Raw genomic sequence first — 53592 nt, 5'->3', positions numbered from 1 at the left:
CCTTGCTCTAGGCAGGAACACCTTCCACTAGACCAGGTTTGCTCCAAGCCCCATCCAAGCTGACCTTGAACACTGACAGGACTGGGGCACCCAGAGCTGCTTTGGGCAACTGGTTCCAGTGTCTCACCACCCTCAGAGTGAAGAACTTTTTCCTAATATATAATCTAAATCCACCTTTTTCAGCTTACAGCCATCCCCGCTTTTCCTATCCCTATCTGCCATTGTGAAAAGTTTTTTTCCAGATTTCTTTTTGGCCCTGTTAGGCACTGGAAGCTGCTCGAATGTCTCACCAGGGCCTTTTTTTCTCCAGGCTGAACATCCCTATCTCTCTCAGCCTGCCTCCAGTCCTCTGATCATCTTTGTGGCCCTCCTCTAGATATTATTTACAATTAATTTTATACCTACATGCTGGCTGACGCGAAAGTTGACATCTCTTCAGACTGGTTGCATTCTAAAACGTAGTAAATGCTGCCATCTAATGGTGTCTGATCATTGAACAAAGAATATTACAGTAGAAATTGAGCAATTACCTTATTGTTCCTGCTATTGGTTGCCTGAGAACGCTAAATCTTTTCTGATTCCCTGAAAAAAGGAAAGCACTTACATTTTTCTTATACTTTATAGTAGCTATTTTTTTTAAATTATACTGCTGTGGTTTTACCCCTCTAATAGTGTCTTGTAACAAACTGAAACTGAACATACCCCTTACAAAAGAGACAAAAAATATGTTAAACATCTGAACACTTTTATTGAAGAATCTAATAGTCCTGTTTCACTGGTTCTGAGGCCACCATGACATGTCACCTGACCAACATAAAGTGCAAAAAACCAGTAAAGGTAATATTAATACACATTGTTCATACATAGGTTTGTGGTTTTTTTCCAAAAGCAATGAAATAAATGCTTCCTCTAACTTTAATAAATGTTGTCTTGTAAGATATACCATGAACTCTTTTTCAGATTGCTAATACTTTCTATCACATTTGGATGAACTATATTGATGAAATGTATGTACAACAATCCTTAAGATTTTCCGAAACAATACCTCCTGCATAACATCCTTTGATTTTGGTAACTTGTTATCACAACTTTCATTCACCAAATGATAGATAGAACAAATCATATACAATTTTAAGCACAGACACCTGAGGATTATATGTTACATTCACTCAGGTGCATATATAAAGACACCTCAAAAATTCTTAAGAATAAACAAATCCATCCAATGGTACTAGGAGGAAGATGGTTCCAAGCAACATAGAAATTAGTGATTGATTATACTAAAGTGTCTTGAATAAGCTCTTTTACATAAAATGCAGTAATTATTTTACTACAATAACTGATTTTTCAAACCAGGCTTTATCTCTAAAGAGATACACATTGTTCTACAGACTTGTGTAGAACAATGTCTACATTGTTTTTACAGTTACAACAGATCTACGGGTTACTTCTGTACACACAGAAATATGAAGTAACACAAAAAACAACTGCTGTAAAAATTAACTCACCTCCTCCAGTAGCTGAGGAAAAAAAAAAATCCAGTTTGATTTTCCTCTAATATTTGACTTAGTTGTTCAAACCTTAATTGTTTCAAGGAGCATTTGCAAAATAGCACAAGCACAATACTTAAAGGTTGCCAGCATTTTTCAGAATGTAAAGTATTATGCTTCATCTGAATATTTTCTCCATCTGAAAATAACTGATACTGATTTAGTCAAAAATGCTGCAGCCTGGGGCAACCTTGTGTGTCCACATTATTGCTATCTGTTTCAGCAATACCATCATAAAATAAAGGGAGAGATATGGAAGACGCTGTCCATGATTTGTCTAGCTTCCTATCATTATCTTTATTAAGCATTGATGCAATAAGACTTTCTTTCTTACATGTACTTTCTTCAAAGACAGCACTGTTGTAGCGTTTACGATGGTATAAGAAAGGTTTCTTTTTAGAAGAGCGCTTCACCAAATACCTCCTGAAGGCCTTTTGAATAATACGAGCTGATACTTCCTCTTGTTTCCTTTTAAGGGTAGTAGTAATTGGCTTGCAAGAAGTTTTAGCTGGATCATCAGCCATAAATTTTTCTTCAATGTGCATTTCAAGATCACGCAAATCTCCAGATTCTCCCCAAACCCTTTTAGAGAAAGCAAGCAAGATATCCAAGCAGTGGATCTTATCTCCACTAACTAGAGGGAGGTCCATGGATATGAGCTGAATTTTATTAGGCTTTGGAATGCGTAAGGGTTCTGCCAGAGCATCTGCAAAGTCTGAAAGAGCAGAATATTCAATAAACTGTGTTGCCTGAGGATCAAATTTTCCCCAGGTCTCATAAAACATATCAAAGTCATCCTCACAAAGAAGACCTGTGCTTTCTTCAGTGGCAACATTGAAGTTTTCTAAAATGACAGCTATGTACATATTTACAACAATAAGAAATGATATAATGACATAGCTTACAAAATAAAAAATACCAACCCCCCTACTTCGGCAACTTTTTTTCTGTTCACTTGTTAAATTTAAGTTGGGAGCACATGAATTAGATTCTTTTAACAGAGGGGCCAGAAGACCATCCCAGCCAGCTGATGTTGTAATTTGGAAGAGACAGAGAATGCTACTATCAAAAGTTTGAAAGTTGAAAAGGTTATTAATTCCACCTTCCCAGCCAATGCAGGCAAAGTTTGTCATGCCCACAACAGCATAAATGAACATAACCAGAAAAAGCAAAAGACCAATGTTGAACAGTGCAGGAAGAGACATCAGTAAGGCAAAAAGCAGAGCTCGAATTCCTCTAGCTTGTCGGATTAATCTCAGGATTCGGCCAATTCTTGCCAAACGAAAAATTCTCAGAAGCGTAGGGGAGAACAAAGTCTGAAAGCCTTCAGCAAGTCCAGTACCTTTGAAATTAAAAAGAAAACAGAATGTTGTCAAGCCATATCAGTGAAATTCCCTATTTATGTCTATTTTGCTATGTGCAATGCTTTAGGTGTTGAAAATAACTTTGAGCATATTACAAAACTTTCACCAAAAATATTATCATCAATATTGCAATTGCTTACAAAAGAGCTTAGGAAAAGGAAGACAAATTGTAATAACTTTAAATCTTGAAGAAGTATCAAGATTTCATATAGTTTGGCAACTGCATTCTCCCAGTTTTCTCTAATTCAGGGGATAAAATTACACATTGCTTAAGTACTAAAAAGTCCTTTAAAATCCATTCAGCTCCTGTGCTGGAAGCTATGGGGCTTGTCTCCTAGCTGCTGCCTGATTGCTGCTTCTTCTACAGGCATAAGCCACATGTTAAATGTGAGACTTTTATTAATGCTTGGTACTTAAATGAGATCAGAGAAGAGCAAGAAGAAAATAAATGAAAACTGTCTTTCAGTATTCAACCTTCATCACACCTCATTCTATGATCCTACTATCAGAATAATTATACAGTAGTAATGTAAGTGATTACAAACAGAGGACTTAAGAAGTCAGCATTTTCATAGAATCATGTTTGGTTTGGAAGGCACCTTAAAGGTTGTCTAGTTCCAACCCACCTGCCATTGGCAGGGACACCTTCAACTAGATCAAGTTGCTCAGAGCACCATCCAAGCAATTTTTCTGGGTTGCATGGTATAGAAAAGGGGAACTGTGCTTAGAGATGAGGCAGAGAACTCAGATCAGGTTCTTTCCCATCCTTTTTTCTATGACATAACCTGAGCTTGGTAGGAAGCACAGACAAATAAACCATACAAGAAATTAAAGCTGTATATGAACCTTTGTAGGGGAAATGATATGCATTTAGTCTTAGTTGAAAAGCAAAATAAAAACAAGCCAGTTTTTATGACTTTCACAGTCACCAACAGTGGCCTGGATTTAGAATGGTGCAGAACAATTAAATTTTCCTGAGCTTTCTAAATCAGTCCTCAGGATCTGCTTTCTTAAAAGAAGGTCCTGGAAAATAAAATAAGTCTTTTCCATTTTTCATACAAATGTATTTTTAACCTGAATTTGCTTTTACTGTGAAAACAATGGTTAAGGTGATTACATGTAAATTGAAGGCATAAAAACATCAAGAGAAAAATTTAAGTACAGTAACTTAGAAAATATGTTACTCATTAGATTCCTATTCTGTTAATTACTCAATAAATCTCAAAAAAAAAAGCAAAAAGTTGAAAACTATCCGTTTACCTTCTAGCACTCTGCAAAAATATAAGGAAAACCAACAATAAATCCTTTTAGAAAGGATCACTCAGCATATGGTTTGAAAAAGTACAATGGATCTGGAACTTGTTTATCAGATACATAAGTGGTTACTTCATACTGAAATTTGGCTTAGTATTGCTAAGACATATTACCTGATCTAATAACGATTAATACTTACTAACTAGTGAAAGGATCACAACAGCTAAATCAAATATGTTCCAGCCACAGGTGAAAAAGTAATGTCTTAAGGCTAGTATTTTTATGACACATTCCCCAGTAAACACTGCCACAAAAAACAGGTTGATCTTATTAAGAACATCCTTGACGTTGTCCTGGTTATTTTCTGCCATCATAATGACCATATTTAGACAGATGAAAACTGCAACGGTAATATCAAATGCTTTGTGCGATACTATATCAAACAGCAATCCTTGGAACATATTCTGCAGAGAGAATGAGAAGAGCTGCTTAATGCTACTTGTAAGACCCAGACTACATTCAAATATAAATCAGTAACTTATGCTTAGAAAGAGAATTTAAGAGAATATAAATTTAACTATAAGCTCCTACAAGCATTTTTAGGTCATTTCTTTAGACCTTCGAAGAAAACACTCAGTATTTGGAGAAATATTTGCAGGCATCATGCAACCACATTCCCTTAGAAAATAATTATTCAGGATGAAAGCATTCAGAGTACATAGTGATTGCTCTTTTAATAGAATTAGTTATTGAAGCAGAGATTTTAGGATAAGCAATTTGAACTAAAATGTCGTAATCAAGAAAACCTCTGAGCAGCTACTATGTGAACCCAGGCGTGGACTTAAATTTAAGAACCTATATGAAATGGAGCGTAAGATTATTGGAAGTAAGTAACAACCATTTGGCATGTACTACTCCCTATTTATTCTCACTTGCAATAATCCAATCTAGTTGCAGAAGTAGTGTCATGCAACTCAGATCTCAAGATCATATGGACATATGAGCATGGATTTATGATTATCAAATATTTAATATGAACCTTTATAAATAATTTGTACATTTGAATAGGCGATAAACAGGCTGTGAAATTCTTTAATTAATGCCCACAAAGAAAGGCTGCATTAGATAGATTTAAGAAATAGAGAGTAAAATGTAAACGCTATATTGAATGAGGAAGATGGTGGGTTCTAACATGAATTTTATTCCAGATGCCTGGCTATTGAGTTTGAATATGGTCACCATCTTTGTATCTTTGTCATATTCTACTTAAGATGGTCTCACCAATGGTTTTGGGATGAGTTTTTGAGGTTTCTTTGATCCAAGTTTTTTTAGGGCATTATAATACTTTTTCTGTTCCTCAGTCAAAAATATATCTTTTCCACCTAAGTAAAGGAAAAAATACCGTTGTTCAGCTGAAGTTTAAGCAGTAAACTAAATAAACACTAACAAGTTCATGTGAAAAAAAAAGTAAGTTACACCACAGCACATTATGTCCAGTATATAAATTGCGGGGAGTTACACAGAAGGGACCAATGGCTGCTTGAGTCAGGCTGGGTTATCAGTCAGCAGGTGGTAAGCAACCGTATTGTGCATCACTGCTGGTTATTACTGTTTTTTTTTCCTTTCCCCTTTTGGTTTAATATTCCCTCTGCTTGTTAGTCCCCTCATCGTTGCTATTATTAGTAGTAATATGTTTTACTTTATTTTAGTTATTAAACTGTTCTTAACTCATGGCATTTACATTCTTTTGATTCTCCTCCCCATCCGTCCAGGGAGGAGGGAAGAGGGGGTCGTGAGCGAGCGTCTGCATGGGACTTAGTTGTTTCAAACCATGACAATGTCAAACTAACATTCACAAAATGATATTGGGATTACTAGAGACCCTGAATTAGCTCATGCAGTACTTATCTTTTTCCTTTGTTGGTTGAAATTGCTGATAACCACTCCGATGAAAAGGTTCAGCATGAAGAAAGATCCAAAAATAATGAAAATCACAAAATACATATACATGGCTGGGAACGCTTCAAACTTTGGCTGTTCATCTATCTGTTAAAAAAAAAAAAATCAAAACAGAAAAATAATATTGGTAAAAATCAGATAATCGCAACTTTATCATTTTCAATTTATAATAAAAAATTCTATTTCTACACATTGAAACCTTTATTTAGATCTGTAAGTAGAACTGTCTTGTTCTGTCTTGTTACTGTTTGTAAAGATAATTACAAAGATACAAAACCCAATCCAGCTCTAGTAAATTTAATACTACTTAAGTAGTAAATGAACAGTTGCAATCAGAAGTGATACTGTGAATTTCCTACACAGAACAACAGCTCAGACTAAACATAACAGTGAACCTCCAACCCCTTAAACACTGTCTCAGAAAAGACGCAATTTTGAAAATCCAGCTCACTACGATCGGCCCTAAAAGGAACAAACTTTTTAACTAGCAGCTAATTCAATAGATTGAAGCATACAGTGCCTGAATGAATAAGGAAAATGCAAATAAATTTAAACATACAAAAGTTAAAAGACACTGTACCAACAAGAGAGTGAGAAACAGCACATAGAAATGGGGAAGAAATAATAAAGGTGTCAAATATAAGGAAAAAAAGCTCCAGAAATAACTGCTAAAGATGCATGCCCATTCCCTCCAAGATCTTCTGAACTCTGTTTCCAAAACAGATTAGTCCAAAACTTGCAGCCTCTTCCCTCTGCCTTCTCGATATAGTAAGTTTTAGTGTGGTATCATTCCATTTTGACCAGTTTTCTCTTGTCTAAAAATTCCTGATATTTAGTACTCCAAGGATTATCATTTCACTGTGTAGCTTGATGCATTCATCTGCTTGTATTTCTGATATTGTAAATAAAGCTGAAAAATGAATGGTATGGATAGAAAAGGAAAGAAGGAAAGGGAAAATAATTAACATTTCATTTTAGTGACATACCTGACGAGAATCCACTGCTGCATACATAATATCCATCCAACCTTTAAAAGTTGCCTGGAAAAAAAAACATAAATTAAAATTTTTGTAAATTTCCTGCTTGTTAAAAAAGCAGGACAAGATTCAGCCTAACTAGTAAATATATCCTAAAAGTATAAAAACAATTTCTAAGAAAACAACAGACAATTCCTTCCTGCAATTTTTAGCAGCTCTGCAGAATCATGGAACACTTTGGAGAATATACAGCAATGAACTTCATTTAGAAAAGATACAGGCATAACAACCACTTTTAAAAAATGTCTTTCTCTGCTTTGTTGTGTTGTTAGGGAGATCAATAAATTAGCATCCCAATACTTTATGACTTATACAAGAAAATAAAATATAGAAATATAAATTGCATTGAACATTTTCATTCTTATCCACTCTGAACTAACTTTTATTAAAGAAAATGAGAATAACTTTAAATCCAGTAATATGCAGATTATTTCAGGCTTAGTATATTAATCAAAATAGAAACAAAATTGAAAAGCCATCAACACAGTGCTTGATTTTAACACAAGATTTCTTAAGTGTTTTGAGCAGCTTATAGATAAGAAAAATATTATGGAAGCTAAAATCCCCCAATTTCAGTGAGATAAACAGAAGTGCAGTGGTATCGCATGGTTGGGCTGCTCAACTCATTTCCTTGAAGAAAGCAAAACTGTGCATGTTTTTATAGAACTTACCACTTGGAGGAGAGCCAAGTATCCCATCCCAACATTATCAAAGTTCACATCAGTATTTGTCCATATGCCATTAAAGTGAGTACAATCATTTCTGTTCCAAACTGAACTGATGCTTTCTTTTGAGAGTGTGCATTTCCAAAATTTTTTTCCAAATAATTTTACTCCTGCAATGTTAAATAGGAGCCAGAAGACAATACAGACGAGCAAAACATTCAAGATTGAGGGGATGGCTCCCAAGAGTGCATTCACAACAACCTTAAATAAATAAAAGGAATGAAAAGAATGGATTATTTACATTCAATAGAACACTTTCCCAGAAAAATATTTTTCTTCTCCTGTATCTACTGCAGATTCTTACCCATATAAAAACTAGCAGATGACAAACATAAAGCTGGCTTTCAGCTCAACTTCAATCTTGTCTTAACATGTAATTCTGCAGTTTCTATCTTGCCTTTTTGAGGAAGGAAGTAAACCAGATGGCAGCCAGAATTATCTTTGGGCAAAACAAATACCTAAGATTCCGAGTCTGTAGTACCTAAGGGATCTAAAAGTCAGGTATAGGGGAACGGGTTCACAGAATCACAGAATTACTAAGGTGGGAAGGGACCTCTGGCAACCATCTAAGTCCAACCCCCCTGCCAAGGCAGGGCCACCTAAAGCAGGTTACACAGGAACACGTTCAAGTGGGTTTTGAATGTCTCCAGAGAAGGAGACTCCACAACCCTCCTAGGCAGCCAGTTTCAGTGCTCTGCCACCCTCAACACTGAGTTCTTCCTTACGTTAGAGTGAAACTTCTTGTGTTTTAGTTTATGGTCATTGCTCCTTGTCCTGTTGCTGAGCACCACTGAAGAGAGTCTGGCATCATCCTCCTGGCACCCACCTTTGAGATATTTATATGCACTAATGAGATCCCTTCTCAGTCTTATCCAGACTAAACATGCCCAGCCCCCACAATCTCTCCTCATAAGAGAGTGGCTCCAGACGCCTAAACATACTTACAGCCCTCTGCTGGACCCTCTCTGGTTGTTCCTTGACTTTCTTGCACTGAGGAGCCCATAACTGGACAGAATACTCTAGATGTGACCTCACCAGGGTCAAGTAGAGGGGTAGGATCACCTCCCTCAACCTTCTGGTCACACCTCAGGATACTATTGGCCCTCCTGGCTGAAAGGGCACACTGCTGGCTCATAGTCAACTTCCCATCCACCCATACTCCCAGGTCCTTCTCTGAACTGCTCTCTAATAGGTCAGCCCCCAACCCCTACTGGTACTTGGGGATCTTCCTCCCCATGTGCAATACCCTACACTTGCCCTTGTTGAACCTCATTAGGTTTCTTTCTTCCCACTTCTCCAGCCTATCAAGGCCCTGCTGAATGGCAATACATCCCTCAGGTGCATCACCCATTCCCCCCAGCTTCGTATCATCAGCAAACTTGTTGAGGGTACACTCTAGCCTATTATTTACCGTAATATCATAAATATCCCTTTCTTTTATCTTGGAGGGGGTTTGCAAGAGAACAACTTGCTCTACGTAAAGAAAGTGAACCTCACCCAATAACCACTGGCAACTGACTGCACACATTACATAAAGTAGAAAATCTGGCTTCCAAAAGGCAGTTTTGGTCAGCAGTCTTCCTTCATTTAGACTTGCTTGAGGATAAGGAAAATGCAAACCCAGGGTGACCAGTAAGCCTCTTCCAGAAATGGTACCAGTGAAAATGGTATTCCAGCTTTTGGAGCTTGTGCCGGTGACACCAAGGGACCTGACACAAGCAGTGATAAGAACTTGTAGTCGCAAATCCAGCTCATTAATGCTGAAAGGCAGGACCATGATTGTTGCCAGTGGGAATTTGAGGACTACTATCTATTTATTTTTTTCACCATTCTTCACCCGTCTGTGAAGATCCCAATGATCTCTGCATATTGAACTTTTCAGTTCAGTCAATCCAAACCAGATATAACAGATATCTAAGACAACAGATGGCTCTTCTCTCCCTCAGCTGTCTCATCATAGAAGACTATCAGGTTCGATGGCTGCTTGTAACTGATTCCTTCTTGCCCTTAATGGCCTTTCTCCCCACTGACTTTAAGATTCAGTTCACTTACAGCAGATTTTAAAATCAAGATACAACAATCTCCTATTAAGAAAATCCCACACTGTTTAAGTTTGAAAGGATTGTTGTCTTTCAAATCCACCCTGGAGAACCTGAAATGTGGCACATGAGCCTGTCCAGGTAACTGCCAAGACGAAACTGGAAATATAGAAAGATGTTCCAGTGTTCACATTAGTATACATAATGATTCCTTGTGGTAGCACATTATTATTCAATTTCCTTATTTCATTTGTACTTACAAATTTCTGTGAAAGCGTTAAGTATTATTTCAAATTAACAGCCATACATATAAGAAGGCAATCTGAACCATCTTAATGTCATCAAGTCCCAAAAAGAGATTCACGGTTTAATTTTCACAAAAAAAAATCAAATGCAGCTATTAGAGAATATGCACACACACCTCCAATATCCTTACCTTTATCCCTTCAAATCTTGACAAAGCTCGGAGAGGCCTCAATGCTTTAAGAGTCCTGAGAGATTTCAGGGCATTCTCAGAGGAACAAAGTGATGAGGCAGGAGTAGTACTTAATCCCCAGGAAACAAATGACAGCTGTGTTCATTGAATTGAAACTGAGATTATTGAATGGTATACAAAAATTTATTTTATTTGCGTCAGCAGACAATCATAACCTGAATGTTCCAGTAAGTCTTCTTTGACCAGCAAGTCAAATGAAGAAAATACACATTCAAAGCTATCATAGTATAATTTCACTTTGGTATTTCCTAATATTTTAAAAATAATGGGATAAATTCATTCCAATTTGAAACACACTTTTCTTTTTTTTCCCTAAAAACAGTTCTTGTAATTTTTTTCAGAATATTGGTACAGCAACCAAATTGGTAACTATGGTAGTTTCATACACTACCAGACCAGAAAGGACTGTTCAAATAAAATATTCCCATTTTCTGCATAGTTATTCTTGGAAGCGTATACAGTAATTAGTTATCATAAGTTAAGATGGTGATGTGGAAATAAAAAATATTTTTTAAAAGATAGTGATTCTTTATTTTATTTTTTGTAAAAGAAAAAAATGAACTGTAAAGATTATGTTTCATTATTGTTTCAATAATTCAGGCTTTTTCACTGTTCATGATTTGCCTCTTCCTATTTGAATTTTTTTATCTCATAGTCTAGCCTTTGTATATTTGCGTGCCTTTCTTCCATTCTGAACGGCATTGTTATTAATGTTGCAGAACTGTAATTGCTAAAGTCCTGCTATATATTCTTCAGAAATAATCATATTAGATTTTTCTGCTGATTTTCCTAGTACTTTGCAACTTTCAATGCTAACTACTCAGAGGCTATCAAGCAGCTACTTTGATGTTACCAGAAGTCAGCTGCTCAGATGTATTGGGAAGATACTGAAATATTTTTCAGTTTTATATGGCAAGATTATATTATTTAACTTTGAGTTCATAATAAATATGTATATATCGAACACTCCATTACCTCCATTTCAGTATTGATGATTTCAGCATTTCTCTTTACAGCTATATAAAGGATTGCTAGCATTTCTTAGAACTGCAAAGCAAAACATACTTTTCTATGTCTTTAACTCTCTGGCTAATTACTTTTCCATTAATGCTTTTCAGCTCTTTATACCATCCAAATTTTTTCTCTTTAAAGAAGAAAATCTACTTTTTTCTGGTTTTAAATACCAGAGCCGACAACAGCTTCACCTTTTTTTACTGTCTTAATTAATTTATTTTACTTTTATTTCTGATTGCTAATTGTACTTTCTCTCTCTACTTATGTTTTCATAACCAACATTTTTTTTGAGGACCACAACTTATGGTCATCAATGACAGTGACACCAGATAAAATTTTCTTAATCGACTTCTGATTATTACTTAAAACTGCCACTTAAATCTGTTCTAACATTTCCTTTGAGTATAATTTTTTCAACTTTTGGAAACTGTCTTTTAGACTTGTGTTAATTCATAATTAGTTTTTACATGCAGCTCTTTATACAGAAAACATCAAAATCAATACATAAGACAAGCTGAATATAATACTTACACATACAAGGATGAAGTCTAGCCAACACCAGGCATTTGTGAAATAACTGTGCAAACCATAAGCCACCCATTTCAGCAGCATCTCCATAAAGAAGATGTAGGTAAATATTTTATCAGCAAATTCTAGGAGCATTTTCACTTTTTGTCTCTCCTGTAGGTGAATATCTTCAAATGCCTGGAATTTCAGAATTCAGTTTTAAAACAGTTCGGTAGTTTTATGGAAAATCTTTTAAATTCCACAAGAATGCACAGTTTGGCTTATTATAACCATTTCATATTAAATTATGGGCAACCACCACAAAGTTTTATGCTTAGAAATAAAAACCTAAATTGTAAAGTACAATCTCATTTTCAGATTGGTTGCAAAATCACATACTTTCAGATGTTTATGCTCGACACTTCTTCAAAAAATTATCTCATGAGGGTCAATTGTGGCTACCAAAAATCTTGGCTTCCTGAATTACTGGATAATTTTGAAGGTGTTAGTCTAAAATTCTTCACAATAAAGCTTGAATTAAACACATTAAGCACTGTCTTTCAGACCTAGGTCTTCCAAATGTGTCATCTTTAGTTAGCCTGCAAAGCTGTAATAAAGATATGAAAAAATATGACAAGCACTTCACCTGGAATTGTTAATTGCCAGAGTTCCACAATTTTTCACCTAAACCTTGACATTACTTTGATGTCAGTAAGGGTTTTGGAAAATGTTTTATTGAGTGCTTTAGTTTACATCATTGTTTGCTTGTGTTTAATGTATTTGCTGCCTTGCTAATTTATTTTAAAGTTTTGATACTGCCATTCTATTCTCAGTTCCTTTTAGCACCTTGCACTACTTCCTCACCAAGGCTCTGGTGATGTCTTCATTCTTCCTTTCATCCATTTCTCCCCCACCTTATAGCTCCATCTCCATTCAATTTCTCTTTCGCTGCCAGCATTTCTCATAACCTATCCATCCATTTTCACTACCACTATTTCCCTCATGTCTGTCATTACTTTTACTTAAAACTTTGTTACTTATGTAGATAAATCAGAAGCCACACTGTACCACACCCTTTCTGACCCTCTACTATCCCTAGATATAAATTACTTAATCTCCTTTTGTCTCTTTCACATTCTGTCTCAAGAGCTGAAAGTGTCTCTAGAGCACATCAGGGCATTTAACAACTTCCCTTTCTTTTATCCTTATTCAAATCTATGTCTCTTTCTCTGAAATAGCCTCTGCAGCTGCTAACTTTTTGTCTTCTTTCTTGCCATGAGACAAGTAAAAAAGTTGAAATGAGAAATTTGTTTGTCTGTCCTCTCAGAAAGAATATACTATCTCATATCCTTAGGACGTTGGACCACAGCATCTTTATTTTATAGACACAGTATCTTTATTTTATAGAAGAGCAAATGAAGTACAGAAAGATCAATTAATTTGCCCAAAGTCACATGGCTGTAGTCTTTGACAAAGATCAGGAACCAAACAGAGGGTGTCAAAACTTTAATCCACATCCAGTTTCAATCTACATCAGCTCCTCACTTAACAGCTCCTTACCCAACCCTGAAATCCCTCATTCTGCTGTTATTTTTTAATAAAATCATGAACAGTCAGCACCATTTAAGGAAACAGTGGGCTGTGTTACATGACCTGGATGGTCCATAGACCTTTGGTTCAGGAGAGCATGGCAGCAAAGAAAACTCAGTGGTTTTGCAAGCATTAGCCCAGCTATAGCGGGCCTTAACGGTTATGAGTTATCGCCAGTCACATTAATCTGGTGGAACTTACGCAGTCCTGCTCCACAGTGTAATGAAACAGTAAAACTGCTTCTGGACCGAAGTGGTCTTTAAAGCAGTGGTCATTCAATTGTGCTACAGTCAGAAGAAATGTGTACAGAGCAGAGCTGTCACTGTGTCCACAGAACTACTAATTTGACTGTAGGTAATTGAGAACTTCTGGCATTCATGTACATAAGCCTATTTACCATTTCCTACATTTTTTCTGAGCAAGTTTGATAAGTAATGTCATCTTTTTCACTGTTTAACCTTGACTACCTTGATTTCTACCTACTAGTCAAATCACTCATCATTTAGCAGTGATACTCTTTCAAAATTCTAACTCTTCTTTTGCTCTGAGCACTGAGCATTCACCACATACTTTTCTATGCATTCTTTCTATGATCACCACCTCATCTGATTTGCTTTCAAGCAGGGACATGCCTGATGGTATGGTGCTGCTTCATTCTAGCTGGTTCAGGAAATTCTGTATCAACAAACAATTTTAAAAATAGAAAATGGACAAGACCTTTTTCACAATAGGACAACAGTATCTTAGGAATGTGAAAGTTCTTAACACTACAATACGTCTTCGATGAAAAGGATTTGTTATTTTTTTTTATATAAGCCTTCCTAATAAATTTCATACCCTCATTTAGCCTCCTAGTTAATCACACAAGTGTGTGAGGAATCATATTCCATGAACAGTGTGCATGAGGCCCTCAGTGACATAGTTTAGTGACGGTCTTGGCAGTCCTGGGGTGATGGCTGGACTTAAAGGTCTTTTCCAACTTAGCTGACTCTATGATTCTATGAAGAACTATGAGAAGACTATGATCCCATATATTTAAATATCTTGTCCAAGCTGGGGAGAACCTTATAACTTCTAAAGGACATGTTTATAATACTTGTGTCTCCCTGGGGAAAGGAATGTGAGAGTAAAAGAAATAAATATAATAATATAATTTTCCTTTACTGACAACCATCAATTCAAATTTTGAGAAATTAAATTAAATTTACCAGTGCTGCGCTGCTCAATATTATCATAAAAATTATAAAATGTTCAAACCAGCTATGTTTAACAATTCTGTAACAGGTTTTTCTAAAGTTCCACCAAGTTCTGCCTGGAAACCTAGTGGTATCCAATGCACAACATGGAAAACACTCAACGCAACCTGAAAAGAGAAAGAAGAACACGTTGGTCCCATGGAAAATGTAGAGACATAGAACATAAAAAGTGTAAGGTATCTTAATATGAGTTTCCACAGTCTATACAACCAATGTGATGTTTTACCTAAGGGGTGATGCTGTCTCTGAAGCAATCAAAAGCTAAATAAAAGACAAAATTTGTAGGTAAAAATATCTTTAAATAGAGCAACTTATACATGGAAAAAGCAGAAAAGCCACTGTGTCCACAAGCCCTTCTGTGGGCACAAAAAGCCATTAGTTCCATCTAAAAAATTTCTTGAGTTATTTTGTTTGCTTGGTTGTTGGGTTTTTTTGTTGGTCTTTTTTTTTCCCCTGCATTTATTCTTTTGAAAATCGATAATGTAAAAATTGGTTAGTAAATTAGTATTTCTACTGATTATTTCACTCAATTGCACTGCAGAGACATTACAATTAGATTCTCTAGTCACCATTTTGCACTGGAAATGGACTTTTTCATTAATCTGTAAAGGCAGTAGGGTTGAACCATGAGGGTCAATGGAGTCTAAGGAACCATTCAGGCAATCAAAAGTAGGTGTCCACACTGGGATAAACTGTAAATTCCTCTGAATGCCATTAGCTGTATTGACTGGATATTCATCCACTGTGCTGGGAGCTCAGATAAATTCACTTAAAGTGACATTCAAGACACCAGATACAGACATACATATCCCGACATCCAGCTGCCCTTTCAGAAATGCTTTGAGTGCTTTTGCTCATATTCAGATACCTACAGTCTGATGCCTCAATATAAGACTGAATCACACTCCAAAGATGGCATTTTGCTACCTAAACACAGGTGTTTTAAACCAATTTAGGCCTCTTCGGATACCATACAGCTCCCGTGATACTTCTGCCAGCTTCATGCAGTTGTACTGCCTGCTCTCGGGCATCTCATATGGTTCTAAATGCTTGTGTTCAGGCATCCCAGCCCTGCTACAGTTCTGTGCTGGCTTCAGGTCTGTTTATCTGAATTTTTATGTTTATAAACAAGCGTCTCAGTTTTTGCCAATTTGGAAATGTTCTAAAGAGAACAAATGGACACTGGTTCATTTGGTGTCACCACAATATATAAAGGATTCTTACTTCCTGTAAAACAGTCCTTGGGTAGGTGTGAGTTTTGAGGCTGGGAAAAGGTCTCCAGGAGAATAACTGGATCCACAGTGCTGGCTTCAGAATAGCTACCACCATCACATTTCTGCAGAGGATGGTAAAGAAGAGGATTTGCTTTTTATTGATAAGGTTAACAGATTTAAAATAAATTAAACTTATCACACACACCCCCCCAAAAAAAGAAGAAACAAAAAGAAAACTGCACCCTATAAAATATCTTAATGAATTTAATGTTGCTGAACTACCAAAACAAAATTACAAACAAAAGGACAGAAAAGGCTAATCCTTCCTCTTTGTTTCCATGGCTTTAATTTAATAAAGTATCTTCTAGTCATCTACACTGGCCTTGCAGCAAGGAAAATATTTAGAAGAGATTATATTATGCTACAGCTTTACTTTAGAGAAAACTCTGATTTGTTCATGACAATCCAATTCTTTTTTCATTTTCAGAGACACAAACCATGTCTTAAAAGGCTTGAAGATAGGAAGGCCTAGCAGGAAAGAAATGTATGTATGGCTACACATTTCAAAGAGTTATTGTTATTGGCAAATAAACTACACACCTATAAAACTAAAGACAATAAGGAAAATAAGTATAAAGAAAAAGGAATAAAGCAACCTATCAGCCATAAAATATAAGTGCCCTGTATGACATGGAAAGGGAAGGCATAAGGATAGGGATAAAAATGAGAAGCCAGAAGAAGGGATAATTGCTGTTGTTGACAGCCATGCTGTTCTACACTAACTTAGGGTCCTAGGGAATCTTCAACATAGACAGAAATGTAATTACTTAAATTTATGAGCATTTTAATATTTTAATCTAAATATAATTAACATATAAAATTAAATAACGTCTAGCAAATAAAACTTCCAGCCACTTCCTCTAAAATCAAAAAATACTGAAGTGGTTTGACATTTGGAGGTAGTAATCCAGAAAGTTGCCGGGCCATTGGAGGCAAGCCATGGTTCTTCACCTTTTGTGATGTGGAGCTGTTGTATTAGAATAACCTATGCTTCTAGACCAGAAAAAGTATGTCTGTTTGGGGAACTGCTCCTAGAGAAAAAATTTTTGCATCCAGGGTTGAACAAACAGAATTATCTATAAAATTGAATAATATGTAACACATATTTAAAATAAGTGTGTTTCTTGATTAATTTGTTTATTTATTTTGTACAAAATATTATCTGAAGCTACACTGTCAGCCATGGTTGTTTCTGAGAGACAAACCTCCATGCTTTAAACTATTATTGCCTCTAGAAATATGTAACATTTTCACAAGGATTATACTTACTACTCTTTGGAAAACCCCAGCTTATCCTGTCATTGCTGAATGAGGGAACCACTGTGACAATTTTCATCTCTAGCATATTCTGCAAGGTGATAAAATTTATAATTACCTCTTTTTGCTCTTTCTTTTGGTGTATTTCTGAAACACAACTTAAAGTTTCAGAAGTCCCAGAAATCTGACTGAAGACACTTGAACTTCGGCACTCCCTTCTATGTCTTAACCTGTCTCCCTGCATAAAATAATGCAAAACAGTTGACTTTCCACATTTACTGACATTCTTAAAAGTAAATATTCTTTAACAGAATCTAAATCATCCACAAAATTCAGCATGTTTGTCTTTTTACAGATAATTAAATTATATCCATAAAGGCATGTAAAAGAATGGTTTTTTTTCTTCAATTTCAAATACTGTGTTCCTGTAGTTACACTGGAAAGGTACCATGCCTCGAGACCTACGTTTAGCCCACTGATGTATTCTTGCATCCAAATCACTAAGTTCAGATGGACTAGCTCAGCAGCAACCTTTTCAGCTGGACCCCAAGAATCTTTTCATCTTTCTAGTTACAGGGAGAATGGCTAAGTGATCCAAACCAGATCTCAGTCTTGTGCTGGTTTTGGCAGGGATAGAGTTTGTTTTCTTCACAGTAACTAGTATGGGTCTGTGTCTTGAATTTGTGCTGGAAATACTGTTGATAACACAGCAATTTTTTCATTATTGCTGAGCAGTTCTTACGCAGAGTCTAATATGGGTAGGTGCACAAAGGATGCTGGGGTACACAAAGAGCTGGGACAGCTGACCCAAACTGACCCAAGTAATATTCCATACCATATGGCATAATGCTTAGCATATAAAGCTGGGGAAGAAGAAGGATGAAGGGGGGATATTTGGAGTGATGGAGTTTGTCTTCCCAAGTAATTGTTACACATAATGGAACCCTGCTCTCCTGGAGATGCCCAAACGTCCACCTGCTGATGGGAAGTGGTGAATAAATTCCTTGTTTTGCTTTGCCTGTATGGGGGGCTTTTGCTTTACCTATTAATCTGTATTTGTCTCAGCCCGTTAGTTTTCTCACATTCTTTCATCCCAACACAGGTGGAGTGAGTGAGCAGCTGTGTGGTGCTTAGTTGCCATCTGGGGTTAAACCACAACAGGTTAATAATTTTTTGTTCACCTTCTGACAGAAGATTGTAAGGAAGGTATATTGGAGTCTGCTACCTCTTATTACAACTGCGTGTGAATAAGGCAGGCTTCTGAAAGAAATTAGCTTGATGTCCCTTTTTGCTAATAAAAGCTGAAACTACTATTGTGTGTTTCATACACAGCTGCAGTGCTGTCAATGGGCTAAAAGGTACCACCCTTACCTTCTATAGGCAAAAATATTTGTACAGGAATAAGAATCTCAGAGGATGACCTAATGATTTTGAACTAAAATGCATTCATGCATGCTTACTGCCTTCTAAGATACATGGACAGTATCTTAAGACATACCCATGGCATGTTAGATACAGTGCAGGATATAGAGGAACTGACAGACACCTTTATATAGATGCATTTAGAAGCTGTATGAGATGATCCAGCACCTCAAATGACACTTGACATCTATAAGGTGAGTAGTACGTGGAATCCTGAAATTCAGGTATCTAAGTGGTGTAATCTAATTGCGGCTGGTACCCAGTATCATCTGAGGTGTTTCTACACAACCCTGGCCACCAGATGTCAATGGAAATTCCTATAGCTTCTGTGTCTTATTTGTCAGTCCCATGTGGATGTGACAGATACCCCAAGTATCTCAAATATCCCAAAATGCCTATGTACAGGAAAATTAATCACACCGTTTTATCATGGCAATACAAACACCTCACACGCAGAAAGACGAGCTTTTACCTGCCCAACACAAAAAAACAAAGAGATGTAAAGGGGAGTCCAAAGTATCATAGAAGTGAAAAGCGGATTAAAAAAAAATTAAGAAATTAATTTTTTAAGGAGAAGCTTTTATTTGCTTTTTCATCTGGACTCTGTGCAACTGACAAGCAACATAAAAACAACACAAGAATACTGTCCTCAAAAAATTCCAGGTGCCGTCTGTAAGGCAAAGGAGACTTTCTGTCTTGATCAAACTTCATTTAGCAATTGACAACCATAAATGGAAGCAAAACAGACCAAAGTAGAATGATAGCTATCAATGAGAAGAATGATGAAAAAGTGAATATTCAACATTATTAAATAACTGAAACTATTTGGGTCTATTTTGCATTTTGAAGCTACTAGAAGAACAAAGAAAGTAAAATGACAGAAATGACAGAAAGGATAACATTTACAGTTGAGTCTTCAAGATCATATTTATAGATGCAAGTTACAATAATTTTTCAAATATTACTATTCCCTACCTGTTTTCTGTATTCTGTTTCTGTGCATACACTGTGCTCATCACCACCTTCATCCGTGTAAGTCTCTGGTACTGCAATAGGAACACAGGTACTATGACTGGTCAAAAATTCTTCATATTTCATTGTTACTGAGCAATTCCTCTCAGTATTGTAATAACCCAGGTCTAAGCAGCTGTTGTCTATATCCTTTCTGACATCTATCATGGCATAGTTATTTTCCTCTATGTCTTTGGCTGAAATTTTCACCAAAGTCTTCTTTTTGGCTGTTGTTTTGAGGCTTCGTTTCATTGCTTTGCAACAACGACCCAAAATTCTGTCTTTCACAGACTGCAGGCCCTTGCGAATATGCACAATGGTAATCTGACTTTTGGTCATTTGTCCAGATTCCTCTTGATCCGTTGAGGAGTCAGTATTGAATGAATTCAGCAGCAAGGCAATGAATAGGTTGAGCACCTTAAAATAGTTAAAGTAAGTTGGAGACACTACTGGTAACAGAAAAGGCATTTCAGAAAACCTTCCTTAGATAAAAGCATCTCAGTCTTGCTTTCATCAACCACTGCAATGAAATAACTTACTATTATACTGAAATATTAATATATTATAATATGGCTCTTTCTGGAAGGAAGGGCAGGAACAAAAAGAAAGAAGTGACAGTTTGAGTCTAGCAAATATATTTTCACATGCTCTGATGTCCATAATGTCTACAAGGAGGTACATATGTAGAAAAACAGCAGGCAAAGATAAATTTTAGTAACACTACCATCAAAAAGGATCTGGTATGTGCCAACAAATCAAGCACATGGAAAAGATTTTGTCTTCCTGCATATATACAGTAGAACAATTATGTGGCACACAAACCAGAAAATCTGGGGACTTTAGATAATAAAAGGATAAGTTGGCAAGCTTAAAAGCACTGACTAATTTGGTTAATTGGTCCTAGTAACACCAAAGATGAAAAAATCAGAGACCAAATTATCAAAAGCACCGCACTTCTATACTCTGGGTAGAAGAAATAATTTTATTTTGCTTAGCAGCTACCTTTTGTGTGAGAAAGAGAAAGGGGAAAAGGAAAAAAGTCAGAAGAAAAACATACATTAAGTAACATCCAGAAAAAAAGAATACTGTGAATATTTTTCAAATAATAAAGTTTGCCTTGGAAAAAAGATGCTGATGTAATTGGATTCATTCAGAATGGACTGAAAAATAGCTTGAAACTCACCACCAGGTTTCCTATGACCAGGACTACCAAGAAAATGGGAAGACATAGCCCTTTTCCAGCCACTTCCATACATTCCCACATGGTTTCAATCCATTCTCCACATAATATTCGGAATATAATCAGGAATGAATGATAAAAATCCTTCATATGCCAGCGTAACTGTGCATCGGTGCTTATTTTACAAGAATATTTTTCATAATAAGGGCCTAAAACCTGCTTTCCTACTACGGCAAAAATAAATATAGTGACAATCAAAACCAGAGTGAGGTTACCCAGAGCACCAACTGAGTTTAGAATTATTTTCATAAGAGTATTTAAGGCTGGCCAGAATTTTGCCAATTTGAAGATCCTGAGCTGTAAGTAAAACACAAGAGAACAATGTGAGTAGCAAACACTACATAGGTAGCACAGCACAAATAAAAAACAGACCCCGCATTTATCATGCTGGCTTTACTACAGGAATACCACCATAACTTTTCCCCGAAGAAAGGTTTATATTTGTTCCAATGTGAAACACTGTGCTTCAGCTCAGATAGTTAATTAGTATTAATAGTGGTGATGACAACAGAAATATTCAAGTGGCCTAAAGGTACTTGCATGAGGCTTATGAAATGACTGAATTGTAGACTAAATCAAATATATAAGAAAAATTGAAAAAATATTTTTTTCTGCCTCTTACACAACTGAATTAAAATAGGATCTGAAAAGACAGGTCAGATCTTTTGCATGCATTCTCATGAGTAAAAAGGACACTTTTAGTAAAATCAGCATCATGGCTGCTCCAATCTTTCAGTCATGATCACAAGATGAAACAGAATTCAAATGAATTTCTATGTGTGTTGCCTCTGAAAAGCTATGAAGAATGTTGGAAACATTTAGGAAATATAGCACTCCGAATACATAGTAAGGATGCAAACAAAACCATAACATTACACATAGAGATCTCAGAGATACTCTTCCTGTTCCCTAAGATGAAGGAAAGCCTTGAAAAGACCTCATGGCCAAGCTTAAGCCTTGAGGAAAGCTGTGTTATTTTACAAATCAAATTTTACAAACTCAAAAGGAAAAGCTGTGAGGGAACCACTGCTATCCCTAAGCTCAGATAATACCTTTTCCTAATGGAAGATCTGAAATGTAGTTGAGTGGTGCCACTGTACAGACCTAACAGAAAGCCATTGAATTGTCTGCTATTTCAAATCTTCAAAAGAGCACATTGTGCCACAGGATTTATAGTATCCAATATACACAGTATAATAATCATATTGAATGCATTTGTTAATATTCATTTAATATTCGCTCTAATTAAATATTCACACGGGCTTGCTATTTACTAATGAAGAGAAGTGATATAACGGGTTCATCAGTAAAATAATTTGAGGGTGTTTCACTGTCATCTTTATAAATCTATACAACATATACTTAAAAAAAAGAATAAAGAAATAATTACCAGCCTGAAATATGATAGATTTTCTTCAAAGCTTATTAGGTCAATCATAACAACTATGCTATCAAAAATATTCCATTTTTGCTGAAAATAGTTGTAAGGATCAAGAGCAATGATTTTCAAGATCATTTCTGCTGTAAAAATCAGGGTGAACACCTGGAAAGAGGAAAAAGAAATCCAGCAAAAAGTCACTGAAAAAGTATGTCTCTTTATGGGATTTTCCAAATATAAATACAGGGTCATAACTCCATATTCACTCTAACATAGACCTAACTTACCAAGTCACTTCTATAAAATAGTTCTTTGTAATCATGGTTCACGCCAGGATGCTTCAAAGCCATGAAAAAGGTATTTGCAATAATGCAAACCATGATCAAGGTTTCAGCAGATGGATCCAAAATTACCATTTTCACCTTCTCTTTGACTGCTCTCCAGAATGAACAACAATTCCAAATTAGACACTTTCGAGCAAGATGTTTCCATTGAGAAGGGCATGTAATTTTTGACTTTTGCATGTCTAAATGACAAAGAGGTAAAGTGACATACAGATAATTTTATGTGCAATATCAGCATGAAGAAAAAGACAATCACTCATAGAAATGTCTGAAAAGAAAAATCATTCATGTGAGCAAAACAGCATCACTGAAAATAAAGTTTCATGCATTCTACACAAACTTATTACAGGCTATTTGAAGGTCACTATCAACAAATCTCTTAATTAAGAAACAGGTGATATTGCCCACCTCTTCATATGTTTATTAAACTATTGAAGGATGATAGAGGATCTGTATTAAGGAGAAATAACTTAACTGTCTTTGGAAACTGTCAGCTAGTTTTCTGTGCGCTGCATCTATGCAGTCACAAATGCAGCATGGCTTGAAGAAAAGCCCAGCATAAAATGAAGAAGGGTGTGCCCCATATCTTGATGTCCCATAGTTGAAGATATGATCATAAGATAAGTTAGAAGGGACCTCAGATCTGTACTGCAACCCCCTTCTCAAAGCAGGGTCAGCTATGAGGGCAGACACACATAAACTGTTCCGCTGCCCATAGTGAAAATTTCTACTTACACACAGTTTGAAACTCTCTTCTTTCAATTCATGTCTGTTGCTTCATCTTCTGCTGTGTGCCATTGTGAAGAGTCTGGCTTCATCTTCTTGAGAATGTCTTCCTACACACTGGAAGGCTGATATTAACTTCGCCTCAAAGCTTTCTCTCTGGCCTGAACCAGCCCAGCACTGGGCAAGTGCTCCAGCAACTGGCTTGGAATCACCCTACTGAACATAATGTATGTCTTGTACTGGGGAGACTGGGGGGCAAACTGGGCACAGTATGTGGTCTAGGATGTGCTTAATAAATGGCAATAATCACTTTTCCCCTGGCTATACTCCTTTTAATAAGACTAGGATACTGTTAGCCATTGCTGCTACAAGGGCATGTTGCATGCTCAGCTCACTGCCCACAAGGACCCACAGGGCCTTTCCTGCAGAGCTACTTCCCAGCCAGCCAGCTCACAGCCTGTATTGTTGCAAGAGGTTCTTGCAGATTTGTTGACGTTTACATTTGCTCTGGTTGAATTTTCATAAGGTTCCTGTTGGTCCATTCCTCCAGCCTAAGTCCCTCTAGATGGCAGCCCTTACCTCCAGTGTATCAAGAGGTTCCCCCTTAATTTGGTGTCATCTGCAAAATTCAAGATCAAGCTCTCTGTTGCCTCTTCCAGGTCACTTAGGACAAGATGGGTCCGAGGATACACCCCGGTGGTACTCCACTTGTTACCTGCCTCCAGGTAGAATACAGCTTGTTCACCAGACACTTAAGTCCAAACATCCAATCATTTTTATTTTTTTTTGACCAGCTGGTTGTCTACCCTTGCAGATCCTGACACCCTAACTTGGAAGAAAAAGTACTGTGCGAGACAGTGTTGTAAGAATTGCTAAAGTCAAGGTAAATGAAAACACTGCTCTCTTCTCATCCACAAACCCCATTCATTTTGCTGGGCAATCAGCTTGGCCAGGTATGATCTTTGGTAATTTTAAGTCGTAATTACAGATATGTGATATGAAAATATTTACTTTACTGAAAGGTACATTTAATAGCAGCATAATTTCCTCCAGCAACTTTTAAAATAATGCTGGTTGTTTGTGACATTTTGATCTCTTAGGTCAAGTTACACAATCACCATAGGAAAAACACTAAAGAATGACTTAACACAAATTACCTGTAATAATAGTGGCTGCACTCATTAACCTTTGTCTTTGAAAAGGATCATTAATAGAGTCCACTGACAATTCATAGGACAGCAGTATCTGCCTCTAGTTAGAAAGACAACAGAAGATAATATAACAAAAGAATATGAAGAAATGGCAAATATTAATAAAATTATGTCCAGCATAAGATCAATATGGCTTTTTAAATACATATTTTATGAATGTTTTACATATTTTACATTTACTTCCTTGCTGGAAAGATGTAAAATGAAACAATACAACAATACCATGTGTTTGCTTTTGATGGTGTGGTGGTGTGTTCCACCCCCCAACCCTTTATTTCCCAACTCTGCTTAAGTGGTAACTATCAGTGGTGGTGGTAATGCATATGTCTGGGAAAGGCAAAGAACATTTCATCAAAACCAGTAATATTTTTCAAGAAGTTGTTTCCTTCTGAAAATATTTACCAACTATAATAATGCCATTATATAAGTACTGCTGGGGTCTTGGTAACGTGATAGTAAGGACTGTCCACGAGATATACGGCATCTTGCCAGTGTCAACGGTACTGTAAAAAAAACCTCAAGATTAGGAAAAGTAACAATTTCAACTCTTAAAAGCAGTTTCTTAATGGATTTAAAAAGGAGTGATGAGCATGGAAGCCAGAAGTCACAGCTGTAATCAAGATGTGAAATAGCACGTGTAGGTTTCAGCCTAATATTCAGGCATCCACGTTTAATTTGTTCATGTGCTAAAATCTGCTTTATTATAATTGATGTTTTATATATATATGTTTGATTCATTTAAATCTAAGTGTATGAAGCCATTTGAGACTGCCTGTTTAGACATTTGATATCTGAGACATCCACAGTCTCAGACCAAGCAGACATGACACATCATGTCTGTACCCTTCTGTAGAGCAGGTGGACGCCAAGTAAGACACTCTAGAAAACATCAAATGTCACTAGGGATTAATTTGTGACCCAAAAATTCAAATCTATAGTCAACTCTGGGAGTTTAGAATGTAAATAACATGTAGACACCTGCAAACAAAAACCTGGAGCACAATTCAGTTGCCTAAATCTAGAAATTTAGTAACATTTAAGATGACATAATGTATTTGAGATATTCACACAGTGCTGGAAGATGTGCCACAGACACCAAAGATACCAGAATATCCAAGATTTCCAAGAACATCTAAAAATGTCACTAGATTCTTATTGTTACAAAAGTGAATTATGCCCCTAACATTAGATATCTTCATACTGAACTAAATACAACCCAGAATATTTAGGCCAGAGAACTAGGTGTGTGTACAAAAAAAAAAAAAAGAAAGATTAGGCCATTAGGGAAATTCTAAAACTTACAGGATTTTGTGTGTTTATTTATGCAGCACAATAGAGATGGTGACAGATCTTTCCACAGCTCTATGTGCTGAGGTCTACACTGTGTCTTAACTATGCTACTGACAACCACTTCAAACTTCCCTTTCAAGTCCATTTAGTTCTGTCTCTCTCTGGTCCCAGAAATCTAGCTTTCAGATTGCTTTAAAACACAAGTTAATCCAATGCATGAAAGAGAGAGGGGTGGGAGGAGGTGTGTGTTTAAGAAAAAAAAAAAATGAAGGAAAAGATTGCAAATAAAGGAAGATTTTCTTCTCATCTACTTGTCATACCACATCTAAGTCTAATGAACCTATCTTCTGTTTCAAATACTTACAAGCTTCTTGTGGCAGTGAACAGGCTGTGACTGAAACATATGTCCATCTTTGTCATGATCACTTAAAATTGAACTTTTGCTTAAAATAGGTTTTTCTTTCTTCACTTCTTTTTCTTCTGAATTTTTCAACTCAGCAGCTGACATTTTGGATTCAACATGTAGGGCCCTATTACCTTCTCCGACAGCCAACATCTGTAAAAGAATCAGCAAAAGATCTGTCTAATAATACAGGGCAAATGCCAATGCATGGATTAGGATGATATACAATTTAATTATTATGTTATCTGCATGCTCTGCACCAACAATTCCTACTTTTAAAATATTAAACTACTATAAAAAGATAAGAGTACAAAATGCTATTTACAATACTGAAAGATAAAACAGTGTTACTTACCAGCTACTGTAATTAAAGTCTGTCTTTGCCACTTTAGATATTGCATTTGTATCTGAATTACAGGATACTCTGCTGTATCCTTTTACTCTCCTTTTCCTGCTTTGGAAAGGACCTTGAGCCCAAAGACAACAGAAGACTAAGGGCTTAAACAAAATCCTAAAGCATTAAACCTTTCTGAACTACTAATCCCGTTGAATGAAGAATAGGTGGAAGAATAAGTAAAGCTTGGCAAGCTGGAATTTTGGACAGAGAAACATTACAGGCCTGTCAACAGCTAGAGAGGAGGGATTTGGCAAACTGGTGATGCAATTCACCTTAATGATGAAACTGGATAATTGTTAGAGAATGTTTGAATGTCCTTTTACAAGTCTGACTTTTCTGTCAGTAAATCAGAGGTATCTTTTATAAAAAGTTAGAAGATAAAATGTCCTACCAATAATTTTCAGTCTATCTTATTGCCTCACCTCAGAGCTTCATTTCTTAGAAATAAAATAATTTCTCAGAAATAACAACAAAGTGACACCTGCTCCTATAGAGGCAAGGAATGAATGAATCTAGGCAATATTGTGCCAAGAGGAAATACTACAGAAATTTGATGTGTGTCTATGAGGTCTCCAAACCAACAGCAAAGAAAACACAATCTCTGGATGTCCATCTATATTAATATGGAACTAATGGCATTAGCCTGGACAAAGACTATGACTACTCTTGTCAAATGGTAAGCCTTCTGCATACAGTCACTCAAAAAAAGGCACGACATGCCTTAAATAGCCAATCAAGTGGCTCTCAGAAAGCCTACATTTTTTAATCAGTCCTGAAATCTACCAGCATCAGAACTTCCAATATCAAGGAACTGTAGAAATGACAATTTTTCTTATACAGAATCATAGAACAGTTAGGGTTGGAAAGGACCTTAAGATCATCTAGTTCCAACCCCCTGCCATGGGCATGGACACCTCACACTAAACCACTTCACCCAAGGCTTTGTCCAACCTGGTCTTGAGCACTGCCAGGGATGGAGCATTCACAACCTCCCTGGGAAACCCATTCCAGTGCCTCACTACCCTAACAGGAAAGAATTTCCTCCTTATATCCAATCTAAACTTCCCTTGTTTAAGTTTTAACCCGTTACCCCTTGTCCTGTTACTACAGTCCCTAAGGAAGAGTACCTCCCCAGCATCCCTATAGGCCCCCTTCAGGTACTGGAAGGCCACTATGAGGTCTCCATGCAGCCTGCTCTTCTCCAGGCTGAAAAGCCCCAACTTTCAGTTTACACACTTGTACTTCCTTCATCAAACTACACGGTAATAGCAAGAAGGAATATTCAGAGAAAGGATTTTTTTGTACACAGCAATAGTAGCAGTGTACGAGAATGGGGTAAACCACAGAGCACAGGCACCTGTGCATTTCCATGAAAGCTATATACTTGCCATCAAGCCAGTCCTGTGTAATATCAGGTCTCCCAATCCTAAAACTTAATATGATTGAACTTGGACTTATTCTGTTAGTTTGTAATGCAGAAATGCTTATATATATTTATATATATATTTATATATATTTGTATGTATAGACACACACATGCATTTATAAAACGACAGAAAGACAAAGTGTAAGAAAATATTTCAAAAAGCAGATGCTTAATTAAAACTCTTATTTCCATAATTCACAAACAGAAGAAAACAAAAGGAACCATATATTATATATATATTATCTGTAATAATTTACAAACCTGTTCTTCCTTTAGAATTTGATAGGCATCATGAAGTATTTTTTCCTTTTCCTCTAGAGCTTCATTTTGCTCTTTATATGCCAAAGTTACCACAGCCAAGATCAGATTGAAGAGATAAAATGAGCACAAAAAGATGACTGCCATAAAAAATAAAACGTAGCTCTTTCCAGATGTACGGATAGTCTGTGAGGAAAAGGTTATAATAAATAAAGGTTATAATAATTTCTATACAAACTAACTTTTAAAATAGGATTTCTAACTAACTTTAAACAATTTATTTTCCTATAAAACACAAAGGCTCAACATACTGCACTGTTTTCATTAAAAAAACAGTAGGATATACCTCTGGTCTAAGTTAAATAGGAGGTGTAGAAATACATCTAGTCAGGAGTTCCCCTGGCCTCCAAGTGATTAAATTTCAGCTCTTAAAAATGTCTCTGTGATCACACAATGTTTTCTCTTTCTTAACAGACCATCAAATGTCCATAATGATGTCATTGCAGAGAATAATTTACAAAATACATTCTTAAAATTAAATTTAATATCTCACAGCAAATTGGGCAAATGATCATCAGAGTTTAACTTAAGAGAAGACAATTTCAGCTGTAAAGAGATACACAGGTGGCTACCAGAGAAATTAATAAAACTCAGTAATACAGATGAAAGTTAAGATCATCTAAACAATCATGAAAGATGTTGTGATGAGAGAATCAGAGGCAGTATTTAGACTGATTGCTTACTGTTACATTTTCTCAATTTGTAAAGGCTGCTGTAAATAAGGTGGACCATATGAAAGTTACAAAACAAGGCAGAGGATAATACCTTTCTAGCAAAGGCCCTGCATAGATGTAAGGGACCCAGAGAGCTCTCTACACGCAATTTTTGTACCATTTTTACCAAAAAGTGGAACATGAAAGTTAAATTCAGCTCTCTGAATCAAAACATAAAGGCTCCTTTTTTTTTTTCTGGTATCAATTGTCAAAAATTTTTTGAAATCGGTGTATATGTTGAGCCAAAAGGCTTTTGTGAGGAGTCACGACTTCAAAGGAAGAGAAACAGTGTGTGTAACAAGTCCTCATCTACCCTGCAGCAGCAGTGAGCTCACTAGCCAAATCCACTATATACCCAAATCCTATGGCGGTTTCATATTAATATTTAACTATTAATCATTGACCCAAGTGTGCTCTCCAAAGAGCATACACAGCAGGATTGCTCCCATCCAATGTCACTCACAGAAGGTGTAGCAACTTAGTCACTTGAAGTTAATTCTTTAATATTTACATTGATTTTAGAAGACATTTGGTATCAGTAATGTTGAGACAGGTGCAGAATTTTCTAGTGGACATAACATTCTAAACTGCATGTCTAAAGTCATTATAGCAGGTAACAAAAGTACCTACTTGTCTGTAGAGACGTTCCCAGTAATCCTGTGTCATAAGACGGAACAAAGAAAGGAAAGCCCAGCCAAAATGATCAAAACTTGTATAACCAAAGTCAGGATTCTTCCCAATCTTCTTACAGGTATAGTTTTGGGGACACTCATTCCTAGCAACAAAAGAAACGTTAAACAGTATTCACTTGCAGTGTTAGATTGTACCTGAAAGCACCCAGTATACAACATCAAATATATATTGGGTCAGTTTATCTGAAAGTCTGTTTCATTATTCCCCAGTATAATTCTGCTAGAAAGGCAATTTATATCAGACAATCCTAGAAAGTCATTTGTCCAATCAAACTGGCTAGACAAAGTCTAGTTCTGCCTAGTTTCTGACTAGACAGAAATCCTCCACCAATGTAGGTTACATTCAAACAAATAAAGAGGGGAAAAAATGGATATTTAAAAAATAATTCACCAAGAGGAGGAGAGTTTATTCATATTTCACAAGTCTTTACTATCTTTTTTCCTACTCATGCATATAATTCTACATTACTATGATACTACCAGTGGTTAGGAACAAGTACATAAATAGTTGTTTGCATCCTAGCATGATATTTCATTCTTTTTCTGATGTAAATATCTGAGCTTTAATTTAATAACACACAGACATGCACCCTCTTCATCACCATTCCTTTACGCCAGAAAATATACCTGGAGGAAAAAAATAAGGAAGTATACTAAAACTGTTTTGTTCACTTACTCAGGCTGTGAACTGAACCCACAGAGCAATATTTCAGAAGATTTATTCATTCTAGCGCAGACATCTAATAAAAATAAATTCATTAATTAATTAATAAATCAAGGAATCAAAAAATCAGCAGTTGTCAGTTCTTACAGCACTCTGGCAGTAAACCATACATTGTTGCACTTTAAAAGAAAAAAACCTTGCTGGACCAAATCTCTGTGAAAGGCTCCTTTCACAACAAAGGGCACATAGGGTTGTTTCTAAACAGATCTGTCCCTATGGCAATTAAAAAAAAAAATAATAATTGTGAACAGCTCACAAGGTAAGATTTTATTTGATTTCTGGTAAAAATAAAAACACCTGTCAGAAGCAGGCAAAATCCCTGAACAATATAATTAAGTAGTTGAAACAGTCTCTGTACAGTACCCCTCAAATTAGGATCCCCATACAATGTGCATAGGTGAAGAAGTAAATGCTTATAGAAAACTCAGTCTCTTCTATCCTACAAACTGCTAATCTTTCTCCAAATCCAGGATCCACTAATCTCACATTCAGTTGCCCCAGAGACTTCCTATTACTACTTGTGCAAACGGAAGGACATACCTTCTAGTGAGAAATATGTGCAACTATATTTTAACATCTGTTAAAAAAACCCTAAGACATATATAACAAAATACACACATTATGAAATGAGGGAAAAGAATAAAATTTACCTTCAGTATCTGGTACATAGATCTTAGCATCCTTACATAATGTGTCATTGTAAGTAGTATTCTTGAGGACACATTTGGATGTTAAATTGCCCATAAAAAGCTGAAGGCCTATTAGAGCAAATACACTCAAGCAAAAAACAGTGAAGATCAACACATCTGTAAGTCTCTTAACAGATTCAATAAGTGAATTTACGATGACTTTCAGACCTAGAAAAGTAAGATTCAACAATATGTAAAATGAGAAGAGGAACGCAGTAGTGTTCCCATATGGTAATATACAACAGTTGCAAGTATGTTGTGGTTTTGTAACTTCAGAATATTAAATGAGGTAAAATAAATCATAGGAATGATTAATGTGTTTTTACTTAAAATTCCTAATCATATCTTATCTGGCTTTTCCTTCCAACACTAATTTTGCTAACTTGAAAATTCTAAATTAAGATGGCATCTAAGCAAACTCTTTTAGAATGTTAATGAATATGGACAGATTTCTGTGCTTGATTAACATTCAACAAGTACTTCACATTGTGCCAAATATACATTACAATAAAGGATAGCTTCTGCTGACCTCATGGAACTTTGCCTTTGAAGTTAATGCCTTAGAGATATCACCAGTTCAAAACCAAAAGAGCATCTGTGACACTGAGAAAAGAATGTATGCTGGGGAACACCCAGCTGGAAAGCAGCGTGGCAGAAAAAGACCTGGGGTTCTGATGGGCACAAGCTGAACATGACACAGCAATGATCTCTTGCAACAAACTTGAATGGTATCCTGGGCTGCATTAAGCAAAGCATGGCCAGCACGTCAAAGGAGGTGATCATTTGCCTCTACTCAGCACTGGAGAGGTCACATCTGGCGTACTGGGTCGAGCTCTGAACTCTCCAGTATCAGACAGACATGGGCACACTGGCAAGAGCCCTCTAAAGGGTCACAAAGATGACAAGGACTGGAACACCTTTCCTGTGAGGAAAGGCTAAGAGATCTGGGACTGTTCAGCCTTCAGAAAGGAAGGATCAGGGAGGATCTCACTGTGTATAAATATCTGACGGGAGAATGCAAAAAGAATGGAGCCAGGCTCTTTTCTGTGGTGCCCAGTGACAAGTCTGTAAACCATGTGCACAAACTGAAACACAGGCGGTTCCCTCTGAACATCAGGAAACACATTTTCACTGTGAGGGTGACTGAGCACTTTCACAGGTTGCCCAGGGACATTGGCGAGTCTCCATCCTCAACGATACTCAAAAGCTGTCTGGACATAGTCCTGGTCAACCAACTCTAGATGGTTCTGCTTGAGAAGACGGGCTGGACCAGACGACGTCCAGAGGCCCCTTCCAATCTCAACCATTCTGTAATTCTGTGAAAATGGGTTACATACAAACTGGAGACCAATATTCTGGCAGAATAACTGAATTTGAACTATGACATAGCCAGGGAGTGATAGCCATGATTTTTCTAGTAGTCTTTGGTAAGAAAAAAAGTAAAATTACATTTAATCTCTCTTCTCCATACTGAATATGAAACAAAAAGTACTGATCGGTGGTATTAATATTAAAAATTAAACATTTCTTATGTTTAATTCTTATTACAATAGAAAAATAAAAAATATCTTTACAATTACATAGAAATTGTAAGGGTAATATAGATGATGACAACAGGGTGAGTGATGCTCCTGGCCCATGAGCAGTTTGGGCCTGGAGCAAGCAGTCCAGCTCCCTGTCAGCTTCCCTGACATCTTTTAACTACTGACAGCGTCCTGCAGATCAGTCCCTGCTGCAGGAGGACCTCCACCAGTGCGCACCGCATGCAGCCCTGTACATTACGCACCTTTGCCTCAAGAGACAAGTGGAGGCACTTTCTACACATTAAGGTCTGCACGGGGTGAGTGAGCAGCTGCAGGTACTGGGTTACCAGCTGGGCTTAAACCACAACAATGATAAAAAATATTCTATTGGGGTGCTGCTGAAATTTACTACAGACTGCAAAACAGTTACACATTGCAATCTCCTTAACAGTCACAAAAATTGACCAGAAAACTGAAGACAAGAACAGGAGAGGAATTAGAATTAGCATACTGCTGAAGCACAGAGAAAATCAGTAAAACATGTTGTTCCTTACCTGGTATTACTGAAATAGCTTTCAAAGTCCTCAGTACTCTGAAAGTTCGAAGAGCTGAACCCTTGCCCACAGTAGCATAGCTATAAAATTAAATCACCATATAACTGAATGACAAAGATCTAGCTTTTCAGAGCATATGCATATTGAGCACACAGTAATGAATAAAGTATAGCAACTAAATAGGTCAACTATGTCCTAAGGTAGATATATAAAGTTAGGAATCTAAGTCCATTTTTAGATACTGATATAAAATAAAAAGACTTTTGAATAGTACCTCTGAAAAAAAATAAGGGTTTTACTTAATGTTGATTTGGATGCTTAATTTTTGAGTTATTATCCATCAAATGTCAAATAAATATAAAATCTTCACTGTCATAACTGTCAGAGGCTAATCTGATTTAGAACACCGCATGAAAATATATGTTGCAGCTACCTCAAAACTATACAATACATACTTTAGGAGAAGGGTGTTGAGAAAAGCTAGGTTTACAGTATGTTAATTCTGCACCACATGGCTCTCTTTCTATTTAACGGTCAGCTAGGTACTTGAGTATTGAAATTAGTTTCAATTTAATAATTTCAACAATTTGAAAATATCAGAAAATAAAAAGTAGCATATCCAATACAGCACTTAAGCAGGCTTTATATTACATAATATATTTTATAAGGTGTCTTTCATGTCTGAATGGACATGAATTGTGATTCATCTTATGACAGGATCATAACTGGTAACATAATTCCTTAAAATAAAAGCTCTCAATAACAGAATCTGATAAACATTGGTTGGAAAGGACCAGTGGAAAGGAGTTTGACCTCTCACTCAAAGCATGGACTTTGTCAGCAATAGATCAGAACACTATGACTTTGCCTAGCCTGTAACATTCAATAATTCTGAAGTACCTTAAGGAATAACTGCACTTCGGTTAACTGTTCCAAACATTTTTATTTGTTGCATGATAGGACCCCCCTCCAAAAAAAATCCAGAAGGAGATACTATAGTGCAAAGTGATTATATCTGCTTGAATACAAATTAATTAGGAGCATGGGTAGGAAAGTAAGAACATAAAATTAAATTGTTCATACAATTGCTGGACTTCTTGATAGTGGCTGATGATTAACAATGTGTAAGCTCCTTAATAGTTTACAGATTACCCATACTAATACTTTGCTTACATCCATATATATGTGTGTGATGACATCTGAGTTCATAACCTATTATTTACGAAAAAGGAAAAGACAGTCAGGGGTATAACTGTTGATGGCAGCCTTTGCTACAGAACCCATGAGATGGTGGAATTTAAGACCCCAAGAGAAATAAGCAAGATGAACAGCAGAATAACTATCTTGGGCTTTAGGACAGCAGATTTCAGCATGTCCAGGCATCTGAAACTTCCCAAAGGGAAAAGCAACCCCCAGAACATCAGGCTGATCTTCAAGGGTATTTTCTTTAAGGCACAGGAATGTCGCACTCTACCCTGTAGAAAGTCAAGCGGATGTGGCAGAAAACCAGATTGGCTGAACAGGGAGCTCCTGCCTAACCTCATATTCAAAAAGGAAGCATGCAGAAGGTTGAAGCAGAGACAGCTCTGGGAAGGGACAGTAAGACATTGCCAAGCATGCAGGGATGAAACAAGGAAAGACAAAGTGTTCAGCTGAATTTGAAGCTAGCAAGAGATATGAAGGGCAACAAGAAGGGCTGCTTTAAGTACATCAGCAGTAAAACGTTAACTAAAGAAACCCTGGGCCTGTTGTTTAAGGGGGCAGGGAACCTAGTGCCAAAGGACATTCAAAAGTTGAAACTACTCAGCATTGCCTTGATTAGTGAGGTCTGCTCTCAGGCCTCCCAGGTCCTTGAGTCTAGTGTATAAATCTGTGGAAGTGAAATATTATCCATGAATCTATGTGCTGTGATTGAAGGGTCCAAATTCAGCTGGTGGCTGGTAACTATTGGCATCCCTCATGGGATCATTAACATCCTGAAGAATGGAACAGAGTTTGCCTTCAAGTTCACAAATACTAACCAGGAGGGAAAGCAGTCAATACAAGGGGTAGCAAATCTGCTCTGCAGCATGAACTTGACGGACTGGAGTTATGGGCTGTAGAAACCTCACGAAGGTCAGCAAAACCAAAGACAAAACCTTGCCCCCAAGTCATCATGACCGCAAGTAGGAGCTCAGGACAGACTAGACAATGAGCAGCTGTGCAGAAAAGGACTTAGGGTCATGGAAGACAAACGGAACATGCATGAGCAGAGTACACTTTGTGAAATAGAATCCCTATCACATGCTGGGCTAGATTAACATGAGTCTAGCTCATATGTTGAGAAGTCTAGTTCACACATTGAAGGAAGTGATTTCTGAGAATGAATCTGTGTCCAGCTTTTTCATTTTCAGACATTTTTCATAGTGGAGCAGGTCCAAACAGGGCTCTAAGAAGGGCAGTAAGATAATCAGATGGTTAAATTATTAGGCTGGATTCGATTTGGTGAGTCTGAAGAAGAGCAGGCTAATGTGCTGGAGCAGGAATCTAATTGCTGGCTGCAGCTGTCCAATGTAAGGGCTTAGAGAAGATGGATCTAGGCTGCTCTTGAAAGCTCACCATGAAAGAATGAGAGGCAGCAGACATCAGTTGCTACACACGACATTTCAATTAGAAATTTGAGAAAAAAAAAACAAAACCAACACAATGTGGTTGGAATAGCTAGCTCAGAGACGTTGCTGAACCTCCATGCTTACAGAAACTCAGAACTTCCCTGCACGAGATCCTGAGCAGCCTAATCTGAATTAGTAACTCTTTTAGCACAGAGCTGAACCATATGATCAATAGAAAGTCCCTTCCAATCTAAATGACTCTACACCCCTAATAAGTTGGAATATGACAACTGAAAATCATTCAGAAATGCTACATGACATATTTGCTTTGAAAGCTCTGAGACTGGATATGAATGAATCTGTTCACCGCTGCAAGTACAACTATTTTGCTTTCAAGATTAACATTCTGTATTAGAGATGCAAATTCTGACTTGGCTTCCTCCTCATTTCTTGTCCACCTAGCTAGTTGCTTTTGACATGAATTTAAAACTGCTCAGAGCAGTATTCCATCTGTCTTCAAGAATTACTCACAACAGACTCTTACAGGGGAGTTTAGAATCAAGGCAGTGATGATTCCCGGTTTTAATTTTTCCAGTAAGTTTATAGCTCAGGGATTTCCTGAACAAGACATAGTATATTTGTGTTAAAAGTAACCCTTAATATGTTTTTATCTGGGATTTTGTGCAGATGACTTCCTGATCAAACTAAGTTCTTTCCATCCATAACCTCCCATAGGAGGAATGTAGTGTGAAAAACTACTCCTTTTTTATTCTGCCATATGGCAACTTCATTTGGTGCCTTTAGCTCTTGTTGTAGGAGAAAATAAAATAAAATAAAATGACTTATTCTCTTTTTGGCTTTATGCCACAGACTTCAACTGTATTCCTCCTCTGTATTTTCTTTTTTCATTATAGTTCTACTCTATTTTGTTTGTTATTGTATCGAATAAAAGATATACAGCTTCTCTGTATCTTCTTTTAATTCTTTTGAGATGTCAGGAGCAAAATCACATATTGTCCTAGAGAAAAATACAAGACCACACATAGAAACAACTATATGTTCTGCTTCTTTCTTTATTTCTTACCCATAAGGTCCTCATTTTCTATTTCCTTTTCTGCCCATGACTGCAAACCAGAGAGGTGCTTTCACAAGATCATCTATTTGAATTCCGACATCATCTTTCCAACAAGTGAAAGCCATTTCAGAACCCATAATTGTGTATACAAAGTTCAGTGTGTTTTTCCTTAAGCATTAAGGAAATCATTCTTGGGATTTACCTTTTATTTATCACCATGTCATTCAACACCCTTGTGATCCACTTTGGATCCTTCTCAAATGAGTTTCAGCTGATCCAGATTACAACTAAGAATATAAACACACATGCTTGGGTTTGGCTGTCTATGCAATCACCTCTTTACAAAATTTAAATATGTACTATACTGAGAACAATCAGTTCTAAAATGAGCTTTGCATTTAGGTCTCGCTTTAAGGCCTAGACTATTCTTCTCTTTGCAGATATGCAAAGGATAATTCAACCACAGTAACCCTTAAGCAGGTAGGATGCCAAACACTCTAAAGAACTTCAGCAATATCGAACAGCATTTTATTTGGGTGTTTATCCCTCGAGTGCAAAAGAACACTGAATTCTACTTACATTACGACAGTAGTGACAAAATCCATGCAGTTCCATGGATCTCGAAGAAAGGTAAATTCATTCCAAACAAATCCTGCTGCTACTACTTTTATCAGTATTTCACAAGTATATATGCCAGTAAAAATATATCTGAGAAGGAAAGTACATATTAAAATGCAGTAAAAATATATCTGAGAAGGAAAGTACACATTAAAGTTGCAGAAATAAAAATATTAATGAGATTGAGAAAAATTCAGGCACATTCCTACCTTTTGTATTATTTAGTCACTGGATGGAGATGAAGGTAGAAAATGTGAAGTAAAATAAGACAGGCTACATTAATTTCAGAAATAGCATGAGTATAAGAGGATGCCTTCCTGAATTTTAGTAAGATCTCCATGTAAATCTACAAACACATATGTTCACATAAGTATATGATACTATTTCTGGATGAAGGATGGTTCACATTTCCTTATGAAATGTTTTTATGGCTGTGTTTATGTACTAAAGCAGGTTGGCAAATTACCAAGCCTCAACATTTTGGCAGAACAATAACAGCAAAGACTTATTTTTAGCCTATAATGTTTGCACATTCTATACATTTATTCTGACAAATCCTACATAAAATTAAGCTATCATTATCACTGTGCTTACCCCAAAATTAGAGGAATTAAAATTATAGAAACTCTGAGGCTCCAGCCACATTTTCAAGATTTAATTCTGGAACATAAGCTCAAGTTACACTTGATATATTGTACAATTAGATAGCAAAACATTAAGTGGCTTCCTAATGTAACTGTTTCCTAATGTAAACAGCAAGGAAGAATGGAATTAATATTTATTCCTTTACAGCTTTTTCATCAGCCAGCCATAGCAGAAATTCAGGTTATTGCCTTAGAATGAGAGATATTAAGTTAGAATCCTACTGCACAGTCTCTCTAGAAGGCTTAATCCTTAAAACGAAAAATGGGGCAACCTTCTATGTTACATTAGATGACAAAATTAGGTAACATAGAAAAAAAGGCATATGGTGTAAGCCTCTAAGAAAAGGCACTGAAGCTCCACAGAAGACTGTGTGACATAACAATAAGAATAATCCCAAATCTTGCCCAAGAGGTCTGCCTGAGAATTTTAAATCCCCAGAACTGAATCACCACATTATTTAAATTCTTCAGTCCAGCATGTTAGTATTCCAAGAAAGAGTGAAAAATGGTAACCAAAATACTTACTCAGTCCAGTAGAGTTCATGTGGAAGCTTTACAGTCATGGAAACACAATTGAGTACCACAGTACATATAATAAAGCAAGTAAATAAGGTGAATAATAAGTTAAGGAAAAAGTTCTATTCTGTAAAAAAATGATGTTCAAAAAAGTTGCTGATATGCACATAATAAATCATACAGGTTTTCAAATAATTTCTTTGGTTTTAAATATGATCAGGACTTTTCATGTATTTTCCAAAGAAAATGATGTCAGCTCAAAATTCTGCTCAGATGGAGAAACTTAACGATCTAAAAATAAAAATGAATTATTTGCATGTGAAGATAGTTTTGGAAGTTAGGACACGAGCAGGACATAATATGCATGACAGAAGAGATGAAGAACATTAGTGAAAAAAATTATTGAGTCCTCTGCTGTCTACTGCTATTTGAAACTTTAGAAACCTTCATTTCTTCCTGGCAGGAGCAGGAGATAAAGAGAAATGGGCCACAATCCCATAATAATGAGGGTTTTAAGCTTTTAAGCCTAGGAAAAACAGATGAAAAAGCTTAATTAACAAGAACCACTCTTCCTTGAAACTGGAAGTCCATATACACATGCCTAAAGGAGAGACTTAAGCTCTGCCACAAGTTCAGAAAGCTTTCTCATTTTATGTGGCAGGTGATGAAAACATACATAAGAAAAAACATGCTTTCATGAAAGTTCACTTATAATAAAAGTTTACCCTAATAAAAGTGTTTGGGTTTTTCTAACAAACATAGGTCTTACATTTAGGGTTTATTTGAAACTGAACAGTAAATTTAGCAATTTCTAATAGCATGAATGCACATTCAAAGTCAGCCATAAGTTGCCATAAAAGGACCTATTTCTTCAAATTAATATAATTCTGAGTGAAATCAGATGTTTGGCAGAAAGAGCAGAAAATATTCAGCCTATGGTTTTACACCTGTGATCCTTCATATTTTTACATACTCCAAACTACATTCATATTATTGCAAAAAAAAAAGATTAAAAAAATGGGTGGCTGTTCAGACCTTTCTAAACTTGAGTGCAGAACACATTTTTGGGGATATCATCAGACTCTTTTGGCAAAGCGTGGCTGAAAATCACACCCTTCCCAGGATGTCACTGGGTTTTGTGGGGTTTTTTAAACTTTTTTTTAAACATCAGGTTTGCAGATTTGAGATTTTTTTGGCATTTTAGTGTATACCAACACTATGCAAATATCTCAAATGTTGTAAACCAACATTCAATATAACTTTAGAAAAATCTCTCTCACAGCTATATGAGCTTACATTTACATGCATATGAACAAAGGAAGAGAACAACAGAAAAGGTTACAGTATATTTTAAAACTGAAGTAAGGGAAACCAATAAAAGGATATGAATGGATCATAATTTTAATTGCTGCTTTTCTGACTGGATTAAAAGGACTAATTATACACAAGGCAGATGTGGCAGTAAACCGGTAAATAATCCTACTTTTGTTTAATACCATAAAAGTCTAGGGAAAAAAGTAAAGGAAAAAAAAAAAGATTCATACAGTATCAAACATTTTAATGAAACAAAATTTCACCCCAAAATTAAATGTTCAGGTTTTCAAATCTGCATCTAGAACGATATCTAACTGCAATTAAGAGTAATGCTTTCCTGTATTCTTACTTGGAGCTATGGTTTGACGATACCACATTTTGAAAGAAAGACAGCAGCTACATAAATCACAGAATCATAGAATGGTTTGGGTTGGAACAGATCTTAGAGATCATCTAGTTCCAACACCCCCTGCCATGAGCAGGAATAAAAGTTAAAAGACAAAAGTTCATTATTGCCTGTGAGGAAGAAGTTAGTAATGAGAATGAATTTGAAGAGCAAATGATGATACTCACTTGGTCAAAGTAATCAAAAGATATTATCTGGGGACTGCAACAACGGTGTTAATCATAGTCAAAAGTACCTTACTCTTGGATAGCTTTATAGGCTACAAAAAAATTATTTACAAAACACGTTGTGTACGACTGCCAGAATCTAGTCCTAAACTAAAAATTTTAGTTTTGAAATACATCTAAATTACCAAGTAGCACTGTAAATTTCCTCTAAGCTACCTTAAGGTCTACGAAGCTCCAAGTATTTTTGCCACAAGAAGTAAAAATGAAATCTCTTAACTAAAAAAGCAGAGTTCGTTACCTTTTCTGTAAACATCTTGAACTGAATCAGACTTAGTTTCTCTTCATCAAGACTATTACTGATTACATTGAGAAAAGAAATCTCAGGAAGAAAAAAGCTTTCTGCATGTTCTCTGATTAAATTATTATATTCCAGTAACTTGCTGGTATAAAGTAAAGAAAGCAACATAGGGCTGGATGGAAGCTTCTGTTCCTCAGGTCAAGTACCCCTTACTTAATCATACAATGGACATCTAATTTAGAAGGGATTTCTCTAGTACCTACCTTACAAAGTCCTGTAGGCTACAGCACAAACCACTTTGAAATATCACGGAGAGTATGCAATATAAATATGGTACAATAAACAAAACTGATGAGACATAAAATAACTGGAAATTAATTTACTATAATGAAAATATGTGGGTTTGCTACACAGAGTACTTGAAATATCTCACATATGTCTCCCCCAATTTGTTTAATATTTGTAATTCAGCAAAACAAATGCAGTAAGTCATTTACTGTTTGACAGGCACTGTTTATATGACAGTAAGCTCAGCCCCAAAGACATCATATAAGTGGCTCTGGAAAACAAAGTATCAGTGATCACAGAATATATTTCCTATCCAATTGTATCTACCAAGTGTATCAGGTTTTCACAATTAATCCTAATTGCTGACTGGAACTTGAAATACCTTTTCGTTACACAATGTGCAGCATACCTTAGTACTCCTGACCCAAAACCCACCAATAATATTTGAAGAATATCTTCGTCTACAGAAGAATCAAAACCCACCAGCTCCTGAATAGAGGCTTTACTATCTCTTAAGCGTTCAGAAGACAAAATTGAATAAAATAATGCTTTTGAAAGTTTTAACCTTGTGATCACTGTAGTATGAATCAATATCCTCCAGGGGTTCCCCAATGAGCTCCACAGGAAGATCCCCATACAGAGATGGCAGTTTTTTGCAGGTTTTCAGATCAAGCTTAGGAGTAAGCTTATTTTTGTCAACTTCTTTGTCTTCATTCTCCCTTTTAGCTTTGGCTTGCTGGGATTTTTTCTCAGCAATTCTTTTCTCGATTGCTGCCAAGGACTCACGGGTGAAAGGTCGAAAGTTGCTAGTTTCTGAAGAGCAAAACAAGGGATCCATTTTTCCTTCTATATGTTTATTTCCAGTGCTAGAAGTAACTTAAAAGAGAAAACTATGGACAATTAGAAAATAACAGAAATAATGCACAAATTAAAAATAATATCAGGGAACATAAATAGAAAATGTCCTTGTGTTTCAACCTAGTTCCAGCTTGTATTATAATCAATTCTGAGTCTCAAATTATTTCTATCCACTCCCTTGTCAATAGCCACTGAATATTTCCTGTGAGCACCTGGATCTGAAAAAATAAAGGGTAAAATATCTGTTCAGTTGGGGTTTAATACACATTTAGCAGATTCTTTGATATGGGGAAAAAAAGAACAAAAATGTATCCATGTGGTAGGATTTTGTTTGAAAGCACAAAATCAAATATACTAGCTCAAATATTTATCTCACATGAACAACTGTTCCTCAGCTCACCTGGAATACAAAAAAAAAAAAAAACAAACCAAGAAAACATCTAACAAAGCACCTTATGAAATAGGGTAGGAATTATCTCTTTTCTGTATTGTACAATGCCTTGAAAAAAGCTACTGCTATAACCTACCCAGTTTCAATAAAAATACTTCTGCTCTCTCATCACCATTTTCTTCTATTTAACTACAATTAATTATGAACAGATTTGAAAGATTTTAGTTCTTTGTAAAATCAAACTTGGACATTTTATTGGACTACTGCTGTTTCTAAAATACATGGCCATTTCTTGAACCCCACACTTTTTCCCCTACTCTTTGCTTCCCACTCCCCCCAGCCCCAGCAAAACCTTTGTGCTTGGATAAATATGTATCAGTGGGGTCTTTTTTTGGTTGCTTTGTTTTGTTTTTTTTTAACAGATGTAATATACAGAGTTATTCACGCTATCAACATAATAAAATCTAATCACTCAAAATCAGAAATGCATGCCACAGGCTAGACTGTGCATTACCTAAAAATCCTGAAAAATACCCCTCAACAGCATTTTATGAGAAAAACATTCCAGATTTGTGTTGGCAAAGAAATTCCATTATGTCAGGATAAGTGTAACTCAGGTTAGGTAGTAGTAAAGCCAATTTGAGGGCATAAGCCCACATAACAAAACAAGAAGACAAAGAAGTAGTCAGTAATTAATCTGAGAAATATATTAATGTTTAGTAAAATGTCACACGTCAAATACAGGAATAGCTACATGCTTACAGCAATAGAATAGGACTACATTAAAGACATGTGTTCTTAGGTACATTGTGTCACTGAAATTGGTATCACCCATACCTTAAATAAGACCATATCGAAGACTCCAAAACATGTGTGCATGTATCCTATATATATATACACACACTTGTATGCATACATCCCTGAATATTTTAATGAAACATACATAGGTTTAAATTAAGTAAATTAGCAGTTGAGATTTCTCATAGTATACAAACATTTAGCAAAACCAAAATACTTACATCCCCTTCAAAATAAAACACCTTCACACCGATTTCTTTTGCTAATATCAGCTAGCTTGTATCTTCAAAGAGACAGAGTCTTCATTTTCCCACCTGCACAGTTTCATACAAAAGAACATCCTGTCTACCTATCTAGCTCCCATGCAGGAAGTTTCCTTTTGTATCAGGATGCCTGTGGGAGGGATGGAGGGAGGAGCTTAGTTGCTCTTCTGACAACAGTAAATGAAATTTTGTGATCTCACTGGGAACGCTGTAAAAAAGGGAAAAGTGCATGGGTGATACTTTTGAAGACTAATCACCTAAATATTAATCAATTATTTTATTTCTGCTGAAATCATGTTTATTGAAAGCAAAGAAGGGTGTTTTTTTTTTGTTCAGCTGGAAATACATTTGTAAAACCATACGAAAACAAGATCTGCTGTTTTGCATTTCATTCTGAGGTTTTAACCAACTGAACTTTCCAGCATGCATTAAATATAGGCACAAAATTTGCTCTTTATTGAAAGCTTTCAGTTAGAAATTAAGAGTTATATATTACTGTGTTTTATTCTTTTTATTTTTGTATTATTCCCAGGCTATAATGTATGTTCATTAAACCTTACAAAAACAAAATCTTGAAGTCAAATATACTATTTCATAAATACAAGATCAGTGCTCAAAGTACAGTCAGTATCACATTCTACTGTTCTTCCATCAGAATACACAAACCATGTTTTAATAAAATAAAACTCACAACACTTACCCTCATATCTGAAATCACATTTATTTAATTGAAAGTTATATATAAAGCCTGCTAGCAACAGCTATTGGATAGCAACATGTTTACAGTAATGGTAAGCCCTACTGCTAAGTAGTTATTTCTCTTACAGTTATATCCACAGAACCCATTAATGTCTAATTTTTTTTTTTTCCCCCCACTCTTTATTGGGTAGATTGCAAATCTCTTCTATTGTCTTTCCTGATGATAAGAGAGCTACTATGGGGTTTTCTGGAAGAATTCTACCAAAGGAACTATGCTGTCCTTAAAAGCCAGGCAGCCTTAATGCACGCAAAGAGAAAAACAATTGTGATCAAACACTTTGCTTGATAGATATCATCAGCAAAGGAAACAACTAAAGATGGTTTTAAAGAAATAGAGCACTAAGTGTTCTGTGATGCAAGCAACAATAAACCATTTTAAGTTATAGTGTAAGTTATTCTTCCAGAAAGCAACAGTATGTTCTCGAGACAAGTTCAATTAAGAGACCAGAATTTTAAAGATCAGTAGAGCATCCTTCTATAATAGCTTTATATCTGCTACAATAAAAAGCAGCCACATTTATAATGCTGTACCAGCTAGTATAACTAAATACAAAACAGATCCTTACCTAGACTTTTTTTTTCTGCTGTGCCTTCTTCATCACTCTGCCCCTGTGAAAAATGAGGCACAAGGAGAAAAGACAGAACTCAAACTCCTTCTGTCCTTTTTGCATACTACAATATTTACAATCAGAAAAAAGGAAGGCATGGAAAATATCAAAATTTGTATTTGTGGCTGTTAAAAGAAAGCCTTGGGACTTGCAGCTAAGAGGAAAACATTTAGACAAGTATCTTTTCTTATGTTACTGTGTAAAGTTTACCTTCTCCTGTTAGGAAGGGAGTTTCTTAAAGGGGCAAGGAGAGGGCAGAAAATTTACTTCATAGTATGAACATTGTTTTCTTCCCAGTTTCATTCCTCAGTATAAAAAGAGCAAGCAAGCAAACATCAAACAACAAAACCTAAAGTTTAATATATATATATAAAGAAGTTCATTATAGAAATAACTAACTCTGTTAATTTCATCACCATGTTCTTGACATGGATCTGTCTCTTCCATTAACTGCAAAGTATAGCACACTTCTTTTTTCTTCCTATTGCCAGGGCACAAGAAAAACATTTCTTTCTTGGTAGCATTAGTACATCACCATTAGTTTAATGACTAAGAATGTGCAGATGTCAAAAGCTGAAAAAAACAGATTTTTACATAATCTTGTGACTGTGCCGTAACTCGAAACACTAGATGCTGCTCTAAATTACTGATAAATACAGTTATTAAAGATATTAAGGCATTTGACAATTCATGCACACTGCGTGACACTCTTATCCTCAAATTCTATCTGTCCGCTTCATCTGTGAGCTTCTATCTGTGAAGTACCCTGTGGTATAATCCTAGAAATCTATGTCTCCTGTATTCAGTAGGATAACAGACATACATCAGGTACCTCCATCTTAGAGGGAGAAGTGTTCATATGAGGTTTCTCTTCCTATTTTTCCCATTTATAGGAATGAGACTGCTGTTTAAGTTTCTAACAAATTCAGCATGATTTCCCTCCTTTAGCTATCTGATTCAGACCTGCCAGTGACCAGGAAGCCCTTACTATATGTGAGAATACTGAAATTCACGCCGTTGAAAACCCAATCCTTTTCACACAACACTCATGCACAGAAAGTTTGAGTAAAAAAGTGGTTTAGAGAGAGAAAATAAATACACTTATAAAAATTTCAATAGAAAAATCAACATCACTTTACTTACACACTAAGAACATCTAGTAACTTCAACCAGAATAGTTGGAAGAAAAATTACTTGAGCCTGAGAAAGGGTTTTCATGTTTTCAAGAAATGGATCCTGCAAAACAAAACATACAATACATAACTAGATCATGTCATCCACTGATGAAGAACGCTATTAAATTTGATATCAAGTATCTTTTGACTGTATAAGTTCTGTTAAGATTCTCACAGAGACAAATCATGACTAATTATGGAGCTGATTGCACCTTCTGATATAGTTCCCATTAGTTGACACTGACCACAAGTGATTTTCAAACAAACAAGTGACGCTGATGATCCTCCATTTGAATCAGCAAAAGCAAACCACTGTTTCATACAGAAACCCCCACAAAACACAGAAAATTCAACTGTGTACGTAACAGCAAACAGGTATAAATACAGACATAAAATTACTCTCCTAAAGGCAGAATCTCAATCTCTGGAGAGCAGGGAATGTAACTCATGCTGACTGAGCACAGGTATGGTTCATTTATAGTTTCCTTAATGATAGCAACACCACAGGAATAGAGAATGTCTCATTTGTGTATAATAAATACAAATCATAATCACAGCAAAAAGCTGATATCAACAGAAATCAGCTGTTATTTTTGCCTCCTGAACACATGCAATGAAAAAAGTTTTCCAATCAACTTTCAAATTGAACAGTTCCTCATTAATGCAACTTTCTGAAATCTGGTAAGCCTGCAAAAATATCATGACAGACAGAATTTCTGAGTAAAAAATCATAGGTTTTCCACATTAAGAATCTGATTTTCTCTTAAGCCTTCAAATCAAATGCATGCTGCCCTGGAGCAACAGCACTATATACAAATTTTCAGAGTGTGAACACATCATTTCCTTGCTTCTGCTTGAAACAGAATTATCACTGATCAGTGTCTGGGAAAGCTGTTTCTGCTTTCAGTGCAATGGCTCTTCAAGTGCCCTTTTGTGGGACAGCCACATGGAACACAGAGATGTAATTGCTGAAATCTGGTCTCCCTGGTGACAGCATTTGTCAAGGCACTGATGCCGAATACCACAAAAACTTAAGTACACTTTCTAGTCTGCGTGCAGATCTTTAGAGTCATTTGGGGAAACAAGCTTGTGTGTTTAAAAGGTAGGCAAGCTAATATTCCATCTTGGTTAGGCCTTCCAGGAAAATATCTTCAAAAAATGTGGCACAGGATAAACCAGTGAGCAAAGTCAGGGATGTTTTCTATCATTCTCATTTTCCATCATACTCATTTTCCATCATACTTTCCACTTTATTTCATCATACTCACAAGCAGAGACCTCATAAGGACTTACAGATGAATGTGAGCTTTAATAGTGGATGGCTCTTCAATTCAACAAACAAAAGCTGAAATGGAAACTAGTCAAATGCGGACAAAAAAAAAGGGCACACATATTTAACAGGATGGACAGTTAAGTACCAAAACAATTTGTGAACATTTGTGGCCTTCTCAAATGCTCAAAATCATTACTGTTTAATTACACTATACCTTCATTTTCTAATCTCCCCCTATCTCTGTATACATATGTACACAGTTTGAGAACTGATAGCATATTTTCATAGGACAGTGTCCTGGGTTCAGCAGTAGCAGTCATTTTTTTTCCTTTGTAGTAGCTGGCGCAGTGCTGTGGTTTTGACTTTCAGCCTGGGAACAGCACTGATAACACTCATGTTTTTAGTTGCTGCTTAGTAATGTTTAGTCTGACCAAGGACTTTGTGAGTCTCATGCTTTGCCAGGAAGGAGAAGAAGCCGGGAGGAAGCAGAGATAGGACACCTGACCCAAACTAGCCAAAGAGGTATTCCATACCACAGCACATCATGCCCAGGATGTAAAACTGGGGGCAGTTACCCAGAAGGGCTAGTTCACTGCTCAGTTGGGAGGGGTATCGGTCAGCGGGTGATAAGTGGTTGTATTCTCTTCCCTTGTCATTCCCCTTATCATTATTATTATTGGTGGTAGCAGTAGTGATTTGTGTTATACCTTAGTTACTGGACTGTTCTGATGTCAACCCATGGGAGTTACATTCTTTCTATTCTCCTCCCCATCCCTCGGGGGGGGGGAGGTGGGAGGAGAGGGAGGGAGAGAAAGACTGCGTGGTTCTGATTTACAGCTGGGCTCAAACCACAACAGAACAGTATTTGTTTAAAACATTTATTTAGGACAGTATAACAGTTATAAACCCTGATGCTTACAGCTCATAAATTCATAAATGATATTTCTTACAAGTTTATGTAGTGGAGGCAGTTCATGGCTCAGCAATAAAATTTCATACACATTGGTAATTCAAGCATTTGCATCAGATGCACTTGCAATGAAAATTATTTGCAGAGATTTATGTTTACTACATCTGCAACTTCAGAGAATTTGCAATCTTCCCTTCTGTCTGTAACCTAAACTGGCATGCAGGGAGAGGCATGCCCACAATTTGGGAAACACCATAACCTCTGACATACCACATTAAGAGCCAACGTATCCCTAAATAATGCACACTGCACAGACGTTTATTAGAGTGCAAACTCAAATGCATCCTTCATGGGCTGAATTGATTTAGCTGCCCAGCCAGAAGCTTCAGGATTCTTCTTAATTTCGAGACCTAGATGAGGTGCCAGGAACATCTTTTATAAAATATCATATCCCTGAAACACAAATAATACAGAACAGCAGACAAGAAGAAAAGTAGTGGGGAAACACTTGGAATGCAGAATAAAAAATAATAAACCAAATAATAATAAAACCAAAACCAACACACAAACAGAAACTTATACAAAATATATAAAGGTATGAGTCTGTCACAGAAAAAACAAGGAGCTCTGCCTAATAAGTATCTCGATATAAACTAAAGGTGTACCCCAATCCCTCTTAGAAAATAATCTAATAATATAAAGCACAATGCATTCATTAAGATAATAATTTATATGGTTGCCATTTCCATTTCTTTTCATGCTGCACAATGAAACAAGAAATGACAGAGACATGAAATTTCGTATTTGGAAAATAACTAATTGGCTTTACAGAATAACAGGAAAAAGCTTTTATGGTAAGTACACATTAAATGCATTGTTACACAAAGTAGCTTTCTGCCTAATGACCTAATGTACACTGAATAAGTCTGAAAATTAGCTCAGTGCCTGAAGTTCAAGTTATCCCATCTGTTTCCCCTTAGTACTCTGAAAAACAGTCCTAGTATTTTTGAAGCATTTTATATTTCTCAAAAGATGCTAAGAGCATGCAAAATATTGCTACTACAGTCTCTGAGAGGTCTACAGCATTTCTGATGCCATTTTGATAACATAGTTTATTCTTAAAGTCTCACCTTTTATTGCATTCCTCCAAACACAACCATGACATGATAAATACAAGGGCATTAGCAAAGACTGAGCCATTTGGTTTCAAACCTGTTTCTTACTGTAGCTCCCTGCATGATTAAAGTCTAAACTTCAACATGTCAAGAATGCAACTCATAAACATTATGTAATGCCACACAGATTTACAAATTTTAAACAAACTGACCAACCATATATGCTAATGAACTAGCATAGATGTTGTCTGCAGTTAGAGTCATGCAAAAAAGTAAATTTAAAAGCAAGATAATGCTGAAATAATAAGTTATCTCCTTTCTCCCAACCATCCTGAATTTCAGCTCTGTCTGTCCCTCCTCTCTAGCTAGGTGAGGTATCTGGTTTATCAAAATGGCTGGGAAATTTTGTTTTTTCCTTTGCTTTCAGTTGCCATCACACTGGTTCCATATCTCCTACTTGCATGCAGTAAGTAGCTTATTCAGCCTGCAGAAGAGAACGCCCTGGGGAGACTATACAGCAGCTTCAATACCTAAGGGGGCTGACAAGAAAGCTGGACAGGGACTTCTGACAAGTGAATGTATGGATAGGACAAGGGTGGATGGCTTTAAACTGAAAGAGGGTAGATTAAGACTCAACATTAGCAAGAAATTATTTACTGTGAGGGTGGTGAGACACTGGCACAGGTTGCCCAGAGAAGCTGCGGCTACCCCATCCCTGGCAGTGTTCAAGGCCAGGTAGGACAGGGCTAGGAGAAACTTGTCTAGCAGAAGGTCCCCTGCCAGGGGCAGGGGGGTTGAAACTGGATGAGCTTTAAGGTGCCTTCCAACCCAAACCATTCTATGCTTCTATAAAATTACAGTCATTAAGAATGCATGTGTAGTCATCTTTCTGCAAGTCCCCTTGCTCATAAGTAGCCCAGTTGCAACACACACTCAGACATGCCAGCTGCCCTAGTGACTCCTGTAACTCTCTCACTCCTATGTACCAGTGCAAAAACTAACTCCTCATCTAGCAGTCAAAAACAGAATTATTGCAAATTCATTTGCAGTAGTTTTAATTTGATTTCTACAAATATTTCCTTACTGTAAACAGTGCAAGAAAAATAAACATATAATCATAGAATGGTTTGGGTTGGAAAGGACCTTAAGATCATATAGTTCCAACCCCCCTGCCATGGGCAGGAGCTCCTTAAGCTAGACCATGTTCCCAAGGTTCTGTCCAGCGTGACCTTGAATCTGCCTGTCACCTAAAATCACAACTTTATTCCAGATAATATTCTGCATCTTTTCAGGCCTTTTCCAACAGCAAGAGGGACAGTTATAGACATAGTGCTTCCAGAGAACCACAGCAAAAACTGGGCTCATTATGTTGTCTGTGAATGTATTTTTGTGGCTTTTACAGAATATTTTGGACGAAGGAGTTTAAACCAGTGGGTGGTATTATCTGAATGTCTGCTTATGCAGACACGTAGAAAAAGATATGCCAGGAAAATTTAGCCACACAATAAAATTAAATAGGAATTAAGATCACCAAGTTTCACATCCCATAAAACACAGACTAAATCCAGTAATTTCAAACAGTTACGAGAGAGTTACTGAGTCATGCCCATAAATTATATATAGGCTACAGTACTTTCATTTTCAAGCTATGAAGAATCCACCATGTCCTTTGAATATCTTGAATTCATGTAGTTCTTCTCCCGACTACAGAACTTACTACAGCTTTTCCTAGAGGTTTAAAGAAACCTTTGTTTATGAAAAACAAAAAAAAAATTCTACTTGTAGTTTTTTAATTTAATTTTTAAAATGGGGTTGGAAGTGATATTCTAAAGCAAACTAGCTCACGCTTTAGCCTGAAACAGCATCAACTCTACTGGTGTAATTCCTGTAGATATTTATTTGCAACAGATGGTAATTCCAAAACCTTCATATACAACATATTTTACTGCTTCACTATTCTCATTGCCAAAACATATTCCTCTTGTACTCCACCTGAACTTCCCCAACTTCAAGCTCAACCTGTTACTTCTTGTTTCATTCATCATGGACACAAAGATGAGTTTATTCCACATTTCTCAATTATTTGAAAATTTAAATGATGTTTCCTTTCATCTTCTCTTCTGTAGACAAAATCCATCTGAACTTTACACTGTAATTCGTACTTCTCAGGCTACAAATCATTCCTACACTGTCTAAACACTTTTAACATTTTCTTTAAATGCTGTGAGTGTCAAACCTCACAAAGAGGGAACAGAGCAGCAGACAGAAGAAGCTGGCAAAGTCTATAGTAATCTTAAACCTACTATTATTAAGGAAATACCATCTTTACACTATTACTTATTACAATGATCATTCACCCTACATACTTACATTCTGGCATTTCCATCCTTACTTCTCTCATCTCAACATCCTGGCTTCACTTCCAAGGCATGTTTGGCTCTCCTCCACTTCCTTTCTGGCTCAACAGCTGTTTGCTAAGTCTAGTTTCTCAGAAATTCACAATTTGACCAAAAACAATCAGTTTTCATGGAAATTGAAAAATAATCCTTAGACTCATCTACTCACCATGATCCTTCTCTTCCAAATCCAAAAGCAAACACAACTAACATTATAAACTAGATTATTTTACCATTTTCTTAAAATTATACAAACATGAGGAGCTTTTTACAAGGGCATATAGGGAAAGAACAAAGGAGGATGGCTTTAAACTGAAAGAGGGAACATTTAGATTAGGTATTACCAATAAATTCTTTCCTGTGAGGGTGATGAGGCCCTGGCACAGGTTGCCCAGAGAAGCTGCGGCTGCCCCATCCCTGGCAGTGTTCAAGGGCTTTGAACAACTTGGTCTAGCAGAAGGTGTCCCTGCCCATAGCAAGAGGTTGGAACTAGGTAATCTTTAAGGAACTTTCCAACCCAAACCATTATACGATTGGTTCTATCATGATGAAAGGCTGAAAGGTTTACAGCATAACAAAGACAATCTTACCTACAGTATTTTTTTGCATAATATTGTCTTTACTTCAGGCTTGATAAACATACACACAGAAACTAGAAAATTATCGCTATCATAATACTCATATTTTTAGCAGCCCTCAGTAAATACAGTCTTTATTGGACCAGGCAATTCCCAGAAATCCCTTCTAGCTGCAACAATTCTGTGAAACAAAGGGACCACTGTACTTTTTTTCTCCTTAGAGCAACGAATTGTTGACCTAACAAACAACATATTAGGTATATTAATAGCAGCAACTATCCACAGAAAGTTCTTCAATGCATGAAAAAGAGGAAAAGCAATTTTGAAATTGCATAATAATGTAAAAACCAAAAATTATATGTCCATGAACAAATTCAAATTAAAATCAAATGTTCAAAAGATGATGACTGCGCTTGATGACACAATATGAACTTTACTTAATGAAAATCTGTTGGTGATTATGGATAATGAAATGATGATTAGGGCTTATGAATGAAATTACTATTTCATTTTATCAAAGAATAACACAAAAACAATATAGGAATGTCAATATATTTAAAGGAAAGAAGAAATTACGTTAAAGTATGCATGAAAATCATTGTTATGAAAAGAAGTCATCAACCTCTTAATGGACTAATGCATACTGAAATGTAGTAACGCACTTTGCTCAGGATTTACTTAGAGAAAACATGCTGCCTCATTCTTCTCGAGTCCAAAATGCAATAAAATTACATACTTTACGCATGACAGCATCTGAAATAACTTGACAATTACCATTAGCCTGAAGCCAGTACACAACTAAACCCTGAACAAAAAAAAAACCTTAATTTTATTATTAAAAAAAAAATTATTAAATAATAAATGGATTTCACATTTGTCTTAGGAGATGCCTTAAATCAGATGCTTTCCATGTCTGTAACGAGATAAAATTGTAGAAATACAGAAGTTAAGGATGGACTTTGATCAAGGCAGATCTCATTTCAGAATCATGCCCTCCACTTAGAATCATAGACTCATAGAACAGTTAAGGTTGGAAAGGACCTTAAGATCATGTAGTTCCAACCCCCCTGCCATGGGCAGGGACACCTCACACTAGACCATCGCACCCAAGGCTTCGTCCAACCTGGCCTTGAAACTTGCAATTGTGATGACACTGTGCATTCAGTAG

The 53592-nt window shown here is 36.3% G+C and overlaps 1 protein-coding gene across 1 annotated transcript; it reads right to left on the bottom strand.

The window, feature by feature from the left end:
• Positions 1-1152: 1152 nt before the first annotated feature.
• On the bottom strand, positions 1153-42180 carry LOC130593272 (sodium channel protein type 5 subunit alpha-like). The gene is made up of 26 exons (XM_057398299.1): positions 41866-42180; positions 40214-40332; positions 38837-38923; positions 37629-37757; positions 33384-33463; positions 31268-31474; positions 30570-30633; positions 29832-29976; positions 28432-28614; positions 26309-26500; positions 24601-24694; positions 22661-22899; positions 22386-22538; positions 20939-21292; positions 19720-20172; positions 17441-17560; positions 16016-16127; positions 14744-14898; positions 11970-12143; positions 10365-10499; positions 7836-8090; positions 7114-7167; positions 6073-6214; positions 5450-5550; positions 4368-4632; positions 1153-2892 (listed from the first exon to the last, which is right to left on the bottom strand). Exons 1-26 carry the CDS (start codon positions 42136-42138, stop codon positions 1715-1717), a joined length of 5463 nt encoding a protein of 1820 aa, XP_057254282.1. The 5' UTR covers positions 42139-42180; the 3' UTR covers positions 1153-1714.
• Between the last annotated feature and the right edge of the window lie 11412 nt (positions 42181-53592).

Source organism: Pezoporus wallicus, unplaced genomic scaffold (assembly GCF_028554395.1).
Source record: "Pezoporus wallicus isolate ANWC-B61680 ecotype Strahan unplaced genomic scaffold, APGP_CSIRO_Pwel_v1 contig_7237, whole genome shotgun sequence".
In the NCBI taxonomy this organism is placed as follows: domain Eukaryota; kingdom Metazoa; phylum Chordata; class Aves; order Psittaciformes; family Psittacidae; genus Pezoporus; species Pezoporus wallicus.
This window is presented reverse-complemented; position numbering and strand designations above follow the sequence as displayed.

Bases quoted from the DNA above. Each gene is read 5' to 3' on its own strand.
- LOC130593272 (XM_057398299.1), bottom strand. From the start codon at position 42,138: ATGGATCCCTTGTTTTGCTCTTCAGAAACTAGCAACTTTCGACCTTTC. The intron at 40,333-41,865 runs GTTAAAACTTTC...TTTTTTCCCTAG, and splicing joins CATACTACAGTGATCACAAG to ACTTTTATGGTATTAAACAA. The intron at 14,899-16,015 runs GTAAGAATCCTT...TTCTCTTTTCAG, and splicing joins CAAGGACTGTTTTACAGGAA to GTTGCGTTGAGTGTTTTCCA.